The following is a 72,089-nucleotide window of genomic DNA, read 5'->3' on the forward strand; positions in this document are numbered from 1 at the left end:
TGGTATGATTAATGTAAGTAAAATAAATCAGTTAATAAATTTGCAGATACCTTCAGGACATGCCTATGTAAAAAATTCATGAGTACACAGTCCATTGCCATAAATGGATTTATTCAGTTTCCCTCTGTTCCTCCCCTTGTTTACTGCTGGCACCTGGCACATCCCATACAACAGCTGTCCATCTTGTCACCTGTGCAGAAGCACTGAACTACTGAACCACTAATGAACCCCTTGAACTTCCAGAGGTGATTGCATTTTGCCTTCATCAGCTTTCAGAGGGAGCATGGCCTCCTGCAAGGACCCCAAAAGCAAGAGGCAGCCTCCTCCAGAAGGCTATTTGGCTTTTAGGGAACCTGAGTCGTTGCCTGACATCCCTCATTTTTCTTTAACCATTTTTAGAGGGAGTTTGTGTTGACTGATTCCTAATTTAAGACCCTTTGGGTGGATGAAATAAACCTGGGGCCTTGACAGGAGTTGAGTATGTAACTCTTCGAGGATTTCAGCCTAATCTCTTTGTACAAGAATCTAAGTCAAATCTTGCCTATTTGGTTTTTAGTGCCTGACAAAATTTGAAGGTTGTTTAAAAATAATAATCTCTGATAATGGCTTGTTTACAAAAATTATTACTTGCTTCTAAGTTTTCTTTTAACAGAGCTAGAGATAAGAGCATAACTGGATTATAATATCTTCATATTACAATCTTGTCTTTTACTGGATTTTTAAAAGACAATAAAACTACAAAGTCTGATGTTACATTTTAATTTGAACGGCACGTATTAATAGAATTAGGTACAAATCAAAGTTTAACATCTTGAACGTATTACCATTTTTGCATTCCTTTTTACTTACCTAAGAGCCTTTTTGGCTAGCCATGAAGGACTGAAATGTTGAATTAGGAATTCTACAAAGATCTGGAGTATGGCACACGATTGCCCATTATCAGATAAGAAAACCAAATCCACAGAAAGAGTATCATTTTTGCAGAGATGTTTGTCTTCACAGAAGCGCCTGTTTTGACCTGCTGGTTTGGCAGATAACCATTCATTTAAAATAATAGATAGATGAAATAGGTTCTCTTTAATCTTTCCCTAACGTCTAAACCAGCTGTTGCTATGGGAAATGTATTTCCCATGCAACTCTCCTGAATATTACATGACGATCCTAATCCTCACCATATGCACACACTGAGAAATGACAAAGGTGATGGTTTTTTAGTGTGGCCTTCCCTTCCAGCCTCTGCTGTATTTGATCTGCACAACCTGTAAACATACTTCTCATTTCCACAGCATTTCACTATAGAACATGATGCACCTTTTAATGAGTCACTGTCTTGCTGTCTCATGCATATTTCAAATTACGTTTTAAATTACTGGATGAAAAGAAAAGCAAGTTAAATACCAGCACCAGCACTTGGTTAGGCTGTCACGCTATTGTACTATTTCTACTGAAATGCCAGCCAAACTTCCCAGGTGTGATTTCCACCTCTCTCACATAACATCAAAATAAAATCTCTGCATTAAAATAATGCATATAAATATACTGGTGATTATTCAGGGAAGAAAAAAAAAAAACCACACATGGTGTAAGTTCATCCAAAAGAAACTATATTAAAGATCCGGTGTGAGACAGAATTTTGGATGAGCTCTAAGCAACTTTTCATCAGCATGGTTCTCTGAAGAGAAACACTTTCCAGTATTGCTCCTCTTTATAAATGAGCTAACCTCAGACGTTACCAGGCACCCAAACAACTGGGCTGTTTCAGACTTGCAGTACATTAATAAATGATGATGTTTATGAAAGATATTGCAGATATTTTTCCAGGTCTATGCAAAGCCCAAAAAAAGAAGAAAAAAAATAAAAAAAAGAAAGAGAAATCCAAAGGAAGTCTCTAAGGTTTTTTTGTGGGGCCAAGGACATACAAGCCTAATGCAGGAGGACTGTGTTGAAAGACTACTGCAGAAGATCTGTGCTCTTGGTGCTAGGGAAAGGGCAGATGTTCTCAGAATGAGCCCACTGGCTGCCTGAACTGGCAGCCCCGAGTTTGTTTATTTATTTGTTGTGGATGTTGTTTGAACAGTAGCTCAGCAGAAGGTTGCTAAATGCAAGTATAATTAGAAAGGTCTGAAAATCCTCCACTGAGCAAGCAGATCCAGAGGAACAGATGGTGCACCCCTTTGATGGTCTTCTGTCAGAGAAGGTGATACAAATCCTCACCATGCTTTGCTCAAGGTCTCATCATGTGGCTTTGAGGAAGATTGCAGATGATTCATTTGGTTTACTGAATGGGATTGTTTGCGTATGTAGACATCAAAATGTTGTCACACCCCAGGTAATTACTGCAATAGGGTCTTTGTGGCAGAAATTAAGTATGAATGCACAGAGAAAACAAACAGCTGAGCACAGGTACATGTGCATGCACATCTGCCCCTCAGCACTGCCTGCAGTTTTGTGTCTCGCTCTAATTTCTTGCGTGTGCTGTAGCATACTGCCCTCAGCGCCCACACACCCAAGTGTTTGGGGACAGACAAGTCCCAGGAGCAGGTGGCTGCAGGTGGAATTCACACATTTCTGATGGCTTCTGAGTGCCTCGGAGCTTGCTTGTTTCTCTTACATTCTCACGTGGGTCTCTGTGCTTTTCTGTATAGTCTGCAGAAACCTTACTGCAGATTTCTCTGGAGAAGCCTCGGTATGTAGTCATGTCCTAAGAGGTTCTGGCATTGCTCTGACAAGCTTGGAGGGAGAGTTCCAGAGCATCTTTAAAGTGCTCTCAGGGGCCTTCTCTTGTTTGTCTTTCTGCATCAGCCCAGATACACAGCATGACAACATTTTTGGGTACTTCTTCAATGACTCTATCCCCAACATGGCAAAAATGAGAGCTTCCCAGGGATGCCTCTAGTAGTGCCATTGCTGTGAAATAGAATATCAGTGTTCATCAAACATTTGTGCCAGTGGATAACCAGAACAAGAATTAAGAAGACATGATAAAACACATCAAGCTCTTTGATTTGGAACATGACTTTTGGAACATGAAATTTTTTCAAAAGAAGAAGAGAGATTTTGCCATCAATGATAATTGCATGTATGAACAACAGGTATTTTGCAATTTATTATTTACATGATCTTTGCCCTGAACTTTTTCAGGACATTACCTGTGAAGTCATTAAAAGAAGAAAGGTGCTAAACTGAGGAATGCCTAAAAGAACACTTAACATAAATTCTTTGGTGGTGTTCGCTGGCCAGAACACAACCTGCTCGGTATGCAAGAGATGCAGGGAGAAGAGAAGCAGTGCAAGACAGCAGTCATCTGTAATCTTGTAAGACAGCAAAGACATCACGGGTGACAAATTATCAATAAACCCAAAGGCAAGTAGGTAAAGGAAAAAAACACCCTGAGGCTATTGCAATATCAGAAAACAGAGGGCTGGAGCATACGTAGCTTAAAGAAATGCAGTTTGTGTAAAGCAGGAAGGTAGAAAACAAGTGCCTAAACCAAGGCATCTGCTCTTTTAATTCTGTTCCTCCCTTTGATAGAAATATCAGGCTAAATCAAGGTCTGATGTAACTGCAGCAAAATCAGTGGAATTACATTGAGGATAAATTGCTGTCATAAATCATCAAAATCAGTGACAATTTTGTGTGTTTGTGCCAGAAATTAATCCGGCCTATTACAGCAACATTTTTTTTGACACTCAACACTAAATTTAATTTCTGTTTTCTATACAACAAAAGAAACTTGAGCTTCGGTGTGTAACAAGATTCTCATGTCCTGGGAAACATTCCTGCGACATCAGCTCCACGGATGGGAGGGTGCAGCATCCCTGGTCCGCCACCCACTTTCCCTTCAGGTGTGCCTGGCTCCACACTACCCTCCTGTGTGCCCTGGAGGGAAGGGCTTTTGCAGGGCATGAAGGCAGGGAGGTGTGAGACAAGGGAACCATCCATCCTGTGCCTCATACCCTGCTCCTGCTGAGTGCAAATGCATGCACACCCAGCGTTGGGGGCATCTTTAGGGTGGCCAAAGAACATCTCTACTCCTCAGTGTAATAGCACTGTAGATTGTGACTCGACTTCCATGTGCAACACTCACTTCTCTCACTGCTCCACCCCAAAGAATCATATTAATAATTGAATTTTCAGGCTTGCAAGCTCTGCTGTAACTGCTGTGGCTCCAAGGGGGGTTGTCTGCCTCAAAGAAGGGAGTGAATGAGCTTTTCTTTACAATAATAAAGGTGCAAGGAGCTGTTGAACATGCAGCCAGCGATGGCTGGGCATCTGATTTCCATTTACAGATCTGAAAACTGCCTTTACCTGGCTGCCAGTCCCTTGGATTGCACAGTACTGGCACAGTGCTAGACTCTACTTTATAAGTAACTTAGAAATTAGCATTATTTTGGCACTACAATAAAATGATTTAACCTTTGTGTTTTATCAAAAACTGTAGAAGAGACAAAATGAGATTATTTAGGTATCTGATTTTTTTGTGTGCATATATAAGAATCCAGGTTGAACTAATTAATTCTGTTTCTATTAAAAACTCTGTGCCTGTTTGAAAGGCTGCATTTACATTCCAGCTAGAGTGAAGATTTTATTTTCTAGCTTGAATCTCACCATTAATCAGAGCTGGATGTAATTTACACCACCTTCAAAGAGTCTGTAAAAAGATAACGAAAAAAATGTTAATCAAATTACAAAATCCACAGAGAAAAAATTTGACTCAGAAATAAATTATTCCAGCATGTCTGTCTTCTGTGGCATTGCCAATGTAAATTTTTGCAGTAGGCCACCACAGTGGAGTCCATCGAGACTAAGTTTGAGGTTTTGATTTATACATGTTTTTTTTTTGAAAGTCTAGCTATCTACTTGCACAGTGTTCTGGGGTAACTGAAAAATGTATTTTTAATGCAGTATGTGCAAAATAATCCAGATTTCTTTGCTGTGCAAAGTGAAGTGAAGAATTCACTAATTTACCCTACTTTGCAGATCTTCAAGATTTCGTTATGATCTTTGTTCATGCCCTCTCTTCACTTGCTTGACAGCCAGACTTCACAGTGACTTAGATAATGAAAGCACAGCTTTATAGGTCAAGATCCGTAAGGACACATAATTTTTACAGGATATTAATTATTTTAGGATTAGATAGACATATCTTTTCAAAACTCCCCATATGCTTTAAATTATAATGACACAAAATTTAGAATAAAATTTATAAAACAACAAACCCCAACTCATGAGTTTCTTTTCTTTAGTCATATGAGTTTCAACCCACATTTCTGTAACCTTTAACAGTGAGCAAACTAGCCTGCTTCAGGTTCTCCTTTTTATGGTAGATTTCCTGTAGGAATCTGTGATCTCTAAGAATTGAAATGCAAACCAATTGAGAGATTCATCATTAAAAAAAATAAAATAAAAAAAATCTGTTTAATAAACAGCCAAAGCTTTTTCTTGTGCATCCAGATTTTGCAGAAAACCTAAAGCATCTGTCAGCCATCCTTGTCCTGGCAGACTTGGAACTGGCTGTGGTGCAGTATCTGTGGAGGCATGGAGGGCATGCTCAGACATCCTCAAACCTTCTCCTCCCCTTGTATATCCTTGCCAACCCATATTTTTGGTAGTCAAAAAAGTCAAGCTTTAGATGAATTGTTTGAGATGCTGAACACATTCAGTATATCACAAAAAAGCACTCTGCTTATTTAATTGTACTGCAACATTTGGAATATTACATTGTATGTACTCTGATGTCATTACCCCACTGACTTTTGGAAATTAAAATTATGACAAAGAAGTGACTGTATTTGCACATGGGTACATTTTACTTCCCTGGGAGTGGAGAGATTTGGATGCATACAGGCTGCAACCTCAGCATTTTGTCTTCTACTTTCTTCCTAGTTAGAAAGCATGCAGTGTTGTCATTACAACTCATGAATGTAATAATTTAATAATTAATAATTTAATAATTAGACACATCAAACCATACAAAATAAGATGCAAAATCAGAACTGGATTATTTTTTTTTTAATTCCATCAGAAGAAAACTATGCATGCTACGAAGATGAAATAAAAAATTCCCTATAATGTGTATCATATATGGCAATAATATTAGACCAAAAGAGTAAAATATAAGATGGTCTTGTATTGAAAAATATTTTAATAGTGTGCTTGAAATGACTGAAATAAGATTTTAAAAGGCTATGTGTCTATGTGAACCTTTAAATACAATTTTAGGTATTTTTGTGACAATAAAAATAGCATACATCAGATACTGGAAAATGTCAGGGGCTAACGTGGTAAATTACATGGTTTGTACCTGTTTTGATGTTAATTTTGCAAATTCCTTTTTGGGTAAAGATGTCCCTGGAGAGTGCAGGCTTTGCAACTCACACTTCCTAGTAGAGAAACTAAAATGTAAGCAATTATGTCTGGAAGCAAATATTTTGAAGAGTCTCAAGATCATTTTCATGCTTTGGAGGTCTTTCTTTCCTGTACAATACAGCACCAGCAACCTTGATTTTCTGCAGCTCCCATGAATGCCCAGGAAATGACTGCCATGGTCTGTATGGTGGAGCCAGAGCAGCAGCTGAGCACAAGGGCAGCTGCTGCCACACCAAACTCCAGTCCTACAAACTGGTTTCAACCTTCCTGTAAGATGGTGATCCCCAGAGAGGCAGATATCTGTAACAAAACATGGTGTTTGCCATTCGGAGCTGAAAATCCCATCTGGAGGAGGGCAGAAAAGGAACACCAGATTTTCCTATGCTACATGAGGTTGTTTCGGGGGTTTTTTCTGCTCTTTCATGTATATTTTTCTTATCTGAATTCAAGCCTGATGTCACCTGCCATCCCATTCTCATATGTGTGTGTTCTGCATATCTGGGTTTTCACACACGCTCATCAGTTCAGGGACAATTTCTTAAAAATCAGGGAATGGGTTCAAATGGCTCATCCATTTTGGCAAAGCTGATTTATCATCAGGATCCAAGCAAGTCTCTGCTTCAGGATATTTTCCTTGGTGGTTCCCCAGCTTCCCAGGAACTTGTTTCTCCACTCCTTGTTTCTGGGCAGGCAGATCCTTTCCTATTTCTGTGGTATCTTGGTTTCCTTGTTGCAGTTGTGTTAGGTCTAGTCTGAAGCCCAGGATCTTGATGAAGCTGCTCTGCCACTGGAGCTTTCTTTGTCCTGTCTGGTATTTTCCTTTGTTTTCCTCTGGGTTTCTAAACTTTTCTTTTCTTTTTTTTTTTTTCTTCTTCTTTTCTTCTGATATTATTAGAATCCTGCCTGTGCCATGCTAGAGTTCTAAGAGAAAGCATTGCGTGCTGCAGAGAGGTCCTGCATATCCCCATGCTTACACTGGCATAAGACCTAGGGAATTCTGCAATTATTAGCAAATAATAAATGCAGGTGTAGGAACTTTTGGGGGAGCAAGCACAGCAGTAATCATGGCCAACCTCTTTAAATGTCTCCCAGTATGGTAAATGGCTGGACCTTTTCTATGCACAGCTTCTTCAAAACTTACCCCTCTTTGATCTGTAGAAATGTTTTTGCATGACTTTTGGAAACCTACGCTGTGATGATAAGTGAAACTTCTTAGCCAGGACACAGTTACTCTGTGACAGGCAGTGAGTTCAGACTGGCTTGCAGTTTTTGTGGAGGTCTATCTTAGGCAGAATTTGAAATTCACTGTGCAGAATGGACACCAGCCACTTTTAGTGCAACCATCTCCCAGTAAGCTGTAGTCCCCACAGAGCTCACTTTGTGCCCTTTGAACAGTTTATTTCAAGAAAGATTAACACAGAAAGATCCTGGGATATGTTTATATCTCTCCTAAGGGACAGGACTGTTTCCTCCCCAGCATTCAAACTACCTGCTGGAATTTCTGTGCACATTTTCATTTTACTCACCCAATGAAATGCCAGGGCAGAGTTTTTGGGCCTGAAAGTGCAGGAAATGTGTGCTGCAGACAGCAGCCTTGCCTGAAACTTCTTGGCACTGGTAACGTTCTCTGCCAGACTGTTGAAATACTCTTGAAAATGTTCTTGTTTAGTTCAAAATGCAATTAAATAAACTCTGTGAGTCCAGGCTAAAATACTCCTGTGATACTGTTTTCTCCCCATCATGGTGTATCGAGGCCGGAGAGAGAGAGAACTGTCAGCCAGTACAGTTTGCATAAATACAGCAGAGGATGTTGAAAATGAAAGGATGAGAGATCTACCACTAGAGTCAGTGAGTAAAACCTGTGACTTTATAATTCCTTTGAAACATGCTGAAAAATATTATCAAGCTATTCTATCTTCCTGCCCCACCATGTTATGTTTGACACTGAAGGAAAAGAGCACAGTGTTTTACTTACCTCTGAGTGGTGATTTTTGTATCAAGCATATAGATCTGAATCTTGACACAGTACCCCTAATTGGCTGGGTGTCACTGTCTATTGACAAATGTCCATATAATATTTCCATCTACCTATATAGGCTACTGTAAGAGGAATTAGTACAGCAAAGGTGCTCAACTCTTCCAAGAACTGTGTCACTGTTGAAAAAGAGTGCTATTTATCATCCTATTCATGTCTCTTAGAGCTTGGTTAACTTTTCTTTGAATATTTAGAGATCTTGTAATTTAAATTTCCCAGTCAAGTCCAGCAGATGAATAGGGCATAATAACCTGCAATGGAATTCAGTAATGGTTAATACTTTCTGTGCTTCTACTCAGGGAGCAAAAAATAAAGTTCTTCCACTAAAGAGTGGAGAAAGAAATATAGTTTCTCCAGACTTCAGGCATCATAGCAGCCAAAATTGGACTGCCTCTGAAAGAATATTGCCTGGTAGGAGACAAGTGAACATGTCTCTAATGAATCCAGTGCACAAATATTAAGAAACATTTTCATTCATTCACAGAGGGAGAGATGGAGAAACATTGCTTTATTCACTCCACACAGCACAGTTACAGTGAAAACAGGTTACTCATCAGTCAGTTCCTCTTTCTAGTGCATCTCATTCATTCTGTGGCTTGCTTATAACCAGCTGAAAAACATGTAACTTCCTTTACAGTATTTGATCACCAAACATACAAAAGACCCTTTTGAATCAAGAAAGAGGAATTTCAGTTTCTATATATAGGTCTCTTGATGTAGGAATAAAACCAGAATTCTGTGGTCATAATGCTGGTTTTTTTCTATAATTTGTCTCCTTTTTGTAGTGCAATATTTTACTGACAAAGGAATACAAGTGCTAAGTTCTTGTCTTTTACTTTATCCTGATCATTGCAGAAGCAAGAACAGGTTTTGTATCTCTGAGGAGAAAAAAAAATAAAAAAATTAAGCATCATTAATGTGCCAAAAGCAAGTGCCATGTTCTTTAAGAGAGGATAGAAATCTACAAAAAATGTTGGTTTGACAAAAGTGTTAGAAGAATCTAAGGAAAGGCATCCAATTTACTGGTATACTGAATAAAGAGAATTAAGTGTGCAACTAAAATGGATATTCACTTCTACTCATATATCTGTCTGGAAGGGCTTTGATTAAACACGAAGACATTCACCCTATAATGTCACAAGGTAATATTTTCTGCTTCTAAATTTATTTTGTCATGTTCCATGGTAAGAAGAAATTAAATACCACACATGTCTTAAATGTCTCAAAAAATTAATTTTATCTATGTTCATTCTTGTTATCTGTCTGCTCGTCTGTCAGACACTATCAGGTCAATGCTGCTGAGAAGTGGCATGGGGTGGGGATACCATGAACCAGCCAAATCTTCAGAAACAGAGTTGAAGTGTCCCTTGAAGCTGTTATGGATTTTCAAGAGGGAAAACCAGCCTCTGAAACTAAGACAGTTTGTGAAGTTTTACTGAGCCTGCAAGGACACAAGCAGGTCAGAAAAAGCATTTGATGTCTGGGATAAAATCCCATGCAAGTTTTTTCAGGCCTGGAAGGATACAACTGTGCTAACCCTAGGAGTACACTGCCAGAGGCAGACTTCCAAATGTGGTGTCAGTACATGTTGCTAGCACTGAAATTTCTTTACCATCACACACCGGGATAATCCATCCTGGAACTATCTTCCTGTTAATCCCCTGTTAGCCTGGCTTTTCAGCACAAACCAGAAAATGTGGCCCAGACACTGCAACTCATTCTCTGAGATAGACTGACCATCATAAACTACCAAGGTAACAGCTGTGTTCTTTCATAGAAAGGCAAGGCTTGCTTTGTTTTGTTTTAGTTAAAGCTAGCTCTGCGTGTGTCCTGGCCAGTGCTTCAGTGGTGTCCCTGTGCCTCTGCAGAGACTGTTGGCAAGCATTGTGATATTCAGGCCTGCCACATCCAGGTAGAAATCTTGCTAATACTCGAAACATGCTTTATTTGAAAGCTGGAGTACATAAACAGCACGCCACAATCACATTAAAAGAGAAATAACAACGGTGCAAACAGGTGATTAAGTTGAGGTCTCTCAACTTTTCATCTAAGCCAACTTGAGCAAGATGCCCAGCGCAAACAAAGCCTTTTCCTCTCTGTGAGTGCAACAAAGCCTTCCTAATACAAGGGATGAAAACACCCAAATTTCAGGGTTTGGAAGATCACATTATTCCTTCTGAATGGGATTTTGGCTAATTTGCCTCTAAATTATTCTGCCCAGCAAACTCAGTAACAGCATGGTGGCTCAGCAAATGTGTTTTATCTTGCCTTTATTGCAGCCACCCATGTGTCTTCAAAGGCCCCATGGAGATTCTGGAGGGCTGTGTGTGCCCAGGGGCACTTTCTGCTTCTACTCGGGCATCCTGGGCTCGGTCTAGCTCTGTAAGCACCATGAGCAGCCTCCTCTGGTGTGCCCCACTGCATCCCCAGGGTTGGGGGGGCATTGTGGCCCTAGGGACACCCCCAGCAGGAATTTTTGGGACAGGACTGCAGGGAATACTGAAGGATTGCCTCTGCATCATAGCACAGGCACATGTTGGAAGCACTATCCCTTGAAAGCTGATCAGACATTGCACATTGCCATGTGGGGCCAGAAGGTACATTATCAGCACATAGATATGCAGGGTTGGGCTGATCACTCAAAAAAAGACAACAGCTCCAGCAGGAAAAGTGCTGATGGTCCTTCTGCTCCAGGCCCAAGGCCTACAGCTGGGCCTGATACTGCTGTGCAGGGGGCCCAGCACACACCCTACAACTTCAGTGTCTGTGTACAACCTCCAAAAGAAACTATTTTTATTCCTACAGCCAGGATCCTCTAAATGGTCAGTAAGCACCAGACATGGATCAGTGCCAGAAAAGCTAGGGGGGATCCAGATAAAACAAGGCAGATTTTGAAGAAGATATTGCAGTTCATTGCTGTGTAACGACCCGTGGTCACATACATACAGACAGCATGGGTGTCAGCCAGCATCACACATGGAGTCATTGCCAGCTCTGGAAATACAGACTGCTGCCCGGTGAGCTGCTCTGCTCACTCAGGTGACAGCCTTGTTTCTGGGCAAAGGTAAAAAAGCACAGGACAACAAGGAGCACAGTTGGAGAGTCACAGAATCATGGAATTATAAAATGGTTTGGGTTGGAAGGGGCCTTAAAAATCATCTGCCATGGGCAGGGATGCCTTTTACTAGACCAGGTTGTTCAAAGCCCCATCCAACCTGGCCTTGAACATTGCCACAAATAGGACCACCACAGTTTGTCTGGGCAACCAGTTCCAGTGCCTCACCATCCTCACAACAAAGAATTTATGCCTAAGATTTAATTTAAATATCTCCTTTGTCAGGAAATGAAAAATAATGTCTGCATATGTAAACAACAGAGGCAGGCAAGAAACAGAGAGTTGGAAGCAACCAGAAAACCTGGAATCTGTGTGAGAGACAAGGAAAACAATCAGAGCAACATGCAAATTGGAGGGAGACCAGTAACTGTAAATAGTGATTACCTTCGCCTTTTTGATTCCTGCTATGTTCAAGAGAACTAGAGTCTATGGAATTTTGAATGGCACAGCATCCTAGAAGTTGCTAGCATCAATTCATTAATGAAAATTAAATTTTTCAGAACATCCTCACTGAGAGCTTCCCCAATCCCTTGACAACCACAGAGACCTAGGGTCTGGCTGTCAATATATTTTTATATTAGGAGGAGAAAAGTGCCAAAGAGGAGAGTATCAGTGGGTGGGTACTTGGAAAAATAAGATTCCAATATTAACTTGAAAAATCAGTGAATTTGTGGAGTAAGTTGTTAGACTATGAAGATGGGGTTGCTTGAAACAGGATGCTAGTTCCAGCAATGACCTCATGAAATGATATATTAAAGTAAATTTTTTCCTTTTTTAAGGCTTATCTCAACTTTCTTCATTTTCAGTAGTGCACTTGGATAATTTAAACCAGAAAGAAAGTAGAGTAGCAGCATACTGAAAACTCGAAGTACCCTTTGGTTTAGAAACACAGAAAAAAGGTAGGACTTTCCATTGGACCTATTTTTCTACATTATTTATTTGTCCTACTGTGTGCATCTACATGCTTCCTATAAATTACACAGATAAGCAAATCTACTGTCAGAAATCTTATACTGTAAGTATACTTCAGATAATCAACAGTGAGGAGCTGGAGATAGGCAGTATTCCTGTGTTTAAAGAGAAATTTGAAGGCAAAGGAAGCATTTGAATGAAGGAAGGGTATTTTAAATGAACTGTAAGGCAGGCAAAGAGGATGAGTTGCCAGTGGGAGAAAGCACTTTCTAAAGCAAGGACTGAAAAAACACTGGGCTCAAGACAAAAGAGCAGAGGGATACCGGGGCTAGATACTCCATGGCAGAACAGAGGGGAAGACAGAACACTATGGATTCAAGTAAAAAGGAAATTTGAAGGGGCTGTGTAATGCTGAAGGTCCAGTGCCCTATATTTTGGCTGCAGTGACTTCTGGTGGATAAGAAGAGGATAGAAGAATGTATTCAGGGAATAAAAGGAAAGGATGACTAAGAAGTGGATATGAATCCCAGGAAAGGATGTTTCAAGCTCAGGTCTTGATGATGTCAGCTCCATAGATAGTCTGCCTGCCTGCCTATCTATCTATCTATCTATCTATCTATCTATCTATCTCTAATGAAGTTTTCATTTGCCACAGATTGTTCCACAGGTGTTTTCTTTTGAGTATTAGTGTTAGCTTTTGAGTAACATAAGAAGTTTAACTTATGCAGAACTCTTGCTGAAGGCCTGCATGCCGTTCAAATTCTGCTTAAATCTCATTTTGAAGATTTCAATGTTTCACAAGTCCTCAATTCCTCAAGCTTAGAGGCCTGCTATTTGCCATTTATTTTTGATTTCTGACTGGGTGACACCTCAAGCCATAAAGAGTGTTTAAACTAGCTCCCTGACCCACATAATATTTATAGGTATATTTGTGGGATTCCTTGTTTCTGCTTCCAAAATTGAATTCTCCCTGGTGTTCAGCAGGGAGTGTGCACAGACGAGGTGGTACTCTTGTTAATGTGTATCAGTGTGAATTTATGACTGTTGCCTGCCCTATCTTTGCATACTTTATTTTCTCACAGTCCAGTGCAGTTCTGGTGGCTGAGCACAGTGCAGTGGGGCCTGGCTGCTGGCTTGTGAAGAGAGGGTTGGGCTGAGCATTTGCTGAGAGACTTATTACAGTCACTTTTGTTTTAATCCTCCTGCTGCCCTGTGCTTCATGCTGTATTATTGAAAATGAAGCCTGTGTTCAAATAGTCACTCTCACACTCAACACACAAGTGTGTGTTAGTAAAATTTCACATGCAGACACAATTTGCATGTTAGATGTTTTCTGGTGACAGTCAATTACCATCAAAATGTTGTGCAAGATGCTGCATACCTTTAGCCATTAGCTGATGGACTAACATACCCAGGTCATGAGAACTGGATAAATGCAAAGTTTATAAACTGCTCTTAGGATGTTTAATCTTGCCTTAAAACCCATAACTGCACCCCACATACAGTTATTCTACTTTTAGCTATGTTTTCTCCTCCAAGTTAATAGTCTCTTGTTTTGAAAGTCTAATTTTCTCTCTGCCTCTCCAGAACCTTTAATTCTCTTGCAACTTGTAAGGTGTCACAGTGTGGAGACTAATGAATTGGCTTATATTGCAGCCTTACGTCTTGCAATGGAATTACATTACAAATCAGCAGGATATATCTGCTACTCCTCTGCAAGCATGAATAGTCGCAGTCCTGCTGTGAGTGCACCTAGGGTGACTGGAGAGAGATGTCTCCTCTTCAATGAATTTGTGAAAAAACAGGTTCTTTGATGTAAGGGTTGTGATGCATCCTGGAGTAGAGCCACTGAAGAGAAGGAGAGACTTTTAAAGTAATTTACTAAATGTGTTCATATCAAAGTCTCATAAAGGGGTTTATTTCACTAGGAAACCCTTCTCTTCAGTGAAGTGGGCTGCAATGCACTTGCCAAACCACTCATCCATTGCTAACAGGAATGAGCATGGAGTTAAATCAAAGAAACAGATGTGGCTGGGTAAGGCAGCTTTCCTATTATATGTAAAAAAATAGGAGTATGTTAATCAGTTTTGTAATTTTCTGATAGTGTTTCTTTTGGCTCAGTGGAAAACTGCAGTCAGACAAGCACTCCTCATGCAGTATTTGTACTCCAAGCCAGTGCAAGGTTCAGTTTCTTAGAACACATTTGCATATCTGGACATCCAAGCTCCAGATTTTGTCCACTACTGGCATATCTGAGGGTCAACAGAATCCCTTCTGTCTTGCTTGGATTATGCAAAGGATCTTCCAGCAGTTCCAGAAAATATACATCTGTGTAGCACTACAGCGAGGAGGTGCCGACACACCATGGACAAGATTTAAAAAGGGGAGGGATTATTCAGATTTACCTGTTTAAATCATGTCTGTTCCCCTTTTCCTGAAATCACTGTGCAGCTGGGATTTTTGAAAAAACAATAATAAAAAATTTGGATTGCTAAAATTGGAGGTACTTCAAAGGAAACCTGTCTCACTCATATAATGGCTGTCTAAGATGTACAGCCCCCATTTTTGTTGGGTTTAATTCAGAATTGGTCAGACTGGCTTCTCCTTATGGAATCACAGAGCTTGCCTGTTGAATTCCTCTAAACCCTCCAAAACAAAGATACAGTAAATCACCTTTTCTGTTTGCCTTTGAGTAGAAATCCAGCTGTTTTCTGCAGTACTTCTAAAAGACTCAGTTTCCACAAAAAAAAAAAAAAGAAAAAAAAGAAAAAAAAAGAAAAAAAAAGTACAAATTCTTTGATAGGAGTGTTGAATTAGGACATTCTAGCATTTTTTTCTTTTCCAATCTGCACTAATAACAGTATCAAATGCGTCCCCCAAAAATCCTTAAGGTGTGTTCCCCCCTTAATTTTTGGAGTATGAGGTTTAAGAAAAAGTTTTGCAGTTTGTTTTGGTTTTGCATCAAATGAAACTAACACTACCTAAAATATATTGTTCCAGACAGGATGTCAATTTAGTATTAGCTTGCCTTTTCATAGATCCTGTTAGAAAGTCTAAATGCAAACAGGTGAATATTTCCTGGACATCACATGGAATACATGATAATTATGATATGGCTCTGCTACACTCTATTTTTTGTATTATGACATTTTGACAAACGATCATCCTAAATGGAGATTCTTCATCCTCATGGGAGTTGATGTGACTTCTGAAATGAATAAGGATTTTTTCAGATGAGTCACTAGTTCAGATCAACTTTTTGTGGGTTATATAAAAGAGAATGAAAGACAGAATTAAATAAAGCCCCCTCACTTACCTCCAGCTGTCACTGGCCAGTAGCTAAGAACCAATTTTATTTCACACTACAGAATCTACAGAATAGAAGATACCCCCCAGGAATTAATTTTAATACCTCAGTAAATTAATTGTAGTGTTTTAGTCTATCCATGGAGCTGCAGCATTCCTGTCTTTACAGATTTTCAATATAATACAAACTTTTTTTACTTCACAACATTAAATTTCTTTCCAGGACAGTAGTCCTATTCAGAACAAAGTGGTTGTTTTCAAGGTCTCCATGCATACCTAAAATTGTTAAATATACTTACAGTTTTCCAGTCCAGCAGGCATGGGAGTGCTCCTCCTTGTCCTGCCTGTTAAATTTAGTCAGAGGTTCTGAAAAGAGGAGCAGATTGTTCACCACTGGCAGGTAAAATCAAGAAATAAAAATATTGACTCAAGACCTTTGCGGGACAATTAAAAAGCTAATGAAAGGGCTGAGGTTCCTGTAACCACAGTGAGCAGGAGAGAAGGATGATGTGCCTCAGCTTGGCACTTCTCTGGGTCCTACTTCTGATGCTGAAATGCTTTGGCCGTGGAGTTTATAAAGGAATTCTGGTGGAGCATCATGAGTAATAGGCAAATGCTTCCTGAGGCATCTCTCAACAAACTCAGGCATTTCATTCCCTATTTTTATTCTTCCAGAAAGGATGTTAACATTGCTTTACCTTTCCTTTGGACAAACAGTGGCAACAACACTGTGGCAAAGGTGAATGCCAAACAATGCAGGCAAGGCACAGCTGCTTTCCTATCCAGCAACCAAACTATCCAAGGCAGACATGGAAAGAAGTCTAGATAGACAGAGCAGGAATAGTCTCTCCCAGTATGTCCTCATTGTTTTGCTAAATCAGACAGAATAAGTCAGTTTGGTGGTGAAATCCTCCTAAGTCTCATGTTCTGTGATTGGGAGTGGGAGAAGCAGATTCACAGAGTCCCTTCTGGACTGCTTTGGGTCCAGCACAGAGACCGTGCCCACATGTGACTGCTATCAGCAGGGAACTGCAAAGGGGAAGGGGCCTCTGCCCCACTGTCCTGGGGTGACTTTATCATACTGGTATTCCCAATTGTCTGCTTTATGTTATATATCAAGTTCTGTTCAAACTTTAAGCAGCTTGGCTCACTCTGACCCCAGGTGGGTGGTAACTCTCTCTCCAAGTCATGTGTCAGTCCTAGCAACTCTGGATTTTCTAATGGGTGATCTGATCATCAAAACTCCAGAGACAATAATAATTTACAACCATGGCATGATGTGGGTTTTCACTCAGCTGAAAATTACTGCATTTGTTGAACTCTGCTGGCTCAGTTCAGACAGAATCCCAGTAAACAGGTGTTTTTAGGTTAGAAAGCAGGAGGCTGAATTTGAAGCCTCAATGTATGTGTGGCAAAAACAAATGGAAATATGCATGAAGAAGGGTGAAAATGCATTCAAAATGTCACTACTTTTCTTCACCAGATAAAAGACCAATGATTATTTATTCTTTTTGTTACACTGGTGAGATATTCAGATACTACAGGCTACACGTAAAGCTGAAGAGTATCAGTAGGAACAAGGAAACTTCAAGGCAACTAAATTAATATCCAAAGATTCTCTGTTTCTGCTTTCCCTGGGGGAGTGCACATATGGTCATGAGCTTCTGGGCTGTAGGGTTCTGTACCATGCACTGATTTCCCAATCTAATTCATCCTTACAGCAGAATACCTGTATTTTGGGAGAACTAAAAGAAGATCGAATCAGATGAAGGTCATCTAGTATCTGGACTGCAAAAACTCTATCAGGACAAGGATGGCACTACCTTCCTGAAGAACAGGAGATACAGAACAGCAAATAGACAAGTCTTTGAGAAAGCTGTGTGCTGGATGGGAGAAGTGATTTGGTTAATCCCATGAGTGGAACTGCCAAAGCTTGCCCTGTTCAGCAAAGGCTAACAGGAGATGTGTCTGTCCTATGTAAATACATTAGGAGGATAAACATCAGGAAGAGAAAAGAGCTGGTTAAGCTAAAGGACAATACTGGCTCAGGAGGAAATGGCTGTAAAATAATCATGAATAAATTGAAAGTGGAAGACAGAAGCAATTTTCTCACCATCATGGTGAGATTCTGGAGAAGCCTGCTGGTAGGAGAAGTGGACATTAACTATTTCTTACAAAACAGAGCCCAGGGAAGGGAATATGTGACATGACGGCCTGTAGTAGCAAACTCTGGGATTGACATGTTCCTAAGTGACAAGGTGCAATCACTGGAAAAAGCCTATTATCTCAGATGAGGACTGCCTTGCCCACTGCCACTTGATGTGAATGTTAATGTCAGGCTTACCAGGGCTGTCTCCCAGACTAAAGCCCTCACTCCCTCCTGCTGTCATCACCGTGTGTCGCTGTCTCTGCCTCCCAGAACAGTCCAGGGCTGCCCTGGCAGCAGCTGACCTAGACAGAGACTGAACCCTCGAGGCTCTAGAGACTTATTTCTGCCAGAAACTGAGTGCTTAATTATTTTTGGGTCAGGGTACCAAGACAAAGAATACTTCTGACCTGATGTTACCCACTGCTCTCTGGGTAGTTCTACGCTTTCCCCAGTTGTGCTAGCACCCCTTGTCACAAAAGGCACGGAATTTTTTGAGGTCTGGCAGAAGGTTGAGCGTAATATGACATAACTCGTGGGGTTTTCCAGCTGTCTGTGCTGCAAGGAAGCCTTAGTGGGCCGGTGGGACTTGTTCAGTCAAGCGGCAATGCCTTACGTGTTGCACTGGATCACAGCAGGGCTTCCCTCACTTTTCCTGCTTGAGCCTTCTTTTCAGATTTGGAATGGATTTAGCCAGATGTTTGCTACTAACACAGGATGAACAACTTATTCAGAAATACCTGTCTGAGGGAGGATTTATTTGATAGGAGAATTCTACTGAGAATTTCATACTGGGCATATTTGAAGCAGGGGTTTGTTGCAACTGTTAGCCCTTAAAATGGCAATTTCCAGAGGGCTTCTTCTGGATCTTGAATTCAGATAATAAATGGTTAAAAAGAGTATTGAGGACCAGCAGAATGGGTAGGTTTGTGCATGGAAAAGAGCTTGCTAAGTGTGCCTAAGATCAGGGACAACCTCTCTTAATGGCCAGAACATCTTGAGTGGTTGTTCTAATCCCCACTTTCAGTTGTTGCAGGGAGCTGGAATACTACTTGTTCTGGACTATTTATTTTGTCCTAATATTAATCTTCATGTTATCTATGTAAGGAAACATGCTGGTGATTTCTCTGTGTCTGGAAACACAAAGCCTGCTCACATTTTTAAATTGTCCTCATTACTCTGCAAATGCTAGCTGCAGATATTTTTGTTGGATTTTTTAAAATTAATCAACATGGCAAAGACAGGGAGTGGAAAAGGCTAAAAGTAACAGGCCAGTGTTTATTTGTACTGACATCTGAGATTGTCTTAAAATGTTTTTGGATAATATGTCAAAAAATACAGGAACTGAGAGTCTTTGGATCTTGTATTAGCTTTTTTTCTGGGTGTGAGTTTTATGTTATCTGGCATGAAAAAAAATTGTTGAAAATTACTTTACTGATGACCCATACATAAGTGTGATTTTGCGTTGCTATCCATTTTCTGCTGGAAAGAGAACTCATTTTCTTTAGGTTTAGATTATACTTTCCCTGAGAACATTGGAGAGAAATAAAAACATTATGCTTTATCCATAATGACATGTAATAACTTTCATGAGGGGGAGAATGAATAGCTTGACTACTAATAATGAAAGAAAATATGAAAGATGCCTTTAAAATGTTTAAACTTACTCTAGTATTAAGTAGAGGCTTTAAAATAGCTTCATATTTTTATTCTAGAAGAGAATCTTCATGAATCATTCATAGCAAGGATGAATTTCTATTCAGTATGCTGCTTCTTCGCATATTACCTTCATACTTCATCAGAGTCAGAAATTACTCCATTCATATAGTTCAGGAAAGCCACAGAACTGCTCTTCTGTGCTGCAAATAAAAGAGAAAAATAACTTTCAATGTTAAGGAAATAGTTTGCAATGAAAAACAGGTCTACTGAGCTGGATGAGAGTGTTAAAATAAAGGAGTTTTATCACATCCACGTCCTGAACAAAGCTTTTCTGCAAAATTTTCCTTAAAGTGGAAATTTCCTTTCAGCATAGGAACATGTATGTGATATACTTAACCACATGGAATCACTTACAAAACAGTCTGGATCTCATGCTGTTTTCAATATCCTACAGGTTTTTTGATCATTTTTTGGCTCATTCATCTGTCCCTGAGAGTTTGACAATGTAAGAGTCTGAGCATTGAAACTTGTTCCTGTTTGAACTGGAACTGAACTCACATAAAGAAACTTGCCATGTGACAAGTAAGGGAAAGAACTGGTTTGGTAGAGCTGCCAAAAAGTAGGCCAGATGCAAAGTATCTGGAGGTGTGATAGCACCCAGACCTAGGTTTGAGCCATGAGTGCCTCAGGCCATCCTCCTGCCAGTTGTGACAGACCCTGCTCCCATGTGGGGCCAAAGGAGAGAAGCAGGCAGAGAGCCCTGCTTATCTCTCTCTTGTAGGCTGATTTCAGTTTCAGTCACCCACATCTTTATTGCCTCTGTTTTTAAACTCATCTTTCAGATCTAGTTGAGCTCCATCAGGTTTTGGATAGTGTCCCTAACTTTTTAAACCTAAGACAGAAGGTCCTAGACAGTGTTTGCTGAAATAAAACCAATACTAAGTTTAAAGAGTGAGTAAGAAAATAAGGTTTTTAGAATCAGGCAAGTGAAGAAGCATCTGCTTCCATTGCAGTGCTTTTGAACAAGCTGTTTTCAGTCATGTATTGCTTTCATCTTTGCCTGAGTCTTGTAAGATTTCTTCCTTTGACTTATAGCTCTGTAATCAGAAGGGACTTGCCTCTTGTTCATGAGCAGTTACCACCATGTCATATTACTTTGTCAAATGCTACTGCAAAAAAAAAAAAAAAAAAAAAAAAGGTTTTCATGATAGACAGTTTCTGTAGTAGAGATTAGTTCAGTTCTCCTCAATTTTGGATCTGAAAGCAAGCTGCTTTGGCAGATAACAGCAAGATCATTCTCCTGCACTGTCTTCTACCCAGCACAGTGGTATTTAACAACAACAAAATAAATAAGTTCCATAAAAAAGACTTTCTTATCCTTAACTTCAGAATTCATGTTTTGGAGTTTCTTTTTATCGTGATCTTGCCTTCATGAAGAAAAAATGTCCATCCCTAAATGCAAACATGGCCTGGCCCAAGAAATGCCAAACACAGCAAAAGAAATGTTTTCCTTTTCTCTGCCTTTTCCTTCAGTAACAGCCCCCCATTCAAAGGGGTGATTAGCAACTGGTTATACTTCCGAGTGTTATTCAGCTATGAAAGGGATCTCAGTATTTTTAAATTGATGAAAATTTTCCATTGAAATAACCTTTATGGGCTCTTATCAACTTTTGTTTGTTTTAGCTGTTTTGATTCAGGCAGCTCCATACGGTTCAGTTCACCTGATAATAATGGAAAAATAGGAGAAGAAAAAATCTAAGTAGACATGAAAAGTTCCTAAAGCCAAGATGTAATAAATATAACAAATATTTATTTAATGCAAGGATGTTTAATATTTTCAAAAGACGTAACCCAACTTCTTTTGCTTTGAACACTGATGTATGTTCACCTTATTACTCCAGCATCTCACACTACCTTAATTGTAGAATTAATTTGGTATACTAAAATAACTCTTAAATTTTTATAGGTCTAGCAAAATTGCTTCACCTACAGATTTTCATGAGTCCTCAAGCTAAACAACCCATTGATTATCAGCTGTAAGATATGGGCAACCAACCCCTGAACTGGTGTTACACACTTTTAAAGATACTGTCTTCTAAAGCTTTTGTTCCCACAAGAATAGGAAGAATTTTGCATGTGAAAGTAGTAAATTAGACTATGCCTAGTGAACATATATTTAAACAACTTGATGCAGACGTGTTAAAAAATGTTTTTGCAAAATACATGGTGAGGTAATTAATAACTAATGATATGAATCAGCCTCTGACTATAGCATTTTACTTTATATGAAATTTAATTTAATATTTAATATTTAATTTATATGAAATTAAGAGATGGTAGCAAAGAAAGCATTATTGACTTAATAATTTCTCAGAACATATGATAAAAGTGCACTGAAGTTTTAAATTGGAAGAGAATTTTCTAGAGGACACGTTGCATTTTTGCCACTGGAGGGACAAAAAAGAACTGAATAAGCTGCTGTTTAGAAAGATGAGCAGTATAAAAAAATCTGGAAACAAAGACCTATTGGTTGTTTGCATACTGCTTTAAAGTAAAATCTTGTAATTAAGGCTGATTTTATTCCAGTTGTAGCTGGAAACGGGTCATGGCCTCCTGTAGATGGCAGAACTTTGGCACAGTGTCTAACAGCACGCTGAATGAAAACAGCTTTTCCAGTGAAAAAAGTTAGGGTGACTAACTCTCCCTATTTTAAGATTAACTGGATGATCCTGTGGGGATGCATTTCTCCTCTGATGATCAGTAAAACCATAGGACACAGCCTTTTCTTAGCCTGTGTGCGGCCATACTCTGGTAAGCTCAAAAGAAGTGGGGACCTCTTTCTACATAAAAGTGAGGTGGTGACCAGGCTGCCTGTCACCTCTCTGTGCTAACCCAGGGCTGTGACACTTTGGGAGGGAGCCCTGGACAGCCTGGGCTGTGGTAAGCAGCCTCTAGGGCTTCTGTGGGGCATCTCTTCACCTGGGCCCACTGAAGCCAGAAACAACCATCTGACCCCCCAAAAGAGGTTTAAGCTGGAATGTTGATTTTTCTATTCATGTCAATGGGTAGCATTTAACCTTTGTTTTCTAAGCACATTCTCTGGCAATTTTAATGTGTGCTATTGCTTGCAGTTTTGTTTGGAGGCAAGTTCCTCCTTTTCCAATGCAGCGTCAATATATGTTAATTAAGAATTATAATCATTTGCCCTCCTGCCCTGTACCAATAGCCTTCCTCTAACCAACACGTGGCTTCTCTTCATGGCTCTTCAGTCACCACACTGCTGTTTGAACATGCTGAAAAAGCCATATTTTATACTGAAATGGGGTTCAGTCAGAAACTTAGATCATTACTAGATCAAAAGCACCAGCAAAACCCATTTCCCTTCCTATGTCTATTCAACTGGGTTCAAATCCTCGGATATATTCAACTTTAAATTAAGTGGGGTCAAATACAGGGGCACTGCTGGAAGTGCTTGTTTTCCAGATTCTGTAATAAGAGGACACAGTAAGAATGAAACTGAAAGCTTGATTAAAAATTAGAATTAAAATTAAAAAATTAAAAATAAACATAGAAACACAAGTGTACCTCCAAAAATTAGGAGTGAAGGGCCCAATGTCCTCTTTTTAATAGTTCCCAGCACGTGTGAAACAGTGAAATATAGAAAAAAAGTATATCCTGATTCTTCTGCATTAGTACCTCTGACTCAATTATGATATTTCTTTAAAGAACTAACTAAATTAAATTTTTTTCTTTCTTTGTGCTTAGTAGTAATATCCCATATCATTATATGCATTAAAGGAGAAGAATGCCAGGAAAACAGGGTAGCCTTGTTCTCTTGAATATGCAATTTTTTAACTTTATGGGAGGTTTTGAAACAATTATTTCATTTTAGGTGAGTGACAGTGGGTTTCGTGAAAAAAAACCCAAAACAATAAAAAAGCGAAAACCAAAACAAAAGAAAAAACCCACAAAAACCCAAAAAAGAACAAACAAAAAAAGCCACAAACCAAACCAAACCAAAACCAAAACATGCTAAAAAAAGCCCAAAACAAAAAACAAAAACAAAAAACATAACCAAAAAAACCCCCACCAAAACCAAATGGAAACAACAAAACAAAAACACATTCACTCTGTAATATGTGCTTTACTGCACTTACTGGAAGTCATTTAGCAGTTATAATACATCAGCCACCTCAAACAACAACACGATATCTTCATTCTGAGGATTTAACTGAAAGCATCTCTGCAACAACATGAGCAGGACTTGGCCATAACATAAGGAGAGGGTAAGGCTGAAGACTTTAAATTAACAGATGTCTTATTTACTTCAGGTATCTGCATTACAATTTAAATAAAAATATATAAGCAAGGGAAAAGGTTTTTGTTTATCTGAAAATCTTTTTCTCCTTATTCACAAAAATAGACACCTGCAAATAGTACATGGCATCAAAAAGTTCTTGGGCAAAAGCAGATGGAAGTCATTCTGTTTTAGAGGATGGATTGGGTTTTGTGCAGCCAGGTTATGGAGTGACTGCTGATTTATTTTAACAGGGAAAAAAGCCTGCTACCTCTTGGAGGCAGGATGATGCATTTGCCTGATATTTGCGGTTGATGGAGTGACAGAATCAGCCATCAGTGTTGTTTTATGTCTTCTGATTTTTAGCCCAGCAGTCTCCCACAGCAGCTGTTGATTACTCGTGACATTTTCCACTCACTTCACACTAGCTTAACACAGGTATAAATGTGAAGTCATTTTCTGGACTGAGGAAATCAGCCCCTCAACCTATCCTAAACCCCATTGTTTCTGTTATAGAAGCAATTACAAGAAATACACCTTCCCTGAAGCCTCATAAAATGCTTTTTGATAGAATCAAAAAATCAACTGTTTGACAGCTTTTTATTTGCTGAAAATGTGGAACATGAATACAGTCTAAAGGTTTTCCAGGCTTGGGCCAAAGATTGAGATATGAAAGTAGGAAACAAGGTGAGAAGGAAAGAGGTTGTCTGAACTTTTCCTGTTTTTACTTTTTTGTAGAGCTGAAAAGTCTCCAATTTTTATTAAATTTGTAAATTTATAACATTTTATACATTATCACACATAAGTTTATGTATTATGGTGGAATAGCTACATTGATTCTCAGATGAGAAGAAAATCTAGAGAAAAAGCTAAGAATTTCAGGTGGCTTTGTTCTGACAAGCAACTCAAATCACGTGGGTACAGATACAAATAAATACAAATACATAAATATACAATTATATTCTAATAATTAAGTATGGTGTCATAATATAACTAGAGATCTGCATGCAAGGAGCATATGTAACACAAATAAATCATCATGATGACAAATTTGGATCCATTTTGACCTGTGAAAAACAGTCAAGGATTGAGTTTATAATTTGTGTTGAATTCCCAATTCAAAATTTAATACTCTTCCTACCACCAGAACTACAATGTCCACTTGAAGAAATGGAATAAAAACATAAGCTTCTTATTTCCTCCACTGCTTAAGATAAATAATCTCTAATGACAAATTTGACTGACAATTTTTTCAATAATACATGAAGCAGAATAACATATCAGTTGTTTATTCCTGTGTGTATTGGATTTGCATTATTAACAGTGATAAAATTGTTGTTATCTGCAGAGGCAAGATGGGCTGAGTGAAAGCAAACAGGAATTCAAAACCATTTTTTGTTTAATGTGCATATGTTCAGATAGGGTCAAAATCAGAAGAGCCAATGCACTACAGTGACTCTGGTAGAAATCAAATTGAAATAAGAACCATGAGATCAACATTTCAAGATAAAGTCCAGTGATGCTCCCAAAGAGGATCAGTGGAGCTGATGAAGGTTCTGGAGCATGAGTCCTGTGAAGGGCAGCTGAGGGAGCTGGGAGTGTTTAGCCCCCAGAAAAGGAGGCTCATTGTGTGTCTTTATCTATGTCAGGATAAGGATATCATCCATATAAAATAGATAACTTGATGTTTGCCATTACAGAAAAGTAGTTATAGAATCAAATAAAAAAGAAATTAAAGGGTCGGAACATGGATAATTAATCTCTGTAATTATTTTTTTTTAGATAATTTTTTTTATGAGGCTATTACAAGTCAGACTGAAGCAATAGTGTATAAAACAGATTTAAAAAAAAAGCTCATTTCCTTGACTCAATTAACTTAGGCGATCATCTTGCTTGAAAATAATTTGTATTCTTTTAGCCCATTCCAGATATGAGCTAAAGTTTGGCTTAAAATTTAAGATATATCATTTCCTGGAGATAGAAAAATGTGAAGGAGTTAGAGCATGATATTCAGTCACACCCAAGCACATGCACCTGACTGGAGACTCCTGTAAGAGCTTTCATTTAACCACAATTATATTCCTACCAGAGGCTTAACAACACATAAACTTAATTGAAAGCTGTTCATAAAGGAATTGCAAAGGGCACATTTGTTTCCTCACAGGTATTTTTCTCATGAGCTCCTATGCACAATATGTATTTTACCAGTGCCAAAGCCTGCAAAGGCAGATGGCTCCGAGAGAAGGTCAGAGCAGCACTGGAGAATGGCAGACGGAGGGAAGCAGTGGAGCTACTCTAATAGCAGCAGCAAAGAGGTCCCTGCTCTGCAGCACACAGTGGAGCTGCCCTTTTCATACCATCCCTGCTCTTTTCTTGGGTAAATGTCTGCAGGGCAGCTCGTCCAGCATCTTCTGCCAAACAATCTGCTCCAGCCATGGGGCTGACCAGCGGGTGTTAGTCTTGGCAGGTGCTAAAAAATGTCTTACTCCTCAGGGGTATGTCTGGAGACTGATTTAGCAAGTACTACAGCACACAGTGATATTTGGAAAACACTATATTCTCCAGTGTTCTTGACTGTACCCCAAGGCTATATGGGTTTGATACAAGACACTGGACTAACCTCATTCCGTGGCAGACTATATTCCCAGAAGGCAGATCAGAACACACCTGCTAGCAGTAAATTTTAAATTTACTTAAATTTAAATTTAACTAAATCCGAAACATTACAGGAGATGGCATCCCAGTGGCATCCTTACTGTTCTGGGAATCTCTGTGGGATATTATGGGAAGAAAGAAATCCTGTCAGTTTGCATAACAGCTGAAGAGAGGGGAGAAAATCGCTTGTGTTCACCATGAAAGCTGTGTTTCAGTGCAATGCCTTTGCAGATTGCTGCTGCCATGTGTTGAGATTGCGTGGTGAAGGTGGTACTCCAATTCAGGAGTGAAGGGAAAGTGTACACAAGGGGTAGAGGGAGGGCAGGAGGTAAAATGAGGCCAAATGAGCCAAATGAGCAATTGCTTCTGTGGATGTGCAGTGAATGTGTATTCCTTGGGCTTCTGGTGCCAGTTTGACTGTGGTGATGTCGTATTAACCCATTAAAGACTTATGTGATGGGCTAAAGACACAAATGCAGCTGTATAAAAGTGCTTCTCAGGACCTTATTTTCCTCGTGATGTCTTCATGGTGGCTTTTGGGGAGCAGGATGCTGGCTCTGGGATGATTTCCCTACAGATATTTACTACAATGATAATTTCTGCTGTATCTCATACTGTTACTTTCAGCTCTGCAGAGTTTAATGGTATTTATTTTCTCAGAGTTCAAATTTGTTGCAAAATAAGGAAAAGCCCAGATGCCCAGCCTTCATAGCCCAGATGAATTTTTCTTTGAAATCTTGTTTCAGAGGCTTTGTTCTCAAACAGCAGCACAGTGTGATGACTTAGTGTGTGAGAGTCTGCTCAGTTAGTTTTGGAGAACTGTCCTGACTAGAAGAAGCAAAATTTATCAGTCTGCAGCTGTACTGCTGACTGCTACTCAGTCTGAACAAAACCAAGCCCCTTCCATTATTCTAGCTTTCCTGAGGACAGCAGTTTGGGGTTCTCTGCAGTTCATTGCACAGGAATGAACAAACCTGTGTTGAGTTCCAAGCTCTGAGGGACCAGAGCTCCACAGTGAAACAGGAACAGAGCCAAAATGGAGCTTTGGCATAAATGTCCTACGCTGTTCTGGTGTCCAGCCTTTACAAGAGATATGGAGACAGACAGGGAACAGTGGATACACTTATATATTAAAGCTTCTAAGAAGCTCCCTATTTCTTCTAAAATGCCTTATGGAATAATATGATCATAATTTACAAACAGCTACACAGGGAAGTATTTTCTGATAATAACAGAATATTGATTTCCACAGAAAGCAGCTTAACATGATCCACAGACTACAGATTGAAGGTAAATTTGGAAGTCAAGGTGAACAAACTCTGAAAAGAAAGTGCCTTGAAATATGGTGTATTCTCTGCTTTTAAATCAAGTTATCTGTGTCTTTCTAGATGGAGAAATATCTCCCTCTTTTCTTATAAGATATGATATAGTGGAAGGGGGAAAAAACAGGGCTTTTTTAGAAATAGGTGAGTTAGTTCTTTATTATATGGGAGGTGAGATTAGATGATAATTGTGTTGTTTCTTCTGGTCCTTAACAGTGAAAACATTTGTGAACTTGATGGAATAATCAGGACCTTTTTGCTTTCACAGGCACCAGTAAATGCTATCTTCTGATAAAGCTGAATTTAATAGAAAATGAAAATGCAAATAGAAAATTAAAACAACATTCTGTTATTTTTATGTATCAAACACAAATGATGAGGTGAATTAAAAGTGGTAAGATCTTTGTGTATGTGAATGAGGAGATTATTAAGAACCCTAAAACAAAATATAAAAGGTATGAAAAAAGTGGACTTGGATATCTTTAGGATACTTATAAGTAACTCAAAAAAATTTAGATAAAATGCACAGCTGGCAAAGAAGCACTATCATTTTGAAGGCTGACAATAGAGAAAGCGAGATTGGCATGAGATAAGAAGAAAATACTGGCAGGAATCATCTGGCACCTGATTTTTCAGGGAAGAATGATGTTGGCATAATTCTGTTTGGAATGATGTTGGTGATTTTTTTGGTTGGTTTGTTTGTTTGTTTTGTTTTGTTTTTGTTGTTGTTTTGTTTTGTTTTTTCCTGGGATGAGGGATTCAAAACTGTGGGGACAATACCAAAAAATCCCTTATTTTTAAGTCTGTAAATTTGATGTGGTGTTCTGTTAAAGGAAATATTGCTGAGGTCTTAGGGAAGTGGAAACAGAAAGAACAGATGTTTTCACAGATTTTTCACAAGTTCACTCAGTCTAGGCAACATTCCTGAGGACTGGCTACAAGAACTGGATAACCTTTAAAAAGTGTAGGAGTATATGAAATATGATAGAGGCTAGCTAATACATACAAAAAGTCTAGGAAGCGTTTTAAGGACCTCAAATGGAGAAACATTTGTAAAAGCAGTGCTTGAAGATAGACTATCTACTTAATTTTCAAAAAGGGAAACTGCTTCATTAACTTGACAGAACACTTTGAAGCCCAAGGTACTAAGACACAAAAAAGATAACGTGTCTTTTATCTAAGGTTTCTATCAGAAAGGCCAGCTTTTAACCCATTTGAGGTTTTCTTATAACATATAAAGCCAGGGAAAAGATAAAACAAAACTAGAGAAGATAGTTCTTCACACAGACTGATTTCAAGATATATTAAATAAAAAATTTTTTTAAAAAAAAAAGGGCCCACTCTGCATCCACTCTTAAAATGGCCAGAGTAGGCAATGTTAGACCCCAATAATAATGAGACAAACACCACTTATTGTGATAAATCTATCTAAAAAGAAGATCCAGTGGAGGAATGTTTCTGGTCTTTGCAGTGTTTCACTGGGAATATAGGACACTTACGTGTTAGAGCCCTGCAAATAAGTACCTGCTAAGATGGAATCAAGCTCCATATGGAAATTGCTGAGGCTGGTGTGAAAAGCTCCAGACTGGGACTGTGAGATTCTGGCTGTGGAAATTAAAAGTTGTTATGAATGTAAGCCTTAAGTCCAGAGGTCTAGCTGCTGTTCATTATTGGGAAAGATATTTGTCCAGGAATGGAAAATGTGATTGAAATATATGTTCCCTAAGACTTCATACATTTTGGGAACATGAAACAGCCAGAGTGCTGTGCTGGCTCACCCTACTCTGTCATTTTTCTTCCCAGGTGGGCTCCAGTCAAATTTCTTTCTTGTATATGTCTAATATCTTGTGCAATAAAGATCAAGACTCATTTTTCTCTTTTCAGCCCTGGTCGTCTCTGAGAAACTCTAGAGAAAGCCTGGAAGGAGCAATTGCACACACTCTTAAATATGGATGTTTTATTATTTGGGTTTTTTTTGACAAAAGTATGAGAAAACCTCCCCCAGACATATGCCTTTGTTTCATCTCTACTACCCATCTGGCAACCAGACATACCTGAAATGGTTTGGAAAGGTGGAAAAAAAAAAAAATCAGTTTTAAAAAGATCTGAGCTTCTTAAAAATTTGGCTCAATGTGCAATACAAAGTGTCTGTCTGCTGTGTACCAAGTTCTCACACTGTTTTCCTTCAGACTCCAGACATATAAGGAATTGGTTGCACGGTTTACTAGAAAATGTGGTATGGATAAATACATTTGTAATTTGATTTGTCTGGCTGTATATAGTAAGCACTGTAATAATATAGCATTATCCTGTATTATATAGCATGCTTTCAATTGCACCCAGAGAGATCCACCCTGGGTGGAGAGCATGGAGCTTGGCTGAGCATGGTGGTTCTAAAAAAATGAAGTAACACATGCTTGGGACCTTAAGTTTATCAGTAGCCCAAAGTCACAAAACCAAATGCCTCTTACCCTCTCAGTGAATTAAGTTGTCCTGAGTGCATTTCTGGATGAAAATATATTTCTACTGAAATATAATTGACTGTGGGAGATTGTTGTGCTCTGTTTAGTTTAGGAGTTAATTAGATGCCATCATTGTAAAGCTTTCTCTTGCATGTTATTTTGGCTAAGCTTTCTTTCGCAAAATATTTCTTTATATAAGCCCGGTGGCAGTGGAAAGATATTGTTATTTTTATCCAGAAAGAAAAAATAACTTTGCTACTGTACTAACTCTTCTCCCTCCACTCTGGGAGCAGTCCAAAAATAATACTTCACAGGATGAACTACATGTTATGCACTTGTACCTACTTTACTGAATCTCAAAGCAACACAGTATCTTCTAGTTGGTAGGAACAACAGAACTTAGAAGATAAATCCATAAGTGAGCAAGAAAGAGCAAAGAGGTCTTGTTTTTTGCCTTTGGGATCACCCATTATCAAATTTGCTTTGCTTCTTTTGAAATGTTCATGCCACATTTTCAAGGTAGTTTTGAAGTGAAGCAAACTAAACCAGCAGAGGTGGAGCATCCAAATCTCCAGTTCATATAAAGCCAACAATGATCTAAATTTGCCACAGTGTCAATATGCCATGGCAGTCGTAAATAGCATGTGCCTATTAAACAAAGGAAAGAAGCGTCCTTGGGCTTATTTTCAGGTATAAAAAGCAAACCTAAATTTCCTTCCGTTTGTATTTGTTTTTCCCTTATGAAAATTACATGCAGGTCTTGGCATACTAACAAAATCCAGCAAACTTAGCCCTTGTAAACTTGTTTTTTGTTTGGTTTTGGCTTTGGTGGGGGTATTTTTGTGTTGGTTTGTTTGGTTATTTTCTTCCTTGTATGGTAGGAATATGCTAACTGGAGAAGTATTACAGATGAACTGTGCAAGGGAACTGTAAGTGGTCACAGACAGCCCTGGCCTCATAGCAGACCCTGGCTGGAAGTATGGGAGTGGATTAAGGATATTTGGATGGCCCCTGCGGTCTCTATGAGTTCATAGTGTCAAGAAATCCATCCTTGCTTTCACCATACTTTGATTTTTTTCTCCTTGCAATTCACCATTATGCAATCAACAACTGCAAACCAGTATTGGGTGTTGGAGGGACAAATTCTGCTCTTTGCTTTTAGGAATTCAGAGTCAAGTATAAGTCTGTGGTACAGCTTTTTGCCATTTGAAAGCAAAGAAGGAAATATTTTCCAGTGCAAACTGGTATTCTGTTTGAGATGTTTTTGCTGAGATGATAATAGCTTATCAGAAGTCCTTCCTAAGAAGTGAAGCTGTGGCCTGGCTATGAATATGCACTATAGCAATAAAATTTTAGAAGTCTTAGATTTCCTCAAGTTTTAATATAGATGGTGTACTCTTTAAATGGGATTTTATATTGCACTTCAAAACTGTAAGCAGATGAGAATTCCTGTGGCAAAAAGTGCTGAAGGTTAAGGAATTCCCTAATCCAATTTTCTGGCAAAAATAGAAAATCACATCCAACCCCCAAATTTCATACACATCATTTTTCCTCAAAATAATAAACAAATTAAATATTTGTTGGTAGTGGAAACTAAATGAAAATAACAAAACTCCTATGTTCTTCTGGTAAGGGATAAATTTGAAATTAAAATTCTAATTATTTTTTTCATCTTGCTTTCCTCTCTTTTAATTTGACCACTCTGTGATGAAGAACTACAGCCAAACTGAGTGTAGGCTTGTGAAATGAGGAAATAAGATCTGATCACGCTACTCAGGAAATTCTTGAGCACTATAGGACTCCAGTATAAACTGAGTGGGGCTTAGTAAATGGAAAGATGATTTAGTAGTAGTAATTAAAAAGTCACACAGGTAAGCAGAGTTCATGGACTCCTGCCAGAAGCTGCTTTGGGAACATGCATTTTTAAATGATTAATATAACTAGCCCATTCCAGTGTTTTCCCAAGTTCTTCTGTTCTCTAAAAATTTGTATGTTTTTGTCTACTCAAATTTTATAGCTTTGTATTATGCTTGTCATTTTACCTTCTTCCCATTACACTTTTCCTTTCATTTCCTTTCCTTCTCTTTTGATCTACTGCAGGTGACAAATGCAAATGACAAGAAACATAAACTGTCAGTGGAGTCCTGGTATAAATGGCAGACGTCCCACTGACTGCAGTGGGTGTTACCTTCACTCATGCCAGGACTAAATTTAGTTTACAAGTTAAGAAACTGGGGCAGCAGGGGAAGAATTCTGGCATTACTATGATCCTCCTTACCATGCTTTTATTTTGCTCACTTCTGACATTACATTTCCTTTTTTTGTCCTGCATATTGTAAATCAAGAGACCTATCCCAGACCCCCTGCACTGGGAGAGCTGAACTTCTCCAGGTAGGAAACAACTTGTCTTTTTCCAAAGCCCAGTCCACAACACTCATCTGAATTGATACAAAACTCATAAAACCCTTCTTTAAGGGTATCAGGTTTTCTTCTTGTGAATTCCAAGTGGCTTGAAAAGAACTCTATCAGAATAGAAACAAATAGGATAATATGTTTTAGGAAGCTGAAATGGAGTAAAAAACCTCTTTCCTCCACATTCATTAATTTCCAGTGTCATAATGTGCAAATGAAGCCAATCATATCCATAAATCTTTCCTTTATTTCCTCAAACTGTCCTTTATTCTTCTTTTGTGAAGGTTAGGGTACAGAGGAAGATATGCTGGCTGTTGAGGAGGCTGTTTCCAAACCCCAAAGTAGTCTTGTGGGGAAAAATCTTTGAAGAATGCTTCTCCCTCCACTGAAAATTGCTGTTTTTAAAAATTTAAGAATCACAGAACTGCCTAAAACAAAAAGTTGTAATGCTATTGGGATTTGCAAATGGTGAAGCTCACAGGCACGAGTGAGATAAGCAAAAATAACCTTAAGCAAACCAGCTATTTGGTTTTTTTTGGCCAGAGGATCCTGCCTTTCCAGACAAGCTTTGTTTCTTGTTGAGAATTAAAAAGAAATGGACAAACTGATATTCCACTGAACACTTTTAGAAAAATAAACCTAGATGGTAAAACTTCTAGTGATGTAGTGATGGGGCCAGAATGTTTCCCTAATTAAAAAATAACACTGCCTTTCTCAATGAGGCATTAATTTAGACTTTGCTATTTACTCTAATGAGAAATGGTGACATTTGGGTTTTAGAAAGTCTCTTAGAGAAAGGAAGACATTTAGAAAGGGAAATGAGAGGAGCAGCTCAAGCCCAAATCTATTGGCCCGCCCATGCCTCTGCTAGAAGGGTGTGAGGGCAGAAGCCAGGAGCATATTTTAGGTCCCCCAAAGTCCTCTTTTTCCACCTACTCCAATTCTCTGCAGGACTTGGACACTGGCAATTAGTAAGGGGGAATACAGGAATACCTGTGCCCACCTGGGGTTATCAGAGCAGCTGTAGCTCCTCAGCAGGGCAGGGGTAAAGCTGAGCCTCTGCCTGTCTGCCAACCAGTAAACAATGGCAAAGGGCAGCTGGGGCTGTCTGCATGGGCTTTCACTTTTCCTGTGCCTACAAACCTCCCTGGGGCAATGAATTTCCCAAAGGAAATTAGCATAAAGCTTGATTTCTGTCTTTCAATAAGCTAGGTTTTAGTGGACCCTAAAACTGGAAATTGTCTGTTCAGAAATTGTTAGAAAAGATTTTAATTTTTGCCCATATTTTTGTGGGGGCTGTCATTATCTATTTTTCAACACATTTTTAACTTCTGTTACTGAATTTTGATTTGCACAAAGTCTGATTCACTTTATTTTCACCACTTGAGATCACTTTTAATTTAGTATCGACTTAGTTGGTAATGAAGTAAGTATTTCAAATTTCCACAGATATTTCCTCCTTTTTCAGCAAGAGAGAGTTTTGCAGGAAATCACTGTTAAGTTGGAGATAACATCCGAGATACACCCACCTTTCATGAGATACTGCTTTACTGTGATTTTTATAATGGAATTACCTTGCTCCTTCCATTTCTCTTTTCTCTGCCTATAATCCTGGTTACCTTAGCTTTCTCTTTAAATAGAGACATAATAACAGACTCAGATTTATCCTGTTCCTGTCTGTATTACTGAAAGTCATGCTGTAAGCAAAAGTGGTGCTCTTTCCAGACCATGTAGTGGTCTAACTGCCTGGGACAAGTTCCAGAGCTATACTTTCCTGTTTTGTGGGGAGAAATCTAAACGAGGCGTAAGGAAACTGCAGAACATATCAGGTTGTAACAGGACTCAAGTCTGACCATTGTGCTTCGTTTCCTGAGACCTGACTGAAAGCAAACCTAACTCCCCCTCCTTCCAAACTTTGGAGAACTGTGCCTTAGGATGCAGCTGGTGTTCTTGTGTGATGTCTTGTTCACATGGGCTGCTCTTCCCTTTGTGAAACGCTCTAGCAGAAGTTTCATTGCAGATAGATTCTGCTGTTGCAATGGCATGCTAATACCTGCTGCTGCTGTACTTCTCTGCCCTACTCTGACATGGTACATTTCCCCAAAACAAACATGGTAACTGCAGATTCACTCAAGGAAAGAAAAAAATTAATTAAGAAAGAGATGTCTTAAGCAATATTTCTTCAGCTGGTGGTGTTGGGGGTATCATACAAAGGCCTGCATGTGTACTTTTAAAATGTAAGTACCTAAATTTTGTGGGTGTTTTACTTGTGGCAATACAGGTCCCTCCAGTTGGAGCAAAATGTGTTGGTATCAGTCAGTGGCGCTTCTTGCTTGGTCTTTGAGACAGTGGTGCTGAAATAGAAGGCTGATTGAGAAATAGAACTGGTCACAATTTCCTGAAAAATATCTGATGCTTCAGATTTTTTAGATGGAAAAATCTTAATTATTTTGTTGTGATTTCTTCCAAGCCAGTTTGATCTAAAGTTTTAATTCCTGAATCTCTACAGCAGCTGGGGAACTATTTACACTGGACACTATGGCATTGTTGAGTTTTCTCAGCCAGCTCCATCAAATAACATGAAGGCACAGAGGACTGTCAGTTCTTCTGGTTTCCTCCAAGTCCCACTGGAAATATTCCTTGTAAATAACAGCTTTGTAAAGGACTACTGATTGTTAATGAGGTAATGTGGGAGACTGTAGCCACAGTTGCCAGGATATCATGGCTAAGGATGTGCTGTTCTTACAGGCTGTTCAGGAAGGACAGTAAGACAGGAGATTTCATAAAATATTTAATAGTCCCTCAGCCATACTGGTATACTGTTTGGCTTTTGTTTTAAAGCACTAATTCAGCTTCTTCCATCTGAAAATAATCCTAAATGCCTATCCTAACAGAAAATGGGTAAAGGAAAAACATTTGGTATGCAGTACTTCATAATGTGACCAGGTAAAACTAAGTCTCCAATATTTCTGGAAGTTTTTGTAAAACAAAAATGAACCCAGCACTCAGTCTTAAGGATATGTAGGCAGGGTTCCATTTAAGTACACATCTACCCTCCTCACTGTTTGTATGTAGTTTTATTTCTAGTAGAAACTGGAAAGCACTGAAGAAAGAGGGTCCACTCAGCTCTTGTACTGACATCAGTATCTAGTATGGGGTGTAGAGTCATGGGTATTTATAGCTGCCTGATTTAGATGTACCTGGGGAGCCACCCTGAATTGTGTGACTCAGAAAACCTTTAGAAACCGGGCTTCTATAGAGCTATGAACCTAAGAAGCACTGCTTCCAGGTCTTCCACTTTTGCTTTGATGTTAGTTTAGAAAGTTAACACACAATTTGTGTGTGTTAATGAACTTGCAAGTTCATTTCACTGAGTATTTTAAGGGCAAGGATTATGGAAGAGAGAATTCCTCCTTTTTTAACCTGCTATGTGAAGTAAAATGTTTGTGTTCAAAGACTGATAAAAATTTGAGTTTAGTCCATTGTCTGAGAATCTCTTAGAACTAATATAAGAATAACAGATTAAAGGAAGCAGAGAAATATTCCACTAGGCAGAATAATTACTAAATAAGAAGATTAGATGGAATTAATTTGGAGTCACTTTTATGAAAGAAAACAAACAAACATGAGGTAAGAAACTTCTCGGAACACCTCAGGATTCCAGGGAACATATTCTCACGTTTTAAGGATATTTTTTTTTTCTTTTTGTGAGGATTTGATAAAGTTGCAGATTTAGGATTGCCTTGTTTCACTAACTGGTCAAGAGCCATTGAAGGGCAGGAGGTATTGAAAATCAGAAGTACATTTGAATCTATCAAGAAGGAAGGAGCAGGGGGAAGGTGTTTTACGATTTAATTTTAATTTTTCACATTAACAATCAACTCAAAGTAAAAAATTAAACTAATTGCCCAAGTTGAGTCTGTTTTTAATGTGGCTGTAACAACCAAATGAATGCTCTCTGTCCTTATCTTGACCCACAAGTTAATGTTCATTGTATTTCTCTCTTCCTTGCACAGTTGAGGAGGGAGTGCAGCTTTGGTGCACCTGGAGACCAGTGATGTTCAAACCACCTGTTTGCTCTGTTTGGGAGAAGCTCCCAATAAAAAGTGTGTGTATTTATTAACTTTTTCTCATGTAAATATTTCCTTACTTGCCCCTTTTATCATGATACCTGAAAATCACTGTTCCTTGTCAGCAGATATTGACAACCACTGTTGCTTTTAATAACAACAAACATCTGAATTTACCAAATGGGTTTTTCTCTTCTTTCATCAGGTTGTCTAGTGACAGCCTGCATGTGGCCTGTGACCTATAGCTATGAGTGTTTCTGAGCTATTGACAGAGTAGGAAAGGACTAGTATTTATCTGGAAACTACGTGATTCTTCTCAGAAAATATCATATATACTAAGATGAAACTTATCTATTTAAACAAGCTAGTAGCACAGACTCTTTGGGGAAAAAATCTGGATTTTTTTCTATATATAATTTCTACCTATCCACATTAGATTTAATTAAATAGTCTCTTCAGTGAAAACATTACTACTGTGTTGTACAATTTCATGTTCTGTTACAGTAGAGAGATTTTTTTCATAATATCAGTAAGAAGAATTTTTTCTCATATTAGAAACTAATACAATCTTATGCTTTTTGCATGCTAAATGATGTGTACTCCCTGTTTAAATGTGATGGATTTTATTCCAAGCAATGCACTTTTGAACAATTAATACCAAATCTTTTCTAGTGGAGGGATAATGCAGTATTTCTTGACTACTCAGCAGGCAGGCCATTTTTAATGAAATGAAAACATCTTACGTAAAGCTAAAAGCATTTGTTTTACTAATTAATATGAATGCTCTTTCCTCAAACTATCAGCTGCTCTGTTTGAGAAAGTAGTCTACTAAGTCAGATTGGATTACATGCTTATATCCATTTTTAATTACATTTGGAGGAAACACGATAACAGCAAGAGGAGAAATAAAGTCTCTTGACTGTGTGAGTTAGTCAGTGCCTGGCCACCTCCTCTAGAATAGCTAACTTTTATTTGGTTTTGTTTGGAAAGAGTCAGGGCCACGTGATATAATAAAGAAAGAACATTATTATTCTCTTTAATCCTGCTTAAATTTGTCATGTTTGGTGTTAAGGAATGCGTGAATTAATGCTCAAAGAGAAAGCACTAAATAAATGAATAAAAGAAATTTGTGATTAACCTGTGAGGAAAAAAAGAGACAGAGACACAAATGCTGATTGGTCATATGGAAGTTTTCATTCACCTTTTTAGTGACTCCAATTATTTTCCCTATAAATTAATAGAATTTGTTTTTTTTCAGTTGCCAAACTTTTCTTCCAGTATGCTGAAGCCTCTGCATCCTTTCATAATAAGTCAATATTATAGAGGGTGGTACAGGTGTTCCTAAAGAAGAGACAGAACCTTGGGCTTCAAGTTCAAGGGGTGATTTCTAAATTGGTAGATTATATGTGCCATACCCCATTTTGGGAGCTGTTCCTATAAATCTAAGTGTAGATTCAAATTTCTCAACAGTTTTCACAGTTATGGACCAAAATGTAAACCAGAGAGAATTTGTATGATCATGCAAAATTTATCTACTTTTTCAAAGAGATTGGAAAATGGAAAAAATGTATTTTTTACTTTTGACTACTGTAGTTTCTAATCTATATCTTAATCCATTTTTCCATGCTGGAAGAAATTAGTCAACAACTCTTCTATGAGCACATCAGTTCTAGATTCAGACAGTTTCAGATAGATCTATTTTATTTCATTGACCTTATATTTAGTGTTCCTGTGAAGAAATGATATTTTGACTGCACCATAATTTTTATTATGTTTAACATAATGTTTATTATATTATATTATATTATATTATATTATATTGCATTGCATTGCATTGCATTGCATTGCATTGCATTGCATTGCATTGCATTGCATTGCATTATATTATATTATATTATATTATATTATATTATATTATATTAAACATATTTATGTTTAACATAATGTTTATTATGTTTATTAGGTTCTGTTCTACACCTTTATATAAGGATGAATCTTCTGGTGCTCTTGGAATGCCTAATTCAGCTGGAGATACAGATAAACAATCCCACTGGATTCACTGAAAAATCCGACTTTGTTTCTTTTTCTCCTACTGAAGATTTCCCATTAAAGAAATGGCAGATTTCTTTCCTTTCAAAGCTACAAATCCAGGAATTATACCAAAGAAATTTTTGGAGTAGCTGTAATAGAAGATCTGTCACACTAGGCAAGCTAAAAATAGAAGAGTCTCCCAGACACACAATGACAAAAACCAGCAACCAAATTTAATACTGGCACCTCTAGGCAGTGGTCTGACTGCCTACAACAGTATTTAATATGCATATACAATAAAGATTACTTCTGTTGTTGTTTGTGTTGTTTTTTTGTTTGTTTGTTTGTTTGTTTGTATTTTTATTTTGTTTATTGCCTTTTACAGGTCACAGTTAGAAGCCAACTTCAGCCTACTTAGGAAACAGTATCAGCAATGAATCTTTTTATTAACCCACCACTGCATGTCTAAAATTTGATGGTGATGATGATGATGATGTTCCTAATGAGAACTAGCAGTTTGATCTACCTTGTCCAAGTGCACAGAGGAGGTATGGAAGGAGTATCCTAACATAGACAGGTAGATTTCAATTTCAGCACCCATTCAGCCTCCTGTGTCCCAGCAGGAACTATCCAAAATGACCTCAGGTAACTTTTGCTGCACTTATGGTTTCTCTGTTAGGGACAATCATCCTTGAGGAGCCTGCTTGAGATCACCTTTTCTTTCCTTAGGGACTGCCAAAGAGGTGCCAGGCAATAGTGGGCTCCAGTCACTGGTGGCCCAGGCCAGGTTTGAATGTAGAAATTAGGAACAAAACACCTGTATCCAGAATCTTGATTGCCCTCCCAAATTATGATTTATCTCATTTTCGTCCTTGTTGCAAACCCCAGAATTTAAATTTTTTTATTTCTGGGAATAAAAAAGGAATAAAGGAATAAAAGGGAAAGTATGTGGTAGACCCTAATTTGTTAATGACAAATCAGCTAGACTTGGACCTAGAAGCAGTGAAGGTGCAAAATCTGGGCAAGACCAAACTGTGTTTTTGACTTTGACAACAAACTGTCTGACTTCACAACTTTCATTGACTTGGAAAGGCAGCAGGTTTTTGGAAACTCTGTGTCAAAGTGTGCTTAATTGCACATTTCACTCTTGAATGGAGACGCTGCAATAGAAAGAGAGTTGAAGTGCCAGAGTAAGTTGTTTGAATACTGCTGTCTGGGATTTGGTCACACTAACTGGACCTCTATCAGGATGAACATTTGTTTTCTGTCTCATATCTGGAAAGATAATGTTTCCCTGAATGTCATGGCTTTCAAAGACTTCATTAGACAATTCTGTAGTAGCACTGAAGTTTTCTGTGCAGGTAACTGGATGCTCACACCCATGGGGCTGTCTAGTAGTACACCTTGCATAATTTCTTTAAAATTGTTAAGGGATTTTGAACAAAGCAATTCCTGTTTCGCCCATGCTATCCCTTGTAATTCTAGTCTTATTGAGTCACCAACATATATTGCTGTTTCAAGACCTGTGTTTCTCTTTCATGCAAGCCCTGTATACCCTTTGGTGCTGTGCTGCAACAGTGGCTGTTATTTCCCAGTTTCTGTCATTCCTATCCTGTCCCCTTTCATATTCTGTACCTGATGTTCAAGTTCTTCTGTTTCATTGTCTAGGGTCATTACCTTGTTATATAAATGTACTGCTTGTTCCTGAGAGCAGGGTTACATTTATGTAACTTCTGCCATTTAAAAGTTAGGTCTCTGAGCTGAGAGGGGTCTTCTGTGTTTCCTCTGTTCACAACTGAGAGAAACAGGAAAATCCAGAGGTGGATTTGTCCCATCTGTTTCAGGCGCTTAATTTAAGATGAGATGAATAATCTGCTGAATGCATTTTATCTTTCTGCTGTGGCTATAAATGGAGGTAGATGATTATAGTAGAACAGATGCACAAATGTAACATAGTTGATGTTAGGTGGGATGAACCTGGATCCTAGACAAACCTAATTGTCCAAGTTCCCTCAATAATACAGAAACAATTAGCACAGCCAATTGATACTTGTTCCCCTGAATATTTGGATGGTATGAATTGCTGTTTGGAGTGCCTCTAAACATTAGGGCAGAAGCCTAGCCTTACTTAAATTCATTTCTGATAGCTAAAGCAGGAGACATGCACATCACTCAAACTGGGACACCACAGATACGCTACTGTCATCAATAGTAATGTTTTCTTTCTCCTTAAAAAACACACTTAAACACACTGTGCTACTCTTTCATCAACTATGACAACTTTTTGAATCTAACTTCCCACTGCCTATGGGCTAAATCTAACCACAGAAATTATACAAACGTATCCCAGAATCTTTCCCATCTCAGTGCAAATAAATACCATTTTTCTTTATCTCTCCCATCTGAATCCTACAGAAATTGTGCATATCCAGGAAGTCACATACAAAATCACATTTATCTTTTCACCATCCATGAAGATGATGTTAATTTTGTCTTAATTCTCTTGTTTTAATACCCTTTATTTAGTAAGATTCAAGATATAAAAAAAAAGACAAGAGAGAGAATGAATTAAGAATAGAAAGTGAGTGCACAATTCTCTGGGATAAAAATGAGCAACCCAAATACAATGAATGAGTCTGGAACCTGAATGAGTAAATGAATGAGTAAGGAGGAGTCTGGAACCTGAAAAGATTTTATCTCAATTAAACATAGTAAATTTGGCACAGTGGGCCACTGGGGAAAGACAAGTGTGATGATTTCATGGATGTAGAACAGTGAGTCTCATTGAGACTTCAGTTTTGGGAGATAACTGTCATAACCAGTTTAGCATGAAATTTTGACCTACTCAATAATTTTTAAAAAGTTGCAAGTTGGTCACTGAAAAATTGAACAGACACCTATTATTCCCATAATGTGTCTTATTTAAACCCATACTGCTAACAAGAGAGGAAACAATATATCACTGGATGTTAACTCAGTTTAATCTGAGCACTATTGTGCCCTGAAAATACTGCTAAAGTCAATTGGCACTGTAGAGGGTCAATGTTTTTGAAAACAAGACATATCATCACTTATATTATTCAATTTAAAAAATCACATTCAAATTTATTGAATTACAGGACCCAGTTGCAGGATGTTAGTTCACTACTGGTCTTATGCTCTATATAGAAGTTTTATCACATAAGAATATTATAGATATACCATGTGCTTTGCTGTTTAATAATCAAAATGTGTGCAGTTCCAGTTTGCAGCCAGAATCCATTCTTTACTGAAATCAGCTGGAAGACATCTAGGGAACAGAATGAGAACAGTATCACAGAAACAGGTAGACTTTGTTAATGGATTATTCATGTTTAAATTAACTAAATCGTGCCAGACTTTGTTTGTCAGCTGTCTGATGAATTAATGACAACCATTTTCCCTGGGTCAGAAAAAAGTTGAATGAAACTGGGTATTGCAGTTTAGGTAGCATTTCCTGGCATCCTGGTGCAGTACCCAAATGGTTGTATGGGTCTGGAGAGGTTTTCAAATTTGTATGAAATATTTGCATACTTTAGAAGTGCACTTGCTCAATGAGCAGCTACAAATTTTATAATTTTTAAATGAATATATTAATCTTTCTATGCCTTTCATCCTCTTTGCTGGGTTTTCCAAACATAAAGAAGTTCTAGTGATAAGTTCTGACCTTAAATGACTTTCCATAAGTGAAAATAGAGTAGTTTCTCATAGTCTTTATGGTGGAACCAGGAGATGAATGAGGAGGCAGCCTCGACTTGGCAAACCATCTGAGCCAGGGCATGCTATCGATGGAGTTAATGGGTATTAATGGCTGCAGAAAGTCGGGCATCAAGCCTTACACTGGTTTAGTAGAGACATCACCATCATGGCAGGCAGCAAAGCTGGGTAAACAGAGAGGGAAGGACTTCTGTTGGACCTGAAATAACTAGAGGAGAAATTCAAATTAAATGCAGCAATGAAATATGTTCTTCTATTTAAAAATGTCATTCTTTGAAGGAAAATTGGAATGCTTTGTTCCATTTTCCTGGTATGATGAATTAAGCTACGTGTCACAATGAAAGTATACTTAGTTCATTAAGTAAGTAAAACTATGAATTCTCTTGAATTATTTATCAATCTAATGAAAAGGAATAAACATTTAATTGAAGTTTATATGTCTATTAAATCTGGATTTCTATGTTATTATCAAATATGTGTCTCTATATAGGTGATGTAATATTTCATTTGTTCAACTGTGGTATTAAACTTCTTTTGAAAGAAGGGAACTCAGGGTTCTTTATATGGCTTGGACCTATCAGTGAGAATATGCATGGGGGAAGTGATGGTCACTGGAAACAGTGTCAAACCTTGGCCAAGGTGCCAAATAGAGTCCACTGGGACATTTTGCACAAGTCTCAGACATATATTTCAGATCTACCTCCCCTGCCCTAATGAGCCTTGAGGTGCTCCTTACCCAGTGTCTGTGGGACAGTGTTTGTCCCTGTGTGATGAGCCTCCTAGGTCACTCTCTGAGGACACACCTGCCTGTGGGATGGATGCTTTGGGTGTGCTGCTGGCTGAGCACATTGACTCCAACACCTTCCAAATAGCACTTTAAGTACTCTTATGGGAGAAGGGAAATATTTCTGCTTTGCTTCTCTGTTTCCTTGTTAAGAGGGTGCTTTGATAACTCAGCTGTTACTATTACCTGCCTCTCACATGGATGCTGATGATCTCCAGGGTGAGAATGAGCACCATTGCTTCAAGAGGCTCTGATGAGATCTCTTGTGTCTCTGTGTAGGAGCACTAGAATTTCTCTTATGTTTTATGGAGTTTTTTCAGTGATTTAGGTCTCACACAATGGTAAATAGTTTATTTTACTCCACTTCTTCCCCTCTGCTCCCCACAGTGCTGAGGGACATGCCACCCAAAAGTCATCTATAGAAGCTAAACAGCTTTCTACGTTGGTGTGCTGCTCAAAATTTCTTCTCTATTTTTCTGTTTTGGTTTGGAGAATAAATGGAACAAACCCTCTTTGCTAAGCCTAAGTATAACCTTTCTCCATTTTCCTGGTATTACTGGAAAACTGCAAAGCTGTCATACCTTTTAAATGATGCATCACAATGAAGTGCTAAACCAGAGTTGCAATTTACCCTGGCTTGTAAATTTCTGACAGATGCCAAGAAGAGGCAGGGAGCCCCATTTGACTAAACTGGAAAATATTCTGCGGAAGACAAGTCTACCTCACTTTTTATTTATCATGTCTGTAAGCTCATCCACCTCTTCAGTCAATATCATTAAATATCAAGAGCAAACAGTAAATGTCTGTAACTTGATGCAGTTACACAGAAGACTGGCAGTGGTTTCCTGTGCTTTTAAAGGGCTGTCCCAGTCTCAGTTAGGGCTGTAGTTCACTGCAGGTGCTGGAAAAAGGAGTCTGTGCTGCAGACATAGCAACAAGATTTCAGTCACTGAATTTCAGAGGCTGCCTCTGCTTAGCACGATGGGACATCTCAGTTGATCTTATCAAACTCATAGGCAGCTGATTAATACAGTCCACAATGTACATTCTAAATACTAAATTCAAGAAATCTCTTCAGATTTTTGGTGTTTTACCTGTATGCAATCTTTCAATGACTTTGCAAGATGCAAAGTAAGAGAATCATGGCTCTAATTCTGTACATCCCAGAAGGCTAGAACTGGTCTTGGAACTTAAAATTCACATTTGAAAAAGTAGAACTCCTGATCACTGTCAGAAAAAAATTCCATGGGAGTCTCTTGGTAGGCAATGGAGCTCAGCAGGCATTTTGAGGCAGGACCTGTCAGATGTTTCAGACATCTGTATGACAAGATTAACTGCTTCCTAGAAATGTCTATCCATCCATTAGTGAAAAAAAGTATGGAAAAGGACTATCTGTGTGGGTCCTGACTATCAAACTACTCTGATAGTTTTGCCAATGTGACATTTACCAGGCCCTGACAATAGCATGTGGCAGAGAAAGAAACTTAATGGAAGTCCTTGACTGACACCTAAGAAAATGGACTATTTTTGTAGGACAATCTCCATTAATCACTACTTAAAGAGAACTATTCATCAAATTTTATAATAAATTTTAGTAGCATTGATGATTTCTACTCCAGGGTTTGTCAGGAGCAGCGAAGCAGAGGGATGGTCCAGGTAAGGATCAGTGTTTTTTGGCAGAGTTGTGTGTGGGCAGGAAATGTTTAAACAGCACCTGTCCATGCTAAACCTGATTCAAATCAATGCCACAAGAACACGATATTGTGTGATATATTACCAATGAAATGAATAATGAAAGAGATGTGTCAGTCCAGAAGAAAAAAACATAAAAACTCCTCTGTTTTTCCTTTTTTTTTTTTTATCATCTGCACCTGTATGGACAATTTAATTTTGAAAGCAATATGCTTCCAGAAACAAAGTACTGCTGCAGATTCAGAGGGAAGTGTTTACATGGTAAAACAGGTGGGTAAAGAACACTTCATTTTTTTATTATTACTTGTGAAAAAAATTGGTGAGTAAACTTTAAATTCCTTCATGTCTCTTTTAAAATTTATATATAAAATCACCACTTAAAAAGGCGTTTAAAGTGAACATCCTGGAGAGAAAACCTAGAATTTTACTATTTTAACAATTAGTACTGCCAACCTGCTATCAAAATTCGGTATTTTCTCCTGATTTGGTACATGATTCTTCAGCTGTGTAAGAGGTTGTTAGAATGAGATAATACACCTCCAGTAGTGTGGATAGGGTGCAACACTGCAAAAATTTTAGGGCATGAAATTAGAATTCCTCCTGCCTCATGCTTATGTGATAAGAATAACCTGCTGGAATAAGACAAGGATGGTAATGGCTTTAAGGTATGACACATCCACTGTGTTGAAGATTGGTTAAGCTGCACAAGGATGGGCACTGTGTTGGCTTCAGTGATTAGCTATGGATCTGTTGTAGCTGTTAAGGTGAGTGTGTAGCAATTCCTACACAGGGAATATGCTTCTTTCTGGGAAAGAAGCAGAATGAGCTTTCAAATGAATAATTGGTTCCCTTTCTAAACAAATATTTTTCCATTTTTCAGCAGCTAGAGAATGCTGCTGTTTCTGTTGACTCTGCTCTCTAGTAAGAGAAGAGTTTTCCTTTCCAGACCATTGGTATTTGCTTGCAGCTGAAATCTGCTTGGAGATGTTTCCTGTTCTGGAAATGCAGCCTGGGGGAGATGAGCTTATAAATTGCTGTCATCCAGAGGAAAACTGTGGTCTGACAGTTTCACTGGGGCACAAGTGCATCACTACATTACACCAGGAATTTGTGCGCAGGACACGTGCACAGAGTTGAACATCATAAAGCAAGCTGAGGGGGAAGCAAGACCTGTGGAAAATGTGTTGTAACATATCCTGTGACACTGAAACAAAAAGGGAGGAAAACATAGCTGATGGTCTGCTAAAGCCATGTTTATTCACTGAGTTTCTCTGTGTTTGAACCGGTAAAAAGAACATTGTGTGAATGTCCCACTTGGTTTCTAGCAACTGGCTAATCCTATGGGAAATTGTTCCTCAGTGGAGGTAACTCCTGAAAAGATGAGAGGAGAAAATGAACAAGAAACAAAGATTATCATATTCATGAAGCCTGAGGGCTAGCAAAATAATAGCTGTGATGGAGGTAGAGCTTACCTTGTCAGTTTGGGACAGAACCAGGTTCAGTTAGACTGACTCTAAAGAGATATTTGACTTTATTTTCTTAAAATTACACAAAAGTAAGGGACTTTTAGCACCTCTGCTACCAAAACCTTGCCATGCAAACCCAATGAAAACATAAACATCCTTTGGGGTCATTACTACCTACTTTTTACACAAGCATTTGACTTTGGTCCTTATGTTTCTTTCATCCACTTTCATTGTCCACGTTGCAGAGGGCAGATTTTATCTAAAGGATCAGGGCACTTTGAATTCCATTCTTGACAAAAATACGTTCAGGCCATCCCAAGGTGCTTTGATGTGCTGATTTTATGTGTTAATTGCACAAACTTCTGTTTCAGCATCTAATTGAGAAGATTGTTTAGCAGAATATTTATAGTGGACTCCTCTAGGACACTACTTCATGCATGTTACTAACACATGTTCTTTGTGCTTGACTGAAGCTTGCTCTTGGAGTTTTCAAAGAGTTTTTAGCACATGTCACCTTACCCAAGCTGGGCTGACTGCACTTATTATCCTGCAGGAGTACATACTGTACTCATTCACCTAAAGTCTTTGGGATGACATTTGTTCCCTATAACCAGCAGCTTCATAATCACTTCATACTGTTCTTTATTTCAGGGTAAATTGTATCAGGTCATGATACTAGTTTATCCAAATGTTCTCTGAGATCTCATGCCCCTATTCTTCCTGTGTTTTCATTTCTGTACCAGGTCAGTTATCCTACACATATGGTCAGAGGTTTCCTTTTCTTTCTGTGTGTTTGTAAGGAATGAATCAAACAGGATATGGAGTATTTTGATTTTATCAATGGCACCTGACTGTTTCTTCACATTTGTTACAGCATCTGTTTTTTGTTCTTAAATGACCGTGCAACTGTTTTGGAATGAATATTAAATGTGTCAAACAGTGGAGTATTCATGATGTGAGTTCTTGCATATATACCTTTTGTGCACTTGGCTCATCCTCTCCCTTTGGACTATGGTGCTTTTTTCTCCTGCTACCTAGTATAATGCACTCCTTTTTGCTCCCTGTGGTGACATCATTGTTTTTAAAGCTGAGGAAACAACTTGAGGCTAGGAAAACCATATGAGAGCATAATAAAGATCACTGTGCACTTTGAACTACATACTGACTTTGTTATTGCTCCTGGTATGACAAAATCAATAATGCTAACTGTAATGTAAACCTCTGCTTTTCTTGAGAATGCTTGTAAACTTGCTGGACTGGTTGTCTATGGCTCCTGGTGTGCACAAAGGGACACTTCAGAGGTTTCCTGAGCTTGCCTTTGACATCTCCCGCTCTGAGCGTCAGGCTTCCTCCTGTGCCCCTCACTACATATTTTGTGTGTGTTTTCATGTGCTGCATGCTCTGCAGGAACCTGAGCCTATGGTCACATATTTCTGTCACTGGAATTACCTAATGGAGTGTTCTGAGTAGGGGAAATTTTCATTCGTATTATCAGTCCAGGTCATGCAAACAGATTGTGGATGCTCTTCAAGAAAGATGGAGAAAATGTTTGCCTTGAAGAGGCTTGTCAAGAAGTAGAATCTGTCAGAAACCTGAACTCATTCATCACTGAACACTGACCAGCTCACCTAAGGGGAATTCTTGACAAAGAATGAACTACACTTTCAGATTATTTTCTTGTGTGTAGGTGGAAGGGAATAATTTTTTTCTGCTTTTTGTCTCAAAGAGAAACAGAAGACCTGGGCATAAAATGATTAGAGGTTTCTGTGTTGAATGGATAATACAAAAAATAGTGTCTCTTTCAGTGCCTTTAAAAAAAAAAAAGAATTAAAAAAGCAAGATGAAAAGCTAAGAAAAAAATGAGCCAAGCACAGTATAGCAAAATTACAGAGCCAAGTGTGTTCTGTATTCATGTTTATAACAACCATGGTACTCAGAGAGCTCAGTTGTGAAGCAATGACAAGAATCAGTGTATAAAGGTGTAATTTTCCCTCAGTCTGGAGGTTGTTCCCCTTTCTTTGCTGGTGAGGCACATGAGCTGTGTTCAGGGGAGAGGTGGGGAGCATGGCAGGTACCAGCTGTGGTGGGGCTCCTGGCATGGGAGGCAGTGGTGCTCAAACAACTGGGTCATGGCCCACTGTCCAGCCACAAACTCACTTTTTCACCAGTGAAATCCTTCCTCACCTTCACTTCTGTTGCTCCATTAAACATTCATGAAAAAATCCCAACTTCCTACTGAGTATCCATTAGCCACCAATGCTGATGTTAATGAGCAAACTGTGAATGCACCAAAGAGCAAATTGAAATGAGTCACAAAATACACTTAGCATGTGCTTCCTGCCAGTATTGGTGCGTCATTGGGAAAATGCTGGTTCCTTAACAACAGGCATATAAAGAGCAGAAATACAGCTGATTGAAAAAAGGCATTATTTAAAGGAGTTCCATTAAAAGAGATTAACTGATTTATGAGCAAATGAATCATATCTGCACATTAGCTCTTTATTTGTCATGCCAACTTGTTTTCTATTACATTAAAGCAGTTTTAAATTAAAACACAGCATTAAATTAAATTAAGGCCTGCTACAGAAGAAAAAATGTATTTCAAAACAGACATAATTTAATTACAGTTAACCTGTGTAAATAAGAGTAAATAATTAATTTGTGACAGTAAAAAAGTGTTGTCTTACATACTTTGTTCAATTAAATACATATTAAGGCCTGCAAGTACAGTCTTTCCTGTCTTTATTCATTCCTTTCAGCTTTACACCTCTTTGAATATTTAATGTGAAACAGACTGCTGTTAAAAACATATTGACATACATCACTCGGCTGGATGGGAGGAAATTCTTTCTGCATTGCACAGGATGACAGCTGGTACTGATCACAATTTCAGGTGACAAGTCAATCCTCAAAAAAATGGTACAATAAAAAAAATAAAAGGAAAGAAATATATTTTTTTATAAAAAATAAAAAAGAGTATAATGTGTGTTCATCTCAGCTTCTCTGCTGCTGCCCAGGAAAGGGAAGGGACGTGTGGGTTTGCAGAGAGGTGCCGGTGTCAGGGCAGGCACCGTAGGAATCACACAGGGCTCCAGACACCTCCTCAGTACAGAGCTTCTGCCTGGGATGGTAGTGAGGTGCTGTTGCTTAAAGCAGGAAAAACCAGCTTGGAGTGGAGGCTGGGGTGAATCAGGGGGCTGGAGGGGAGATGTGGGAGGCCTGGAGGCAGCGTGGAAAGCCAGCACCTGAAGGCTGCAGATGGGCACCAGGGAGGGGGGGCTGGAGTCCTTTCTGGGTGCTCCTTGCTCTTCCTCCTCCACAAATGGGGTGAAAGACCCAGCTCTGCTAGGGTGGCTACAGCTGGGCAAATTCAAATTCTAATATCTGGATATGGAATTATCTGATGCAAAGGAGAAACAGCTGCCTCAGAGGTGAGCTGCAACCCACTGGCAATTAAGGTATATTCGTGATATATAAGAAAACTGAGAGATGAGGAGGTAAAGACTTAAGACAGAAGCCCTCAAGAAAAGAAATGCATGACCTCCTGAGATTTTACAGTGTTTGTTTTGACTAGACTCATATGATCCACTTCAGTTTCCCTTAAGTCCATGGAAAGACACCAGCTGAGCACAGAGGGGATTGAAATTTGTGTACAGTACGAACATTACTTATGGTTGGTTGAAAAGCTACTGCGGAAATCTCCACTTTGACCATTCTTTGATATAAACGTCTTTGCTTTTAAGGAACTTTCAGAAAAATATATATGCATGAATGTCTGTGAAGTCAAGCCTGTGAGCAAGCACTGGTTAATCTGGAAATCAAATTTACTTCATGGGAAAAATAAATTAGTTCTAGGCAGAAATGGAAGTAGTTTATTTATTAAAAGAGGGATTTTAGGCCATCTGTCAGGAAACTCAAATTAAACAATCTGCTCAATTCTCAATAGATGTAAATCTGTGAAGCTCTTTGGATTGTGAAAAAATTACAGACAGTTTATTCACAACAGTTAGGCTGAAATTTGATCCCAGAAATATTTTTTAAAAAAACACTCTAAACCAGTTAAAAACATTTCAGTTAGAAAGTGGGATGAAATCTGCTACATTTTATAACCATATATTTCATTTATCATTATTATATCTGTCTTGCTGCAATAAGCCAGGATATTTTCCCTGGAAGACTTTTTTTTGTTTATGTTTCTTGAATATCTATGACACACAGCAAAGTAGCCCAATGACATGTCTTGCTAAATATAAACTACCCTATTACAGGGTGGTGCTATTGAGTTCATTTAAGAGGTTATACTGGCAGAAATCATATTCTCTTCATGAAGGGGTCTAGAGAAGACAGTAATTCTGGATTTACAGAGGACTTTCTGCTTTTGATAGTGCTTTTTAACATTCTTTATTCCTATTAAGGGCTACAGCAAAAGGGAGAAAATCCAGATTGAAATTTTTGAGGCTGTCTTGATATACATTAGGGATGATGTGCTTGTTGGGAGTTAAGTTTCAGCTTTCAGTACAGGGATGAACACAGAACTGACAGAATGTTGGAACTTACGAATCTTATGGAAGACAGTGAGTAAATTTTTGGGTTGCAGTTTTGCACCAGTTCTTAAAGAAGTCCAGTCATAGCACCACTGTCTGTAACACACCATGTCTCGGCATGTTTGAAGCAGAGCTCTGAGTTTCATTGCAGAGCTCTATTAATATTTTGAAAAAAACAAGGTCAGTTTTGCAAACCAGAAATGGTGCACAATGAATTTTCCAGTGCTTTATCTGAATTGTGACAGTCCTATACATAACCAGTGTCAGCTCTGCAGTCTATAACAGAATCTCAACTCAGCAAAAATACAGAGCTTTTTCTAGCATGGATCCCTGTCTGTCCAAGCCCTGAAATTAGCACAGAATTTTTTCAATTCATGAATAAAAAATCTTCAAGGGGTCACACTCTATGAATTCTCAGCGCATTTGCTACATTTTTGTTAATTAGTTTTATATTTGATGCCCTTTGAAATTTATACATTCCAGAATCTTAAGGTTTGCTTCAAATTGGACTATAAAATAACTGCAGAAAGAGGTAAACAAGAAATGATTTGACGTGGAAGTGAGAGAAAAAGAGCACGACCTAAATGTCTAATGCCTCGTAATTACCAAAGCTGGAGTAAAACTTTATTGCATTGTAATTTTGTCCAGCTGTCTCTTCAGTCTTTGGTTCTGTCCTTACTGTCTGTGGTGGTGCTGGTATTGTAGGGAGATGGCTGACAAGCTCCATCTCCAGTAACTCTCCTTCCAGCCACCATTTGTTTCTTCTGCCTGGATCCCCTGAGCAGGGTCAGGCCAGGTCGTGGGGAGGAGGGAGAGTCTGGCTGGATGGCTGAGCTGTCCATGTGCTGCTGCTTTCTTTGGGCCTGAATTTGTCGCCACTCCTTCTTGAGAATTCCTCCTGATGGCAGTGGTAGTGTCAAACTTGTGCAGCTGCAAAACCAAGCCCTAAGTCAATTCTACATCTCCTTGTCAGGGTTGTGCTCCTGCTTATAGCAGCATTGACAGAGAGGTTTATGTATCCATGGTACTTATGTTTAGGTCATGAAAAGAAGGAATGAAATTATTCTAGAGCAGACTGAGTAGGTTCTGAGAACGGGGGGCCAGAAGGAAGAAATCCACACTGAGTGTTTTTGGCTTCTTCATGTTTCCAGAAACTCAGTACAAGATTTAATGATGACCTGGAATATATGAATCTTCACAGATCAACAGCTACAAGTACTTTGGAAGGGATTTCTGAATTTTTTTCCCCCCACCAAGTCTTTCATGTAAAATAAAACAGTGCATTGTGGAAATCAAGAAATGAATCCTTCTAAGAAGGAGGCTGAATGGATCAGAGAGAAGAATCTTGCAGAGACCTTTGACAAGGCAGCTGGTGCAAGAAACAAGTACCTCCTAGCCCTAGAAAAGGTGGAAAAAAGTCAGCTTGAGTCATATATATCCATTGACAACCTGGATTTGCATTTCTGCCCTTTTAAAATGTTCCTACCATAGCTCTGTCAGCATCAATCTTCTCATTTTAAGGATGTTTAAGACAGTGGGGTGCAAGGGAAAACATTACTGAAATAATGCCTCTTTTTGCTGGCATTGCATTTATTTCATTTAACAAGTAAACAAAATGTACATAGCTCAGTCTCCCAGTAGAACTACTAGCACAGCTTTCTGGCTCCTGAGGGGCTTAATTACAATATTAGATTACAAACATACAGGGACTCAGATCCTGCATATATTAAATTCTTCCTCTACTCCAAGGCTTAAAAATATGACTCAGAGATGCTGGTGACAGGTCTGCTCCTTTTGAATCAAGAGGCTATGCTTGTCTTCTGTGGGTCGATAATGTCATATTTCTTTCAGAAAATCCAAGCAGGTGTTGCTCTTTTGTATTAAGTGTGGCAGGAGAGAGGGGAATGCCAAGTCCTGGGTTAGCCAGGCAGCAGGATGAGGAGCAGAGGCACCAGCAGCACAGGTCTCAGCTTTGCACTCAGGGCTTGCCTGCACTTCCAAGTGTCTCCTCCTTCCCAGGAGTGGAGGTGGCTGAGGGTCTGCTGTTTCTCACAAGTCTGTGGGCAGCCTGGGAGGGGATACTGGGCATACACTGAGCTACTGTGGCTTCTCAACCAATGCACCTGCAATTGAAGTGGTATCTCTGGCATCTCTTGTTTCCTTGGATCAAAGGATTCATGTCGATGTCTCCCAGGAGAGAGATTTCTATTCTCTGAAACCTTGGATTCAAACTAGATGTGAACTCTCTGTCTGTAATTACATTTAATAGATTTCACTGATATTCATTTGTTTTCTAATGAACTTCAGTTTATCCAAGGGTCTCCTCAGTGAAAGCAGATCACATTCTATCACGAGCAGGAGAGAAAAAAAGGAAAAGAGGAAAGAAAGGTCTAATGAAATATTAATAAACCTAATATTCAGCAGCAGTTTCTGTTCCAACAGTTCTAAGCATTCAGACATGTACATTTTTAATCAGCTGCTGATTCTTATTGAAAAATGTACAAATACAACTTTCAAGAGAGGATTACACAACAAGTTTCAACTTGTTTCATTAATTACTTTTTTTTTTTCCAAAGGAACAGCAGAAAATTGCTGGCAGGAACCTCAGTGAACCATGTCCATGGGCCATTAAGAATGGATTAAATTTACTTTTATAACCTCATTGATTTAAGACTTTTTATTTCTTTCTTTTTGAAGGCAAGCTCACTTGAAAATGTTGCACAGAAATTGTTCTTTTCCTGCAGTGAAAGTGCTAAGAAGAAGGAACACATTATTGGATTTTATTGTTCTTTAATACTGAAAATGATAAAAGGAAACAAAACTGAGAAAAACTAAGCCCATGTATTATATACCATCGGGCACAACACCTCTAGTTATGCTTTTGTCTGGTGATGAATAAATTCTACTCTCGTTGCTTTTACCATTATTATGAGCATTTAATTAAGAGACGGTGGTCAGAATGAACTATGTGACCAGATTATAAAGTCCCACAGCAGGAGTCCTGCTGAGGCATTTAGAGAAGAAAATGTTGACTTTATTATTCTACCTCATTTCAAAAATGTGGAAAATATTTTCCACTTGCAGTGTTAGTTACATTAAGATTTCTGTTCCCCTACTCAAGGCAAAGGCACAAGCTAGTTTGTATGTCTCCTTGCAGGGGTTAACAGAATAGCAGTTCCACTCACATGTTTAAGAAAGTAATGCACATCTACCACCCCATCATGGTTTTCCACATTTTTCCAGTCTTTATTGGAATGAATGATATAACTTGGAGGCAAAGCACAGCAGTTTATATTTTTGTCCAACAATTAATTCAATTACTGACTTAAATCCAACCCTTTTACCTAAAAGTTAGTTCCACTAACTGTTATCTTGGTGATGTTCCAAAGCATTGAAGCATGCAAGCATGAACCTTGTATTACATACAGGCATTGTCTTTTGTATAGAGGGGATTACTGGCATTATAAAACTGAGCTCCTGCTTAAATATGTTGCAGGATGATAGCTAATTCCAGGGACGTTTCTGAGTTGCTCTATTTGTTTATGGTTGTATCTGAAAGCATATTCCAGTGGAAATAGAGAAATTTTCCAAATTTCAATGCTGTTGGTGGGACTCTGCAGCCTAGCATGGGGTGTATGGTTGCATCTACTGGAGCAACTGAATTACTGTTGTTTCTTACATATTCAAAATTCAGGATAAATCCTTTGGAACATCTTGGTCACATGGATTTAGAACAGTGTTTTCAGTTGGAGGCACAGTGATGTCCAAATATGTCTCTTTGGCACGGCATTGAAAATGGTGGCTTCTAGCATTAGCTCTCCTTAAGATTATATAGTCCACTGGTGATCCTTTTTAGGGGTAGGAATAGTTTTTTGCCCATGTTAGAAAAGTTCTTTTGCAGAGAGTAGTGTGATATAACCACAAAATGTGACAATAATTTACAGTTTGAAGAATGCATGACATTAACTGAACTAATAGAATTTAAGATTGCAATAGTAGTACTGTGGGAATACAAAACATGGTAAATTTATTTTGTGGAAATGATTATGTATTGCAATGGATATTTCATTTTTAGGACAGAAGACAAACAACAATCCAATTGTAGTTTTCCATTTTGGTATTTTAATGATCTTGACACAATTTTTAAAACAGATCATGAAATATTATTAATCAAATACACAATAATATTCATTAGAAAAATTACATTACAAATGCACTGAGGGTGAAAATTACATTCACATGTACAATATAGGAAAAAGGCAATGAAACAAACTGTACTGTTGAATAAATAATTCTGTGACGAGGAAGGGTTTTGTTTAAAAATGAAAGTTGCAACATAATTTAACCTGTTCATTTCCAGTCTTTTCTGAAAACAGATTTACATATTCTTCTTTGTTGCTATATCCAGCTACTTTCTGGAATTTCTGAGGCACAGGGAACATTAGGCTGTAAGTATTGCATGCTCAGATCACACCAAATATCAATCTAGCCTGCAGCACTGGCTCCATCAAGGAAGGAGAATAAAATCTGGGACAAGACTAATAAATAGCCACCTCAGAATTCTTTCTATTTCTTTTGTTCCCCCTTTTTCCTACTACACAACAATTTCAGCGAGCAATCAGTGGGTCAGATGTGACCATGAGAAATAATGAATCATGATTCCCTAATGGCCTGCCTTCCTTCCCTTTGTGACTGCATATAGCATTACACTCCTCTTCTGCCCCAAATTGTTGCTTTTCCAGTCTGAGTACTAATCTGGGTTTCATCTCTTTGTACAGGAATTGATTTATTCCGCAGGTCATTTTTGTCACCATTTTAAAAATCTTTCTATTATGGTAGACCCCTTTTGAAACTGGACCATTATAACTGCCTGCATTGCTCAGAGGTCGGCCAGGTATGGATATGTAGAGTGAAATACTGGCATCCTCTGCTTTATTCTTCATTCCTCCCCAATAATCCTGCTTTTCTTCTCACCTTTCTGATCACTGCTGAGCTAGGATGCTCAGAGAGCTGTTGATGGTGTCTCAAAGATACTTTTGCTGACTAGAGCTGTTAAATAAGAGTCCATCAATGTGTATGTATTCTGAGGTTACTTTTCCTTTATCCATGACTTCATGTATACCAGCAGTGAATTTCATCTTCCATCTATCATTCAGGTCTGCAATACTGTACACTTTTCAGTGCTTTGCAAAATGCTTCAGGTTTAACTCCCCCAACTAACTGATTCACCAGCAGTATTTGCACCTCGCTATACCCGCATGTGGTATCATCACAGATACCTCTGCAGATCTGCCTGCACTATGAAATTATTGCTCCCAATCCATATTTTAATTTTGGACCCACCTTAATTCTTATCCAATGGCAGCTGCATATTTTTAATAGTTTGATGAAAGTTCTTATTAATAATTTTATGTTATGTATGTTTATGTTATCCAAGGGGTTTTACCAACAGAGTTTTTCCTTGGCTCTTTCAAAGATGTCCTATTAGGTATGATTATCTTCTAGAGGTTAAAGACTGACTAGATCTAATGATCAGCTATTGCCATGATTTATTGGTCTGTAATTATTTTTTACCAGTTTACCTAACTTATCTGTCAGGCTGACTCATAGTTTCCAGGATCACTCCTGAATTTTTTTGAAAAACTGTTGTTACTGTTGCTGTTTCGATTCTTATAGTGATTTAAGCTATAGGTCACACTGTTCTGTGTAGGTACACTTGTGATTTAAGCTAGCTCACCAGTTCCATATATGAGATATATTCCTGAGTTTTTAGATAAATGCCATCTGATATCTCGGTTTGATACATTCACTCTATTACTCTGCTCTAAAGCTTCTTTTATTAGATCGTTGGTTCTTTATCTTTCATAGTGCCACCTGCAGAGTCTTGGCCTAATACAATTGCTTGCTTAATATAGTGTGCCCTATTCCATTTAGCCTTCAGAAAATTGGACCCTCACCATATAAAATTATTCCATTATTTGCAGTGTGAGTTTTTAATACAGGCTCAGTATGACAGATAAAAGTTACCCTAGGCTAACTGATTATTTTTTGGAATATCTGCAGGTTTCTTCTGTGAACAAGGAAGATTTTAGCCAAACTATATCTTTAACAGTTTATGATTACATTTTTGGGTCAAACACATTAAAAAGTAACAAGCAGAAAATACAGCTTGAGGAAAATTGACAACTTTTGCTTTCCGTTTAGTAAATAATTTCCCCATTATTATTCAGTAATATTCTCCTGGGCTGATCCATATTTTGGTACTCAATTTCACACATGCATTTTAACCAGCTTTCTCAGTGAAACTTATATTTTACAACAGAATGTTGCTTTAACTTGAATATCAAAAAGGTTTGAACTCAGGAAAGAGAATATATTAAACCCAAATGGACTAATTATACACAGCTGTAGGTATTTCAAAGCATTAAAAGTTTTTATAGTTTTGGATTTGTATTGACAAAAAGAGACACAAAGGAAAAAATTCAGAAGTTTTAGCTCTACTTCCCTCAAATATTGCAGCTGTGGTTTTTTGTATCAAAACATGCAGTGTTCCAGCCTGGGACATATGGGAAGGCCTGTATTCTCTGCATGCCTAATTCTCCAAGAAAACCTTATTGTCATATCATTGCGAAGTTTTAAAAGGAACAGGAAAAAGAACCCACTTAATAAATGTAACGCCAACTGCAATAATGAAGTGTTACTTTTGGCTAGTGTAGTTCTGTGGTTACACATATTTCAGTTTACTCTGATTCATTGTATTGCCTTGCCTTCTTTTTCTTTTAGGAATATGTAACAGACCATGCTCCATTTTAAATCGTAGTTACATGGTCTGAAATACCACTGTATTAAAAAAGAAGCTTGTGTGAATCAATAGAACTTCATTGACTTCATTGACTTTGTCTGATTTATGATTGGGATCTGACTCAGTGTGTCAAATGTGGTGATGAGTTAGGGCAAGCAGAAATAATACTGTGATTTTCCTCTATGAGCCTTAATTTCACAGGACCTAAGTCAGTATTTTCTTGCAGAATGTATTTTTGGAAGCAAAAAAGCTTCTTTGTTCCCTTAATTACATCTACACTCAGCAACCCTTCTTGCACAAGCAAGGTGGTCCATAATGGGAGAAGACTCTGTAGCCATCTTTTGCCTTCCTAACACTGATTTGTGATGTTATATAATACAATTCCCCTCAATTCCCCATGCAGGCCAGATACTTAGGTCTGCTCATTCCTTTTTCAGTGATTGAAATGATTGGTTTGCTTTCTTTGTAAAAATATTCTTTTGGCTTTGACCTAGATGTCAGTTCATGTAATGTGTTGCCCTTTCAAAGATGTGCCCTTGAAAGTATTTTACTGTGGTCCTTATAGTAGGCACCTCAAGAGAGGATAATCATAGGAATTATATTGATCTATGGCCATAAATGAATGTTTTGATATTTATAATCGTTTGTGTAGGAATATCAAAGATCATTAAGCATAAGAAGCTGAAATACTTAATTAATAGATTATGTGCTCCTTAGAAGGTATATCATCCTAAATACATTTGACTTGTTTTACAACTGGCTCTGAAGACTCTGGTCTAAGTTATCTCCCAATTAGTCTTCCTTCCAAAAAAAATGAGGAAATATCACTAATAAGATAATAAACACCATATGTGACATTCAGATCAAAGATAGGTTTTGGTTCTTCTTTTTTAATTTTTACATGTCATTTCTAATTTTATCAAGGTAATTCCTTTAGCAAGTTTTAATGGTGACGATCAGGAGTGGAATGTGGGCCTTGAATTTTGTATCTCTTCATAATTCTTTGGATATATCCTGCACTAGTTTCTGCTAGACTCTGCTGTCATTAATAAGAAGCTGTGCACAAATGAATGATTGTTCTTTATCACTTGAACTCGACAGTGGAGGTCAGCGGACCAGCAGATGATATTGCCAAAAGAACAAGGAATTTCTGCCTTTGGGCTGTGTTTAAGAGACTGTACCTTTCCAGAATGTTATTTCTTTCTGAAATATGTATTTACAGGTATGTATTACAGTACAATCAACTTAAAGTGAATGATCTGTTGGTGTAATGGAATTTATCCTTGACCCTAATGGAATAAACCCATGGTTGCAGAGGTGGTGTAGCACGCCTTGTGTTTTTTATACAGGGCTAACAACAGCCAAATGTTTGCAATGTAAGTTAAAGCCATCTTGCACCTGCTCATGGTATGTCAAGTGGATAAGCTGCTTATCAGCCACAATGCAACAAAAAAGGACATTTGTGGACAAGAGGACTTATGACTGTACCCAATACCTCAGATGAGACTTTTCGTGATGGTTCTGGTTACATGCTTGTGGTTTCTGTCTCCTGAGTTGTTACTCAGTTGGGATAAGACAGACTAAAATGCATCTTCAATCTGAGTACCAGACTTTAATTTTTCTGGTACTTTTTTCTCTTTCTTTAGTCAATGAGGTAAACCACTCATAGTTACAAGTATGTTTCAAGCCTCTTAGAAGTAGCAAGAAAATATGATATAAACCTAAAAATCTGTCCCATATAGTTAGAACTATTTTCACTCTGTGCACAATTCCAGTGAACATACAACAAAAGTTTAAAAGCAAAATAATCCCACTTGGGAAGACTCAGCTTCAGACAGAGTGCTGGAGACATTTAAGGCATCATCATCTTGAGCAGAGAGCTTTCTGAAATCATCCAGTGGGGAACCCAGGTACTGGTGATGTGGTCAAATATGGATCAAGTATCTCACTAAGGGCTGTGGAGGGGTGCTGGAACCTCCTGGGGACACAGGACTGCAGGCTACAAGAGAGGACAGCCACCACCTGCTAGCCCCAAAACAGCAGAGATTGTTTCTCCATTTAGGAGCTTGATTCCTGAGGCAGGAGTGGATGGGAATAGAAGTAAAGACATAGGGAAAGCTTTGGGAGATTCATCTAGTAGAGTGAAACTGATCTTTTTCAGATCTGTGTATCTGTGACATTCTCCCACAGCTGCTTTGAATTTAGCACCCTTGGAAAACGGAGATATTTCAGACACTTCAAAATTAGACAACAACATCCCTGGTAACGGTGTGTAGAAGAATTCACTCTTTATCTCCAGAAATTATGCCTTTTCCTCAAGGTGAATTATTAAGAAGGTAGTTCAAGATTGATTGGCCTAAAAAGACACAACACAGCATGGGGCATCAAAGCTGGAAAGGTAAGTTAGATCCTGGTTTTAGAATTTAAGGCTTTTAATGTATTTTATATTAGGCAGTTTTGAAATATAGGGCTAAAAGAGCAATGGGAACAAAGACCAGAAGTCCACATACCTTCTCAAGAGAAATAGCTGCAGCCAATGATTTAAACAGCTCTTCTCTCTATTCATCAGACATCTGGTCTTTAGAGTGCTTTTACAGGAGCAACTGAGAGTGCGCTGCCTACAAAATAATGACTGGAGGCATGGGGATCTCAATCCCACCAGGCAAAGAAAGGGTTTTTCCTGTATGGATACTCTAATTGCTAAGCCAAAATATGAAGTTGTTTCACATCCACCAATCTCCTCCTCCTCCAGAAGACCTATTGCAAAACAAAGAAAAATTCCTCATGGAATTTTAGGCTCTGCTCCTATCAGATGAGACCCCTCCTCATGCAAAAGGAGTCCTTGTCTTTGAATAGTGACTGGGTAAGGAGATAAGTTCTAGGCTGCTCACACTTTGGTAGATCAGAGCATGGGTATGAGCCCGCTTTCAAAGGGAATGAGAGCTATCAGATGTATGCACCTAAAGGGCTGGCATAGTAGAATCACTGCCTGAACAGAAGTTTTTATGACAGTGGTTTGAGATTCAGATCACTAAATACTGCCCAAGACTGCTTTTGGGCCTTTCCTTTATAATCTAACGCTTTGTGGTAAATGTCAAATCAAATAAATTCCAAATATATATATTGAGAAAGGCATTAGCTAGTGGATAGTTTAGAAGTGAGAAGCCTGTAGTAATGATAAAAGATCAGGGACTATAGCACAGTTTCTAATACATGTAGAAACAATCACTTGAATCCACATGTACATCTGAAAATAAGCACATCATTTATAATTGGAAAGGTGGGACCATTGTTGTATAAAGTGGGATCATGATGGCATTCATTTGAAGAAATGAACACCTGAACAATGGGGAAATGTCTGTTCTTTCCTATAACGTTCTGTGTTACCCAGTCTAGGCTACTGAAACTGTAAGAGAAACCTGGGGTGTATGGCACAACCATGGATGGCATGGTGGCAGATGTATATGTAGGAGCAATCTATGTGTTTGAAAAACAAAAAAAAAGGAGGGCATGATTTGATAAGAAGGAATCTGACCACTTGGCAAGTTTAGCTCTGATTTACCCAGGGGAAATTTTCCCTTTTTTTCCCAATGGATCTAAATATCCTTTAGTGTTTACATAATTGGTCTGAGGCTATTTATAATCGTGTCAGCTTGACATTCTTTGACAGGTTAATCAGGTCTATACTCTCAGTGAGAACTTTAATAGTCAGAAATCAAAACAAAGCAACTTTATTTTCATGTGCTTTAGCACCAGCAATGGAAACACCAGACAGAGAGATGTCAGTAGCTTTTAAAGTTAATAAGCCAGTGTGAAAAGCAGCAGCTTGAGAGAGGTTGAAAAGACCATTCCTCATTTGGACACCCTATAGGTCTTCATATATGATTGAGCCATGCAATCCAACACAGAAGATTGATGAAAAGTGGACATTTGGACATGACTTCTCTCATATCTGACCTTTAGAAAGCACCAAGTATTATTTTTATCCATCTGTATTTGGTGATACTCATTGAAGGCTCTTGTTCAGGTGTTACGAATACAGGAGATTCTTTGGAGGTCAGTTTTTCAGTTTCAAATAGCAAGCAGTTTATTTATGATTTTCACTAAGTGACAGGCTTTAAAATTTCCATAAGATTTCTTGTTTCTATGGATCAATGGAAATAAGTCTTTGTCCTGGTTACTGGGAAAGGAGGTGAATTTTGTAGTGCTGTGTTGGTGTGACCAAATTGTTTGTTCCATACCATCATTGCTGGGGATGGGGATTGGTCAGGAAACCAGGAGTGCCTTGGAGCTGAAAGTTCCCAGTTTTCTGCATACCATTAGATGTGGGAACAGGAAGGGCCACCATATTGTCTTTGTCTGGAAACCATGTGGGCATGACCTTCAGGAAGTGTTTGTTTTTGTTCCCACAGGTGAATACCCTGTTTTTGGTAAAACATCTTCTGTTTTGTATACTTTTACTATTAATATTCCTGTTTGTGTGTTTCATTCCATTGCTCTGTGCTTTTAGGAAATTGTTATTTCAACTCATAAGGCCTCAGTTATTGTCCCTCCCTCACTGGAAGGGATGAGGGAAGGGGAGTAGATTGTTGGAGCTTAATTTCCCTGCTGATCTTAAAACCAGCATAGTCCCTTAAGAATCTGACTTCAGAATCTGTTCAAAACACAGGATTATTCTGCTTAACCCTGTAAAATTTACTTTGTGCAGTGGTTAGATTTAAAGAAGCACTTAATGTAAACTAATTTATTCATTCACACATTCATTTAAAAAAATACAAATCTTACATTTCTGGACCCTAGTTCTGCAGATCATGAAGTTTTAAATATAATTCCACATCCAAATTAATTCCTTGAAATTTAGATTTTTTTCAAATCTGTAAAAATTGAGTTTAAAAAATGTTGTGGAGAAAAGAAATAAATCCATTCACTATTAATAAACATACCATTACTAAGAGAAAATAAGCAGGCCCATACTGAGTCAGTAACTGTACAGGTAGTCCAGTACATATCCCCAGCAGCAGACTCCAGCTGTGCAAGTGGAGGGTAAAGAGAAGTACCGAATAATTCTCTCCTAAGCTTCAGTTATTTTTGGTTCTCTGAATTTCCTGAGCTATATGCGGTTTTTAGGGCTTCAGTGACCATAAGTGAATGTCTTTTCCATATGTTTCTTCAGACTGTCCTTAGCTGGCCATAAACCTTGCACCCACAGCAACCTTTGGCAAAGAATTCCTATGGCCAGGTGTCTAGTGTCAGACATTTTATTCCCCTTGAATCTCACTTCTTCTTTTCTTTCCTATCCTGTATTTTTTTTTTCTATTGCAAAATAGAAGGAATAGCCAAGCCCTATCCACCCTGCCTATGTCATCATAATTTTTGAGAATTCTATTCATCCCCCACTTCCACAACTCTCTCTTTTCCAAACTAAATCCAGTTTACTCAGCCATTCATACTCCTAGAAGGTATTTTATTCATTTAGAAGAACTGAGAGCTATGATGATCATAATTAGTTGCAAAAAGAGTGCTAACACACTTTGGATTGAAAAAATTGATTGGGATATAGGAAGTGAAAGTAGTTTAGGAGACAATGACAAACATGTCCCTGTTTTCAACTTCAGTTGTCTCAGAATTTGCCTCTGACTCTGGTTTAATGAGGGATTCTTCCCAATCTGACCCTCTTTGAAAGAGTAATTTTTTTTTGTCTTGAAAAGAGAGAAAAGGGGTGCTGCTTTACTTGGCTTTTTATCAATGGTTCTGATATTGTTAAAATATGTCAAGTATTTAGGACAATACTATATCTAAGTAGTAAAAACATATATTGATTTTTTTTTTCTTTTAACTACTCTAACCATTGAACAGTGAAAATGAGGAGGACAGAAATAAAAATAGTATCCTTATTGTGACTAAAAGATGGAAGAATATTATACCCTTTTTGCTGTTTATCCAATTTTTTCCTAGGAGAGATCCAGTTGCCTGTGGTTTTGTCTGTGATTTCAAAAATAGTAGAAACAAGAGCTGGTTTGATGCCAAATAGAAATGACTATGGCACTGAACTAACATTTGGATTTGCAGAAATCCCCAGCCTAAATCTGAGATGTCAGTCCAGATTTAAGGTTTTTTCTTTTTAAAAATAAACTGTTTTAAACAAGAGTTTATATCAAGCTTCCATCTGAGTTAAATGCAAAAGGGATTCCTTCTAGCTGACATTTAACTCAATGTTTATAGATACCTATTTTGCAGGGAAATATAGCTGGATTTTGATCATATTCCATTCTCAGAAGAAGCAAATAAATAATTTTTAGGATTAACTGTTTCTAAATAATCTAGTTTTATGTGAGCAGATTTCTCTCTAAATTATCTGTAATTCAAGTCTATTTTATAATGATCCCTGCCGTGTTACTCTACTGATGTACCATAACTTTACAAACCAAAATGATGCTGCTTAAATTACATGGTAGTGCTGATAAGATATAAGGTATTTTTACTTTTCCTGATTACACAAATATGCATAGACCTCCAGTCTCAGTGCCTTCTAACTTTACATTTAAATGTGGGTTTTGAAATTACTTTGAAATCCATTTTCCACGAACATGAAATGCAATCACTTGCTTATTGTCAAAAATAAATCCAAAAGGAACATGAACATAAATAAAGCTAAATTAAATTGCTCTTAAAAATGGCACTAGAAAATCCCAGGTATTATTTTCTCAGCTTTTAGTTGAAGATGTTAAGGGGTTTAATGTAAATATTATTGGAAAGTGATATCCTCTCTTTTTGCAATGTAGACACACTGCTCATTGTGTCCTAATTCAGCTGCTGAAGTGTTTGGTATTTCTGTGGCAATTTCTTTATGGGAAAACATATATTTCACTTTCATATCTCTAAAGATTAACAACAGCTCAAAATTATGTTGCATGTAGAACTGTGCTATACTTTCATTTAAAAATTGTATTTGTACATTGTTCACTTCACGCAGAAGTGAGCACAATTAAATCATGCTTCTAGAGATTTGTGAAGTTTTTGGTATCTGAGGAGAGTGGCTTTTTGTACTTACTGACATATTGTCTTGAAAATAAAGTTCACACAGAAGCAGTTCCCTTCCCCTAATATATTTCCCTTCTAAATTATAATTTCACCTCTTCCTTCTCAGCTCAGTGTGTTTCTTCTAGTTCTTTATCTGTGAAAAGCACAAATAGTCCTGCAATTTTTGGTGAGTCCATGGGTGATTGAGAGAATGCTTCCTGGAATCCTCCTGTTTTTTCACTGTGGGCTGGAGACCACAACTCAGTTTTGGAAAGATATGTTTCCTCCACTGTGTTCTTGAACAGAGACTAGTCTGTTTTATTCTTTCACACTGATTAATTCCCTCAAGAACCTACAATATTCCAAATATTAGATTTAGCAGAAGCCATGCACAGGAGCCAGTGATGTGGAAGAAGAAAGACACCCATATATTTCAAAATACAAGCAGACCTGGCTGCAGCAGTCTGTTAAAGAGATGGTGAGGGGCCAGAGATAGCTGTCAGGAGACAGAGATTGCAATTCGTTTGGGAAGGAATAAAGGGTTAGAAAGAAACCCTGCTTGGAAACTGGAAATTAATGTGCTTTCTTTGTCCAGGAGGAGATCTTCCTGTCAGGCTTCCTTGGCCTGGCATTATGTACAGGATCTGCAGTTGCACTAAAATCTCTGTGGCTACAAAACATTTTTTGGGCAGGGGGGGCATGACAGTGACAGTGGAGGATGTGTGCAGAAACAGAGTCATGGAGAAGGGGCACTGTGTGCCGTGCAGTAATAGGCACCCCCTGCAGGAGCTCTTAGGACCTCTGACGAAAAAACTAATATGATTGTGCAAAAGTTGTTTATTTTTTACATTTTACACTAATTTATGCATTCTAAAGCTACTGTTTGCGTGATGATGCATCTTTTCAATGGTGCCCCTATCGTGTCCACGCACTCTGCACACACTCCTCAGGGCACAGGATTGGTTACAGTCCAGGTGTTTAACTACCCTCTGTTATCTGGCTCTTGTGGTCTTGTTTTCTTGCTTTTCAGCCTCTTCGTTCTTATTTTTAGAACAGTTTATGTCTCAGCAATCTTGAGAAATTCCAGACGGTCTGATAAGAAATTCTGCAGGCAGTTTGGCTGGTGTGCACTATGGCCCAAGCTGTTCAGATGCATTGCTACAACCTGCCAGGTGCTGCTGTGGAAAGCCCAACCTGCCTTGTTGTCTAGGTGTGTCCATGTTACATGTCCATGTCTACCCTTTGTGGTAAGTCCTATGACTCTACATTGCTGTACATTGATTTTAGGAAAGAATTAACTGGCAGATCCAGGGCAAATGAATAATGCAGTTAGGGAAAGCCAGTAATTACACCTTGGGTGCTTAATTTAGGGAGGAGGAAGCCCAGTCTGAGAGACAGCAAACCCCTCTTTTCCTTTAGCAGTTTGAATGACTTTATTATGGGTCCCAGTTAAAATTGATGGAAGGCCATTCATTCCCCAAATCTCCCATAGAGCCAGCTTCCTAAATACTTTACATAAACTCTCTTGACTGTTTCACAGCACTGGGGTTCCAGGGTTGCTCCATGCTAGTAAGTGTTTCTTAGTTTCATATCGCTTCTCTTGTACCATAGTTTATTCAAAGGCTCCCTAATAAATACGGCAGAAATCTATCAAACAGTATCACAGGAGATGATAGTGTATGCCATGCCATAAATCCTGGAATGTGAAAACATGAGAAACTTGACTTAGAAGGCATGTGCATCTGCTAACTTTTAGAGAGGAGAACACAGCTTTTGAGAGATCCAAAGATGAAAATATCATTCAAAATTACAAACCGGAAAATGAAAGAACGTGTTCTTACAAGGACCATTGTAACCAACCAAAATACTTTGCCTCTTTCATTGGTTAATGATTTCTTTTTTTCTGGAATAGTATTCACTAGATTTTCTAAAGAAGCTGCTGAAAATGTCTTTTTGTGCTTGCTGTTGAACAGTGTAATTTTTCCAACCACACAAACTCAAGAAAAGTGTAGAGAAGAATGAAAAAAAATCCCACCAGTGTCTATTCTGTTTGGGATTTCTTTGGCAAAATAATTCCCTCTCAAATGGAAGACTCAGTTCAGGTTAAGCATAGCTGTTTTCAACCAGGGTACCTAAGCTTCCACAGAAGTCAATAACCTTGTTGTATCTGTGGGCTTTCAAGAGACTTGCAGCTGACCAGCTGCCTGAGGCAGGAATTCAGGTACCTCAGCTCTCACATCTGGTGCTGTTTTAGGTGTCTGTCAGTATTTAAGGCATCTGCAAAAAGCTTAGAAATGCGACTAAAAGGAAATCCTTTTCTGGAGCTGCCTCTGGAAGTTCAGTGTGATTTCTTATGATATTATTTTCATAAGGCACTCAACATGTTTATGCAAGAGCTGACAAACACAGCAAGGAGATTTTTTTTCCCTGTTGTATTTACAAAACATATCAAATTAATTTGTCCCATTAAGAACTAAAGAGCTCATAATCTGGTTGTAGATTCTTTTGGTCGAGTATAATGTTTGTAATGTTAAGGTCTGCAGAGATGCTGTATAGAGGTACTAAAAAACATTCTTATATTGACAACAAGCTTAAGATGCTTCTTTTATTTTTTCCAAAATAAAGGATTTGGATCATCATGGGGTTTTTGTGGGTTTTTTAGCTCTTGTGGCAGGAATGCACTCCATGTGTTCCATATATATATTTAGAAATGGTGTATTGAAAAATCCATTTACAATCATTATGACCACTATTATATTTAATAGTAATACAAAGAGAATTAGCCTTCACACATCTCAGTGCAGCATTAGGGTAACATAAATGTCCAGACACTTTCAGTGACAATAAAGTCAAGTGTGAAAATGAATCAATACCATTCAATGCACCTTTACATTTTTTATTTTTTTTTGTGTTGACAGTGTTTCCATAAAAATAATTTCTAGTCTTCAAGCATTTGATCATGCATAGATATCACAAACTGTGTGCAGTATGCATTGATATTTAATATCCACAGGTTTCCACAGTTAATTACCACATTTTTAATTTTAGCAATAAGTGAAATATCTTCTTTCCAAGATTTAAAAACCTGAAATGAGGACTAACAATGTGATGTAGACTTGAGAACAAGGGGATTAGTCCAAAAAAAAAGATCCATTAGTCAGCTATTTACAAAAGCTCATTTCTTCCCTTCTCTTTTCTAGCAAGTACATCTTCAGCCTTTTCCAAGCTCTCCCACTTCCCAAACAGATGTTTTTTTAGCAGTCCTGGAAGGTCCCCAAATTCAGGCTATTTTGGAATGAGAGAAGGAGTAAGCTCTAAGTCTTGGAGTGCTCACAGAGGAAGGCTCTGCCAGACACAACTTCCTTTGTGCAGAAGAGGATCAATCTCCAGCACCCTGCTGACCACTTGCTGGGAAATCTGACACAAGAAGAGGATTCCCTTCTGGAGAAAGCCAACACTGGCAATTTAAGGCTCTGTGTGTTTTAATCAACTTCTTTAAACAAACCGGAAGAAGTAAAACTGTGTTTGTGAGTACCCATGTGGGGTAACTAATAGTAGATTTATTTGCAATATGGTATATCAGTAACAACTCTATGCTTGACACAAGCCTAAAATGTGTTGTATACACTTACAGGCCAAATAATTTCCCAAATACTCATTTGTTGTGGAAGAGTTTGGTTAAATATATTCCACATTTTTCTTTCTTCTTCTTCTTTGTTTTTGTTATTTTGGTTTTTTTTTTTAACAGTAGAAAGAAAAATTTCCTTTGAGGAAGATGACTGCTTAAACCCCCCTCCCTCATTTTTGATTATTTATTGGGAAAGGTTGAGAATATTTTTCATCTCTTTGATTTTATGAGATGAACATAGCAGAGAATGGCCTCAGCAAAACCAGTTTTTGCTTATGAGCCCTGGCCCTGAATTATCTTGTCATGGTTAGAGATATCTTTACAAAACACAGTTTTTTTCTCTGCTGCATTGCAGAGAATAGATAAAAGCTTGGTTAAGTTTATGCATGCTCAAGTAAATTGTTACATTTCCTAATCTGCAAAAACAAAAGCATAAGACAAAGGTGGCCTGAAACACTCTGAAGTGTTGCCAGCTTTCTTTCCCTTTTATAGATCACCCAGTATTTGCAAACAATTTAAGGTAGGAGAATAAATCATATAATTTCTACATAGCTCTAGGTCACATATTGTTTTACAACAGACTTCAGGAAATTCTTTTGATTGAATGCCATTAAGGTAATTTGGGCAGGAAACTATAGTCTTTGCCAGTGGAACAAATAAGGTATTTTATTAGAAAAACTGAGATCCGTTTAGTGTATTTCTAATTGATATTTCCAGATCTTTCCATATACACCGTGCCTATTTTGTTAGAGGTTGCCTGTGGAAAAGAATATTTCACATCCAGAAAGGCTAATGAACTGGGCCATTTCAGGATACCTTATAATCTTTTTTGTCAAACTTTCTTGGCAATATCACCAGAACATTAAAAATCTGCTAATGCAAAAGGGAAAAGTTGACATTTGGGATAAGAGACTTCCAATAAAAACACAAAATTAATTAAAAACATGCAAGATAGTCAAGAAATAGATAGTAAACCCTTGCCTTCAGAAGGTAAAAATTATCTATTTTGCTTTTTAATTACCAGTGATACAAAGAAAATAATTATGACACAACTTTTATTTTTTGTCTTTTTCTTGCCTCCCTTCCCACTCTCCTCAATTTATGATATATTTTCAGTGTAACTGGACCATAAGCCCTACTGGCTGGAAATCCTAAAAGGAGTTTAAATGTAAGGAATATTATTTGTTTCTTTAGACTTCGCTTGGTTTTGTTTCAAGGCTCTAAACCCTGCAAAAATACTCCACCACTGTAAAAATTGGCCAGAGTCAATACTTTCTATATGAAAATCCATTAGGATTTTGAATTAGCACAGAGTGCATTGTGCGTGGAACTGCCATGTTCCTAAATACCTACAGCAACATTAATTTCTGTCTGAATGTACTTTTGGCTATTTTTAGGAAACCTTGGTGCTCGGTATTTTAAGGCAACAGTTATACCAGTGATTTCATACAGAAATGTGTGCCAGATCATAGCCACTTAAAACAGGTCTCCATAGCTCACATTAAGAAATTGTCTGGAGAGTACTTTCCTATAATTTATATTAAAATCATATCTGAGTGAAACAGAAATGAAACACAAATACTTGTGTTGGTTTAATTAGCTTTTAGAGTGCTTAAAGTAAACCTGAAATTACATCAGAGTAAGGTAAACATATTTCTTTTATCATCCTGATAAAATCATACCATAGTATTTGCATAAAGTACCTTCTTGTAAAGCCAGAGGGCTCTCTGCTGTAGCACAGTAAATAATACTCTAAAAATCAAAATCACCTGAGATGAAAGTTGCTGTGTTCTGTTCATATAAGCCTGGATTCTTTTTTTTTTTTTTTTTTCCAAATGGGATTAGCTTTTGGCTATTCCTCATAACACGAGTTTTAAGTTCTGTAAATCAACAGGAGTAAAAATCAAAATAAGGCATATCCAACTCTTTCAGTAGCTGTACTTCTTGAACCTCAGCCTGAAACATCCCTCATTTGTACAAGATTCAGTTAATTTGTGTGCAGGAAATTTTATACTCTTATCAGAAGTGTGGGAGGAAGTACAAACTCTGCTAAAAAAGTGCTTTTTTTGCACTTGAAAAAAACAGACATTGTTGATGGATGATCTACTGAGGCAAACAAAAATACTACTTTGTAAGGGATCCCAGGATGCAATATAAACTATCACAGCAAAGAGGGCCCAGCTCTTCTCAAAACTGCAGGCTGGATGCTAATTCTGGCAGTCACTCACTGGTCCTGTGAGAGTGAGTCATGCATCGCCTGCAGATACAGCAGTAGCACGTGGGACTAAGAGCCCCTCGGCCCCCGCTGCAGCTCCCTGCACTTGGTGCACCCCAAGAGCAAGGCAGGACCCCACCTTTCCTCATTTCTCTTTAAAAGGTGCATTCCCTTGCTTCTCAAAACTGCTTGAACCAGCTTAGTAATGAAAAGAAGTTGTGCGAATTGAGGCAAATAGGCATTTCTGTATAAAGAAAATAGCATAAATATTTTACACAGGAATCACACACCCACTTAAATCTAGTGAATAAAGTTACACTGTGTACTGTAGAATTATGCTTTAAAGTTATGACTCATTCCAGGATAGTAGCAGATGTTCATGAAGCTCAGCACAAAAAAAAAAAAAAAAAGGAAAAAACGTCCCCATACACTCTTAATTTTCTCCCCACATCATTACAGAGAGGCAAGACACCTCACTCTAACACTTTGAATGAGTCACTGCATACAATATGAATAACTGCAGAAAAATAGAAGATTACATGAGAATCAAGTATACAGGCAAAGTCCAGAGTTTAGAGATTTTTCTCATGGGAACCAAAGATTTATACTTGAGATAAAATACTCCATCTGATGCTGGGACAGATACAACTACTCAACTGCTACAGTTTTCTGGACATATGAAAAGGAATATAGAAATACATGTTGATGTACCACGTTCTTGTCTGTAAACATAAACACAGAATTAGTAAGACGCTGTTAGACTCATCCTGGTAACCAGAACTGTTGAAGGACATGGAGAAGTTAAGCGTTTGGGAAAAGGCTAAAAAGTAATCAAGATTCTGGAAGAAAAACCCTTCTGCTGTGAAGCTTCAGTAGTTTTAAGTGGTTCTTTTTGATTAATCAAAAGAATATTGAAAGGAAAAGCAGTCACTGCACCTACTCACAGATAAACACCAAGCCTTACATCTGTTCAGTCTAGTTTTCAAAACCTTCCAGGATCTTGTGGCTGAAACCTGACCTTTGACCAGTTTACCCTAAGAATTTCCTATTCATAAGGGTAGGAAAACCTCAAAACAGCTTTCAAGGATGACGGTGGAAGGACATTGTTTAGATTATTTAAAACTAAATTTGATCTCGCTAAACATTGGTTTAATACACTGTATCAAATAGTATCTGAATGATAACTATGAATAACTTTGGTGGATTTTGTGGTTTTGTTTAGTTTTTTTGAGAGACAACCTGAAGCCATCTTCCTTTCCTTTTTTCATTTTCTCAGGCTCAGCTTCATTTACCATTCCTGATTCCCCTCCCTCAACTGAGTGTTGGGGAATAAGATTTGTTGTCAGTCCATAACAGCTCCCCTCTGCTGCTCCTTGCTCCAACACACTTTTCCTTTGCTCAAGTGTGGGACT

The 72,089-nt window shown here is 38.2% G+C and overlaps 1 long non-coding RNA gene across 1 annotated transcript; it reads left to right on the plus strand.

Annotated features, from left to right (window-relative positions):
• Positions 1–7,220: 7,220 nt before the first annotated feature.
• On the plus strand, positions 7,221–43,074 carry LOC147654719 (uncharacterized). Its single transcript, XR_015282523.1, has 4 exons — positions 7,221–11,226; positions 12,326–12,418; positions 36,707–36,796; positions 38,724–43,074. It is a non-coding gene; the product is annotated as an uncharacterized LOC147654719 (long non-coding RNA).
• The last annotated feature ends 29,015 nt before the right edge of the window (positions 43,075–72,089 follow it).

This window comes from Cyanistes caeruleus, chromosome 2 (assembly GCF_971803275.1).
Source record: "Cyanistes caeruleus chromosome 2, bCyaCae1.hap1.1, whole genome shotgun sequence".
Lineage (NCBI taxonomy): Eukaryota > Metazoa > Chordata > Aves > Passeriformes > Paridae > Cyanistes > Cyanistes caeruleus.